Here is a 72,089-nt window from a genome sequence, read left to right on the forward strand (position 1 = left end):
TTTTTGCACGCAGCAAACACCAATAACACGATCAAGACCTAAATACATTTTTTTCAAATAAAGGTGTTGGTTGAAAGGCAATTATTGAGCAGAAAACCAGTGATAATTTCCTTGTTGTTCTTTGAAATACTAAATGGTTTTCCTTTATATCCCGCTGCTACCTGTAAGGAGTTTGTACGTTCTCCCCGTGACTGCATGCATTTCCTCCGGGTGCTCCAGTTTCTTCCCACAGTCCAAAGATGTACCGTCTTGGTAGATTAATTGGTCATTGTAAATTGTCCTGTGATTAGGCTGGGATTAAATAAAAGGTTGTTGGGAGGTGTGGCTCGAAGGGCCAGAAGCGCCTATTCCCAATTGTATCTCAATAAATAAATAATATAAATATCCACAATAGGAATAAAAGGCTTTCTGTAAAAGGCACCAAGATGCGTTATTTTAGCAGGGAGGGAGAGTCACATTGAATCACTTCTGAAGGCCACTTGGGCAAACACGAACACCCCAAACCTCCTGAGAAATTCTCACCATGCAAGGTTGAACTTCCTCCTGGAGCCGAGAAGTGACGCACCATTTTCCTCCAATTTTCCAGCAGTTTCCCAGGGAATTCTGCCTGCTGAACCTGAATCCAGTTAGACCCAAGAGAAGCTCAGAGGTTCCATTAATTTCAATGCGATGAACAGCTCGAACAACGATAGGTTACATTTCAGATAATTTACATGCTTTCAATTAATTGAGTTAATTTAAATGTAGTTAATTGTTAACCTAAAATATTTAACTATTTCTATTGTTTCTTAACATTTTAAAACATTTCAATTTTTAAAAAGAAATTATTTAAAAAAATGTTTAATAAAGTTTTAATTTTTTAATAGCATGGTTAATTTTTAATAGGTTTTGAAGATTTTTCAGTGTTTGTTAATGTCAGGGATGTGCCTAGACTTTTGGCAGTTTTGACAGCAGTTATGCCTGGGAATATTGATTAACTGGCTGACCAAGCATTTCTGGTGACTGGGCTTTCCATTGACAATGGGAAATCCCTTCACTAATCAAGAAATGTCTTTGGGGTCCAAGTCATCTCTGCATCAGAGGAGAGTGGTAAGTTTGAACGAATTGCTATTTAAGAGATTGATGGTGTGAAAACATGTCAATACATCTCTGACAGTGCAGGACTCTTGCGGAGCAGTGCTTGTGGCAAAGTCTTCGATAGCAAAGTTACCTATTAAGTCACAAGCAACAACAGAAGTTACTTTTGCACGCACTTGACCTGTTACTCCTCCAATCTCTAATGTGATTTGACTCATATGATGTACTTGGCATGGTGGAAATGCAATGCTCAAGTCAATGAAAGATGTTCAGTCTGATGTGACAGCTCATTCCGCTGGTCAAAGAGAATGATAGAAAAATATGGCACAGAATGAGAATGTTTGACCCATTCTGTCTGTGCCAATTCTTAGTAAGACCCATCCCATTAAACTATTCCCCACCCATTTCCCCATGGACCTACAAAATGTTTTTTTTTTCCTTTGAGCCTTTACAATTCATAAATTAATGGAAATGAACGGGAGAAATCTTCCATCAAAGATCTGCCAGTGCACATGACCGTTAACTGGGTAATTCCCAACTGGATACCATAATGTAGCACTCCGTTCAGCAGCATGCTCTCAACAGACATCTCCAGGAGTCCAAAGGGACAGCACAAACCCGTGTGGATTTTCTAGTTTTTCAGGCTATGAAAGCCACACATTGAAGCTGCATCCAGGGCAGGTAAAATTAGCCCATTGTAAACACAAAATAATCTGCAGATGCTGGGGTCAAAGCAACACTCACAACACGCTGGAGGAACTCAGCAGGTCGGGCAGCATTGGTGGAAACGTCGACTCATCATTTCCACGGATGCTGCCCGACCTGCTGAGTTCCTCCAGCGTGTTGTGAAAATTAGCCCATTGTAATCATCTAGAGAAGTTGGTTGCAGGGAGAAACAGACGTTTATTTTCACTTTATGTAGTATAAATGTTCTTAATTACTTCCGTGCTTGTTACTGCTTCCTTGTGTTTTAATTTCTTTTGCTTTATTAATTTTTAATTATCTCCAGGTTGTAGGCTATGCAGGCAGAATATAAGGTGCTATTTGGAGATGGTAAACAACAGGAATTCTGCAGATGCTGGAAATTCAAGCAACATACATCAAAGTTGCTGGTGAACGCAGCAGGCCAAGCAGCATCTATAGGAAGAGGTGCAGTCGACGTTTCAGGCCGAGACCCTTCATCAGGACTAACTGAAGGAAGAGTGAGTAAGGGATTTGAAAGCTGGAGGGGGAGGGGGAGATGCAAAATGATAGGAGAAGACAGGAGGGGGAGGGATAGAGCCGAGAGCTGGACAGGTGATAGGCAAAAGGGGATACGAGAGGATCATGGGACAGGAGATCCGGGAAGAAAGACGGGGGGGGGTGACCCAGAGGATGGGCAAGAGGTATATTCAGAGGGATAGAGGGAGAAAAAGGAGAGTGAGAGAAAGAATGTGTGCATAAAAATGAGTAACAGATGGGGTACGAGGGGGAGGTGGGGCCTTAGCGGAAGTTAGAGAAGTCGATGTTCATGCCATCAGGTTGGAGGCTACCCAGACGGAATATAAGGTGTTGTTCCTCCAACCTGAGTGTGGCTTCATCTTTAAAGTAGAGGAGGCCGTGGATAGACATGTCAGAATGGGAATGGGATGTGGAATTAAAATGTGTGGCCACTGGGAGATCCTGCTTTCTCTGGCGGACAGAGCGTAGATGTTCAGCAAAGCGGTCTCCCAGTCTGCGTCAGGTCTCACCAATATATAAAAGGCCACATCGGGAGCACCGGACGTAGTATATCACCCCAGTCGACTCACAGGTGAAGTGATGCCTCACCCGGAAGGACTGTTTGGGGCCCTGAATGGTGGTAAGGGAGGAAGTGTAAGGGCATGTGTAGCACTTGTTCCGCTTACACGGATAAGTGCCAGGAGGGAGATCAGTGGGGAGGGATGGGGGGACAAATGGACAAGGGAGTTGTGTAGGGAGTGATCCCTGCGGAATGCAGAGAGAGGTGGGGAGGGAAAGATGTGCTTAGTGGTGGGATCCCGTTGGAGGTGGCGGAAGTTACGGAGAATAATATGTTGGACCCGGAGGCTGGTGGGGTGGTAGGTGAGGACCAGGGGAACCCTATTCCTAGTGGGGTGGTGGGAGGATGGAGTGAGAGCAGATGTACGTGAAATGGGGGAGATGCGTTTAAGAGCAGAGTTGATAGTGGAGGAAGGGAAGCCCCTTTCTTTAAAAAATGAAGACATCTCCCTCGTCCTAGAATGAAAAGCCTCATCCTGAGAGCAGATGCGGCAGAGACGGAGGAATTGCGAGAAGGGGATGGCATTTTTGCAAGAGACCGGGTGAGAAGAGGAATAGTCCAGATAGCTGTGAGAGTCAGTAGGCTTATAGTAGACATCAGTGGATAAGCTGTCTCCAGAGACAGAGACAGAAAGATCTAGAAAGGGGAGGGAGGTGTCGGAAATGGACCAGGTAAACTTGAGGGCAGGGTGAAAGTTGGAGGCAAGGTTAATAAAGTCAACGAGTTCTGCATGCGTGCAGGAAGCAGCGCCAATGCAGTCGTCGATGTAGCGAAGGAAAAGTGGGGGACAGATACCAGAATAGGCACGGAACATAGATTGTTCCACAAACCCAACAAAAAGGCAGGCATAGCTAGGACCCATACGGGTGCCCATAGCTACACCTTTAGTTTGGAGGAAATGGGAGGAGCAAAAGGAGAAATTATTAAGAGTAAGGACTAATTCCGTTAGACGGAGCAGAGTGGTGGTAGAGGGGAACTGATTAGGTCTGGAATCCAAAAAGAAGCGTAGAGCTTTGAGACCTTCCTGATGGGGGATGGAAATATATAAGGACTGGACATCCATGGTGAAAATAAAGCGGTGGGGGCCAGGCCCTAAACTCAAAAGAAGATTTTAAGCCCAATCTGATATATGTACCAATGGGTAACCTCACTATAGGGAGGTTATATTGTATCCACCTACCCTTCTAGCCTTTGCAGTGAGGTCTACCTGCTAATGCCCAGAGCTTGAGTGGTGGGTCAAGCTTCCTACCAAGGAGGAGATGCTTTGTGCTAACAAAGTAGTTTAAACACAGTTTACGTTATTTTTCATTGTGCACATTTAAATTCAGACAAATAGTTCTCAACACACATTTAATACTGACAGAGGATTTCTGATTTGTAAAAGATTTCTGAATTCCAAAAGATTTATAAACCACAGAGGAATTCCAAGCACAGGTACAATTTTGTGGTTGCCTGTAAGCAGACAAAACTCAAGGTGTATAATTAATGCATATTTTTATAATAAATGTGCTTTAAACTTTGAATTCTTACAAAGTAAAAGAACCTGCAAACGAGTTGTACATCACAGAAGCCAGATGTTTGAAGAATGAATTCTAGTTCTTCTTTCTGTCATTCTCCTTCTCATTCCTAACAATCCCCAATGCTTTCTTCATACTGTTTTGCTATTAGTTGACATTATTTGCATGTGATATTTCTCAGATGCCTTTACATTGACAGAATAATTCATACAGATGAAAGCTAAAGCTTTACAGAGGCTAAAAGCTTCTGATGACAGAGATCCCAGACACCTAAAATTAATGCTGTGAGGGCTGACTCTCTGAGTACACAAATATCCCAACTACTGAGTTTTCACACTTGTGGCAATGTTTGTTGTGTTATGTGATATAACCCCATTGTCTTGCATTTGGTTAATGAAGACAAAGGAGTCTCTTGGTCATTTCATGCTGCAAACCATTTTGCTTGAGCAGTCTGACTCTGCTGTAGGCCAGCAGTTGTAGTCTGTAAACAATGCTGTTTGCAAAGCTGTGCTTGTAACTTGAAACTGGTTGCTGCTTGCAATTTACATGAACAATTGAAGACGAGTTTTCGTTTACAAGATGCTAAGCAAGGCATGTTAGAAGTTTAACTTTGTCACTCAACCATCAGGCTCTTGAACCAAAGGGGATGACTTCACTCAGCTTCACTTGCCTATCATTGAAATGTTCCCACAACTAATGGACTCAATTTCAAGGACTGTTCATCTCATGTTCTTGATATTTATTGCTTATTTATTTATTATTATTATATCTTTTTTTTGTATTTGCACACTTGGAGTAGGCCCTTCCGGCCCTTAGACTCGCACCGCCCAGCAATATATCCTAATCACGGGACAACTGTTACGCCTTTGGAATGTAGGAGGAAACTAGAGCACCCAGAGGAACCCCACACGGTTACAGGGAGTACAAATTCCTTCCAGGAAGCAATGAGAATTGAATCCGTATCACTGGTACTCTGAAGCATTGTGCTAACCAATGCCACTGCACATATGTACAATGTACTTTCATAATAAATTTACTTCAAACTTTGTTGTCTTCATGCAGTCTTTCAGTGATTCTGTTATGGTTATTATTTTATAGATCTATTGAGTATGCCTGCAAGAAAATGAATCTCAGCGTTATACTGTAAGTGGTGGCATATATGTACTTTGATAATAAATTTACTTTGAACTTTGGGCAAACAACTCTGACCCTTTGGAAAGGTTGTGCTGCTGTGCTAGAAAGCTGAGGTTGGCAATAAGCTTTTTGCGTGCAGGAAAGTGAATATCTGTCACAATTCTTCTAATTTGCATTTAGCCTCAATGTAGCTGTGGAGGAGACAGCAGACATACACATCAGTGTGAGAATGAGGAGGAGAAATAAAGTGACTGGTAGCCAGGAGATCCAGATAGCTATGGCAGACAGAATGAATGTCCTCAGTGAAGCAGTCGCCCAATTTGCATCTGAGGAGACCGTTACCACGTCCAAGAAAAGGATATAAATGTTGGATAAGTTCTGATAGTTGCAAGGATAATCTCAAATGGTATTGGATGAACTTAGGACTGAAGGCCAAGGGTAGTCTTCATCTCAGGTAGGGGAGGTAATTGGTCCAGAGGGTATATTCACATTTCAGTCCCTTTGCTAGCCAGAGGGTTTTATACAGGCAGGCAATCTTTACACAAATAGTCTTCACTACAGATGTAAGTACTTACAATAGGAGAAGGTGACAAGAAGAGCATGCAAGAGCAAGGATTTGTAACGTACCTTTTAGAGGTTAATACTGTGAAGCCAACACTCTGATTGTCAATCCATTTGGAAACCTTCAGATATGTTTAATTGTATAAAGTTAATCTTTTGATAAAGGATGTTTACTCAGTAAAGAATTATAACCATATAACAATTACAGCATGGAAGTAGGCCATCTCGGCCCTTCTAGTCCGTGCCAAACTCTTACTCTCACCTAGTCCCACCGACCTGCACTCAGCCCATAACCCTCCATTCCTTTCCTGTCCATATAGCTATCCAATTTTACTTTAAATTACAATATCGAGCCTGCCTCTACCACTTCTGCTAGAAGCTCGTTCCACACAGCTACCACTCTCTGAGTAAAGAAGTTCCCCCTCGTATTACCCCTAAACTCTCAACTCATGTCCTCTTGTTTGAATCTCCCCTACTCTCAATGGTAAAAGCCTATCCACATCAACTCTATCTATCGCCCTCATAATTTTAAATATCTCTATCAAGTCCCCCCTCAACCTTCTACACGCCAAAGAAAAAAGACCCAACTTGTTCAACCTTTCTTTGTAACTTAGGTGCTGAAACCCAGGTAACATTCTAGTAAATCTTTTCTGTACTCTCTCTATTTTGTTGACATCTTTCCTATAATTCGGTGACCAGAACTGTACACAATACTCTAAATTTGGCCTTACCGATGCCTTGTACAATTTTAACATTACATCCCAACTCCTTTATTCAATGCTCTGATTTATAAAGGCCAGCATATCAAAAGCTTTCTTCACCACCCTATCCACATGAGATTCCACCTTCAGGGAATTACGCACCATTATTCCTAGATCCCTCTGTTCTACTGCATTCTTCAATGCCCTACCATTTACCATGTATGTCCTATTTTGATTAGTCCTACCAAAATGTAGCACCTCACACTTATCAGCATTAAATTATGGGGATAAAAATGAAAGATTATAATTTCCAGTTCAAGTTTATTGCTATCTGACTGTACATATATAGAACTAATTGAAACAGCCTTTCTCCGGACCATGGTGCTCCCACAAAACCTACATCACACGCAGCACATAACCAAATCATATTTTATTCATCATTAAAGATCTTCACCAGGACATGCTCTCTTCTCATTACTGCCATCAGGGAGGAGGTACAGGAACCTGAAGGCCCACACTCATTATTTTAGGAGGAGGGAGGAGAAGATGGCGGCGCGACACAGCTCGCAGCGGCCACTCCGGTGTGGATGTCTGTTATTTGTCAAGTAGGGTGCCGTGCACAATCCTGATTTGATGGAGACGGATGTGAGAGCACGGAGGAACATCTGGTGAATCTTCTGAAATGCCTTTTTCGCTGCTGCTGCTACTGTGTGGTCCAGAATCTCCGGAGGGGAAGGCCCCGAGTTCTCGGCTTTGCTTGTTGCTCAGCGGCCGGGGCGGGGTCGATGCGCTCGGAGAGCTATGTCGGAGGGGCTGGTTGGAGGCTTGAAGTTTTCAGATGGACTCAGAGTTCGCTGCGGTCGGGTACTTCCAATGGTGCTGCATCGGCAAGTTTGTGGTGCTTGGAGGTTCATGGCAGGGCGAGTTTCTCCCTTCTACCATCTGTGAGATGATGAGGCTATCAGGACTTTGAGACTGTTTTTTTAACCGTGCCCATGGTCTGCTCTTTATCAAATTATGGAATTGCTTTGCACTGTTGTAACTATATGTTATAATTATGTGGTTTTGTAAGTTATAGTCTTGGTTTGTCCTGTGTTTTCTTGTGATATCATTCTGGAGGAACGTTGTATCATTTTTTAATGCATGCATTTCTAAATGACAATACATGAGGACTAAGTGTCCTCATAATCTAAAACTTCTTCCACTCCACCATCAGATTTCCAAATGGTCCATGAATGATACATTGTCATCACTTTTTTTGCATTTTTTTTTACTGTAACTTATAGTAATTTTGCCTTGCACTGCACTGCTACCACAGAACAACAAATTTCACAAAGTATATCTTTGATAATAAACCAGATTTTGAAAATCGAAATTTGCCCTGTCACCTGAAATAGAAACGTTTCATCACAGGAGTCCATTCAGCCTACTGAGTCTATACCATCCTTTATCATTCCTTCAGAAAGGAGCCTGGAATCAGTCACATTGCTGTGGATCTTGACTGACAAAGAAGCTGAAACCAGAATATGAATGGCAGATCAACGTCCCTGAAGGACTTTGAGGAATCAAATAGTTTCATGACCACCGTCACTAATATTGACTCTTTAATTCCCAATTTATTTAATTAAATTAACTTAAATTCCCAAATGCCTGTTGGGATTTAAACTCACATCTCCAAATCAATGGTTCTAACAATGACTACTAGTTTAGCAATCTAATCAAACCACTATGATAATCTACTTGCTCAATATTGTCATTAAAGGGTGATTAGAGAGGGAATATGCCCATTGGACATCATCACAGAGCCTATAACAAACAAGAGAAAATCTGCAGATGCTGGAAATCCAAGCAACACACACAAAATGCTGGAGGAACTCAGCAGGCCAGGCAGCATCTATGGAAAAGAGTACAGTCGACATTTCAGGCCAAGACCCTTCAGCAGGTCTTGCTGAGGGGTCTCGGCCCGAAACGTCGACTGTACTCTTTTCCGTAAATGCTGCCTGGCCTGCTGAGTTCCTCCAGCAGTTTTGTGTGTGTTGCTTTGGTCACTAACCTACATATATCTTGTGACAGACTTGGCTCAGTGGTTAGACTGTCATGTCTGAAGTGAAAGTTTGTAAGTTCAGGTCTCGCACCGGAGACTTTAACATACCATTTAGGCCAACATTTCAAAGCAGTGCTAAGAGAGCAGCTGATGGTTGAGTCATCAGATCATGCCTTCATTTTAGACATCTGTTTGATGAAAAGTCAGGGTTATTTTCCCAAGTCCTGACTTAATTGTTACCCCTTCCTCCCCACCAACATGATCATTAAAAGGGAATAGCAGCAATACCAAAAGAAACAAGAGCAAAGGTGAATCCCAGCTGGCTGTGCCTATTCTAATTGCCCAATTTAAACCATAAATGATCACAGTCATCTTAAAAGTCGTGCAAAACTATTTTTATGTGCATTTAAATCAATGGTTCCAGTTCCAGGTAAATGTGTTTTCATTTAGCTCAAATGCCTTTCAGTAAAGTAGAAAAATATTATTACTAAAGCTTTTCAATACTTTTCCCAGCTAGACGCTAACTATGAATCATTCAGAGTTTCAAGTTTCAAAGTACGCTTATTATCAAAAAGAATGCATAAATTATACAGCCTTGAGATTTGTTTGCTTACAGGTAGCCACAGAGCAAGAATCCCAAAGGAGCCCAATTTAAAAAAAGACCAATACCCGATGCTCAAGAAAAAGCAACAAATCATGCAAACAATAGAAGCAAACTACCATTCCGAACCAAATTGAGTCCTTAGATCTGAACTACTGAACACCCCAGAGTGGGCCCAAAGCCTCAGTATCAGCTCAGCGTATTAGCAGGAAATTTCTCAAGGTTCTTTTATGTTTCACCCAGGTTCTGCCTCTCATTAGAGCCAATGTTGCTCTTTTGCATTTATTTGAGTGATCCCATGTATGCATGTTCCCAGTGCTGGGACAGTTATCTCTTCAGTAGAGTGTAGGACTGCCAATGCACGGATGCCAGGGTCTAACAACAAGGCGACTCTCATGCAATGTGACAATGTTATTTTTTAACCCCGGCATGGGCGCATTGATTTGGATCGGTGTGCGTCAGAATCCACAGGTTTGTAATCAAAGAGAAAAGAACCAGAAGGGAGAGGAGGATGTTATTGAATGTAGTTAGTTCCAGTACTCTGAAAGACAGTCAGAATCATATCGCATGTAAACAGGCCTTCTGACCCAACTTGTCCATGCCAATTATGTTCCTTAACTGAGTTAGTCCTATAGTTTGCATTTGGCCCACACCTCTCTAACCCTTCCCTATCCATTTAACTGTTCAAATTCCCTTTTAAGTGTTGTAATTATACCCACTACCACCCACTCCTCTGACAAATTGTTCCATGTACTCTCTACTCCTTGTGTGAAGAAATTGCCCCTCAGGTATCTTTAAAACTCCCCTTTCACTCTAAATTCAAACCCTTCAGTTTTGGACTCCCTACCCTTGGGAAAATGTCGTGGCTATTTGCTTTATCAATGTACCTCATGATTTCATAAACCTGCATAAAATTAGCCTTCAGACTCCTAGACAGCAAGGAAATAAGTCTTAGACTATTGAACCTCTCCTCACAACCAACGCCCTCCAAGCCCAGTAACAACATCAAATCTTCTCTGAACCTGTACCAGTTTAATGACATCTTTCAGATTCAAATGTACTTATCACAAATACTTCAAAACGTGCAGTGAAATGCAGTGAAATTCTCTAGCAGGGTGACCAGAAGTGGATACAATACTCCAGATATGGCCTTACCAACACTCTGTAAATCTGTAACATGACGTCTTGACCGTTGTACTCCAAAGGTGGGTGTGGTGGGGGGGGGGTGGTGGGAACTAGCACGTTTCAGAGTAAATTCAAAAAGGAATTAGGTGAATAGCTGGTGTGAAATTTTTTCTGGGACATGTCAAAAGAGCAGAGAAGTGGTTGGATAACTTCTCCCTGCCCCCCAAAAAAACTACCCAGACACATATGGGCGAAGTGGCCTCCTTCTATACAATTCTTGAAGTCCTTGTAGTTCAGAATCCTGATAGGAGACAGTTTGTTGTCTTTTGCACACTGGTTGAATGCTCAAGTTGCCTGGTCTTTCATCAATTTTGTTATGGTTATTATTCTATAGATTTATTGAGCATGCCCACAAGAAAATGAATCTCAGAGTTGTATATGGTGACATATATGTACTTTTGTAATAAATTTACTATTGCAAGTGATCACGGAAAGGCTGGTAACTTTAAACTAGCTGGTTTGACTGATTCCACAGCTGCTCTGTAGCACTTGTTAACACATTGTAGCAATCAAAAAAATAGTTCCAGAAAATTATAATGGAGCCAGCTGCAGTGGGGAGCCCACTTTACACCACCCCAGTTGGTCCATGCTCTAAAGAGGATGAAAAAGAATTGAAATTATTCAGGACTTTTCACATCCTTTTCAGGATATCCTAAAGTGCATTATAATCAATGAAGTGGCTTTAAAGCACTGTCTCTATTTCAATGTAAGGCATATAGATGACAAATGGTGCACAGCCAGCTTCCACGATCAACAATGTGATAATGACTAAGTAAGTTGTGGTTGAAAGATATATATTAAGCGCCATATTACAAAGTATTCCTATTCACTTTGTCAAAATGGGAATAGTTTTGAAGTTCAAAGTTCAAATATATCTATTATCAAAGCATGTGTACTGTATACAACACTGAGATTCAATTTCCTGCTAGCACCGACAGGAAAACAAAGAAATATAATAGAATACTCAAACAAATAAAGACCAACAAACGTCCAATGTGAAAAAGAGGACAAATTGTGCAAATAATTTTTAAAAAGTGAACAAATAGTATTGAGAACATGAGCTGCAGCGTCCCAGAAGTGCAATCGCAGACTGAAGAATCAGTTCGGTGCTGGGGGCGTGGGGGTGATCGAGAGTCCTGCACATCCTCCCCTGATGGTAGTAGTGAGATGAGTCAAACTCATGTGAGCTCAGGTGGGGGAACCTTGGCTGGCATGAAGTTGTGGGGCTGAACGCCAGTTTGCTTTCCACTCTCAGGCCTTGATGCTTTAATCTGGCTTGAAGTGCACCCTGCCACCTATCTGTAAAATAACATCCAGGAAAAGGGGAAGCATGGTCGTGTAGTGGTTAGCACAACGCTTTAGAGTACGGGAGACCCAGGTTCAATTCCCGCTGCTGCCTGTAAGGAGTTTGTACGTTCTCCCTGAGACCACGTGTGTTTTCTCCAGGGGCTCCAGTTTCCTCCAACAGTCCAAACACGTACCAGTTGGTAGGTTAATTGGTCATTGTAAATTGTTCCATGATTAGGCTAGGATTAATTTAAGGGGTTGCTGGGCAGCGCAGCTCAAGGGCCAGAAGGGCCTATTCTGTGCTGTATCTCAATAAAATAAAAAATAAAGAGCAGCATTCCCTCAGCAAGGGACACAGTGTTATACACCCAAGTCTCTTGAGTAGAATTTGAATCCACAAGCAGCCCCCCTATTTTTTAAAATTGTTTTATGATCCAACCCTCCTTATGTCAATGGAACAGAATTTCCCAACTAAGGGTCAATTTTTGTTTTCGTTTATTCAACTATGATACATTAATCATTTCACCTTCTCAACCAGATGGGGAGAAGCTGATCCTATCAACATTGACTTGTTTAAATCCAAAACCCATGGTAATGAATCACCCAGCAATATTCCATACTGTCCCAGTCATTACCCAGATTCCTCGCTACGACATAACCCTGTATCCCATGTTCAAAATAACAATATTAGAAAGGAAGATTGATTGTTTCAGAAGAAAGTAAATAGCCAAATCATATTTTGACACCTTTAATGGTGTGATTGGAATGTGTAATTGCAATTCCCTTCTGTTGTCTGCTCTAATTTCTCCTTATGAAGTCTGCTTGAACTGAACAGCAGGTGTCAAAATCACACTCCGTTCAAAAAATATTTTTCCTTCATGTGAACTTTGTAAAGCGGAGAGCTGCCAACTTTTGGGGAATGAAATATTTTCCCAGTTTGCAAACTCAGCTGCAGCATCAGGCACTCCCCGGTTACAGGAAGCTGTGAGGGTGAAGTTTACTCTTCTCCTTTCATTGCAATTCTTTCGCACTCTGTCCATTTGCAGGGAAAGGCACGCGGTGCTTGTAGGCAAGTGGCTAAATCTGGCTTTTAGAAAGATCTAAGAGCTCCCCACACTGCACTGCATTGTAAACACTTTAAACTGCTTTTGATAAAGCTGAACACATTCTAAGTGAATTCTGGCATTTATGTATATATGCACATTTTATTGCATATGTGTACTTTAACTGCTAACCCTTCTTATATAATTCTTTATTCTATATAACTATTGAATGATGTTGTTTTTTGTTGCACGTTGTTCCCTGACCAACACACCACAGCAAATTCTTAATACTTGTGAATATCTATGGTGAATAAAGTTGATGCTTGAATTTATAGAGGACAAATAACTAGTGCCCAACTCTCTTGCGCACATCCTTTCCCAGCAACTGAAGTCTAATTTCTCCCCGACTGTTTTGGTTCCCTAGAGAGACAGTGTCAACTGAAGTGAGTGTAAGAGAGTGCTTTTCTAACCGTGAAACTAAATCAAAGTGTCTCAGGTTACTGATACAGCAGATTTAAAATCATACCAATGAAATCAATAGGTAACGAGAGCCTTTTTGGCGAGGTATTACTGGTGCAATTTCTTTTGGCATATTAAACTGTCTTTGAGTGGGTAACTGTATGTGACTGAAAGGCCTTATACACATGTTTGCAACCAGGAGCAAATCAGTTCCATATACTGTAGAGGGGTGGGTGGAGTGTGTGGCTGAGATAGGACCATGGTTGGGAGAGACCTGGAATTAAAGTTAAGGTATGGGGTACCAGATTCAGATTTATTTATGTTGAAGCATATGACAAAATGTGTAGTTTATGTTACAAACCAGCACACCTGAGGATGTGCTCGAGGCAGCTGGCAAGGGAGAAGAAATTGAGAGCAACACACATAAAAGTTGCTGGTGAACGCAGCAGGCCAGGCAGCATCTATAGGAAGAGGAAGAAATTGAGAGTTGGATTAGTGATCAGGTGGCTGGATGTCAGAGGGCAGAAACCCCCTTTCAATCCTGATCTCACTTCCAGTCTGTTTGGAGATTGCAGGTTCTCACAGTGGCCATGATGGTTTCTTCTAGGTATTCTGGCTTCCTTCCACATCCCAAAAAGACACAAGTTGCCAGATTAAATGGTCAATGTAAGATACCTTTAGTGTGTAGGCGAGTGACAGGATGTGGGAGAATAAGACTGATGTAGAATTAGTGTTGGTGGGGGTGGGGTGCAGACTCAGGCCAAGAGACTGTTTCCATGCTGACTCTTTCTATGACTCCAAGCCGGATCCAGAGAGGGATGGCTGGGCTTGAATGTACAGCTTCTTCATCAGCAAGGGAGCAGTCAAAGGTGGTGAGGGGTGGGCATCACAGGGACTCTTGTGGAAGCCTTACTCTACAGAAGATCTAAGTCTCAAACTGCTGGACTATGGAGCAGTTCCCTGTGGATTGTCACCTTGTCATGGTGGAGAAGCTTGTGTGGTCCTGTGATCCCGAGAGCGATGCTGTCTGGAGCTATGCTCCTGGTAGGGTCACCCATGGTGGTAAGGTTGAGGGTGAGGTCCCTGACAAAGAACAATCCAACCAAGACCTCAACGGTGGAACAGGCGGACAAAGTTACTTTGAACTCAACAGCTGTGAAGGCGGATGAAGGTTGCAACAAATCCATCAGCTCCAATCGTTATGGTTTCCATGCCATTGGAATCAGTTGGTTGATTTGTGAAGTATCGTGCACTTCTCGGAGTGCAACATCAAGTACACGTTAAACAAATACATGCACAGGCGTCTTCGCTCTGTGGGCCACTTCTTCAGAACGAAGACCATCATCCTCGACCTCGAGGGATAGTCACGACGACGACTATGGAACAAGTACAGAGAAGTCCCTTTATCTAATGTAGAAACTTTTCTCTACTCCCCCAGTTAAGACCTACTACTCTCTGAGTGACACATATCCTTCATGAACTCAGATGTGAAAACGAATTTTGAATAAATTGCACAGACTTCTTTATGTATTCACGTCATAAACACAGAGAATTCGGAAAACCAAGTGATCACATTTAGTGATTAGATGTTAGAGTAAGTGCCTTTGAACAGCACAATAGCGATTGTGCTATTGAAGGAATTTGTGCTGTTATTTGAAAAATACATATTTAGTGAATATTTGGATACACAAAGACAAATGAATCACTCTATGATGGAAGCTCTGTTCACTTACATTTTTGTCCCAACCAATATGAAAGAAAATATATTGCTGAGGTAATTGAGAGGCATGCCTCAAAAAGGTGGTATCTATCATTAAGGAACCTCACCATCTGGGACATGCCCTCTTTTCAGTACTACTGTCAGGGAGGGGGTACAGGAGCCTGAAGACCCACACAATGATTTACCGGCAGCTTCTTCCCTCCAACATCAAATTTCTGAATGGCAGGAGTCCGTATGGGGTCCACAAGTTTTCAAATTATATGTTAATGAATTGCATAACAGATTTGATGGTCTAGTGGCCAGATTAGCAGATGATACAAAGATAGTTGGAAGGGCAGGCAGTATTGAGAAAGCAGGGACTCCGCAGGACTTAGACAGATTAGGAGAATGGCTAAAGAAGTGGTTGGCAGAAACAGTGAATGGTCATACACACAGGTAAAAGAAATAAAAGTGTTGATTATTTTCTAAATAGGGAACAAATTCAGAAATCAGAGGTGCAAAGGGACTTGGGAGTTCTAGTACAGGATTCCCTAATGGGTAATTTGCAGGTTGAGTCAGTAGTAAGGAAGGCAATTGCAATGTTTGTGCTCATTTCCAGAGGATTAGAATATAAAAGCAATAGTGTAATGCTGAGGCTTTATAAGGCACTTGCTGGATCATATTTGGAGTACAGCAATCAGTTTTATGCCCCGTATCTGAGAAAGGATGTGTTGGCATTGGAGAGGCTCAGAGGAGGTTTAGTAGGATGATCCTGGAAATGAAAGGGTTAATGTATGAGGAGCATTTGATGGCTTTGGGCCTGTACTTGCTGGAATTTATAAGAACGAAGGTGATACCATTGAAACCTACTGAATAATGAAAAGCTTGGACAGAGTGGGCATGGTTTCCATTAGTGGGAGAGTCTAGGACCAGAGGGAACAGCCTCAGAATGGAAGGATATTCCTTTAGAACAATGATAATGAGGGATTTATTCTGTCAGAGGATGGGGAATCTGTGGAATTCATCGTCTCAGAGGGCTGTGAAGGCCAAGTCATTGGGTATATATAATACATTTTTGATCAGTAAGGGGGCATCAAAGGTTAAGAGAGAAAGGGTTGAGAGGGAAAGTAACTGGGCCATGATCAAATGGCAGAGCAGACTCAATGGGCCCAATGGCTTAATTCTGCTCCTTTGTCGTATGGTCCCACTAATTCCTCTTCTTTGTACTATTTATTTATTTTGTAGTTTATAAGAATTTTTTTTTATGTCTTTGTACTGTATGGCTGCTGCAAACAACAAATTTCACACTATGCATGTCAGTGATAATAAAGTCAATTCTGATTTTGATTCTGTTATATCATCCTTTATTGCTGAGATGACAAAGACCATATTAAGCCTGATAAACAGGCAGCATTGGGCGACTTTCCAGATCAAACAGATCAACTAAGGATAAAGGCAGACGCAGAATTAAGGTCTGAAAATAAAGAGTTAGTAGTTGATGAAGCTTAATATCAGCAAAATCAGAACGAGGCAAGTATTTTTAATTCATCCAAATTCAGACATTTTTGCTTACTTTATTTCTTTAAGAAACCAAAACACTGATAAGGATAGAGGAACCAGACTTCCTGTGCTGTCAACTAATGTCATAAATCACGTAATTACAGTCAAGTCTTGTTAAAACTTATAAGCAGCATATTTGTACCCCTTGACCTGAAGCCTGTAACAGGACTCCATTGTAATGTAGCTAATCTAAGACGCTACTAAATGTCTGACCTTGTGACATTTCCTACTTAACCTGAACTTAATACAATAATATATCAAACCCATTTCGCCTGCTCAAATTGTAAATCAGATCAATTAGCTCGATAGATCATCAGCATGTGGACCATTTGAAACTACAATTAATTTTTAGTCCCCATCCATTTGAAATTGAAATTCTTTTTATCAATTTGTATTTGCCATCACTTAGACTTTAGCTAGCTGATGAGATCTTAATTTTTCATGTGATATGGGGTTCCCTTGCGATTAATAGTATTGCCCAAGCTTAATTTTTATACATCAAAATAAACTTTATTCATACTAAAAATATAGGAACAAACCATGCAATGCCTTTTCATTCTTTACATTCACTGTCAATGTTTGAACACTGTTCTTATTACATTCCTACACCTCGCTAGTGCCTCAGGCACTCATGAGGCCTCCTGAGATCGTAAAATGCTACAATAACTGAGGGCATTCAATAATAAGACCATAAGATATTGGAACAGAATTAGGCCATTTGGCCCATCGAGTCTTCTCTGTCATTTCATCATGGATAATCCATTTTCCTCTCAACCCTATTTTCCTGCCTTCTCCTTGTAACCTTTCACGCCCTGACTCACCAACCTCCACTTCAAATACCCCCAATGACCAGGCTTCCACAGCCACCTGTGGCAACAAATTCCACAGATTCACCACCCTCTGGCTAAAGAAATTTCTCCTCATCTCCATTCTAAATAGGAGGCCCTCTATTCTGAGGCTGTGCCCTTGGGTCAGAGACTCCTCCGCCACAGGAAACATCCTCTTCACATCTACTCTATCTAGGCCTTTCAATGTTTAATATGTTTCAATAAGATTTTCTCCCCATTCTTCTAAATTCCAGTGAGTAAGCGCCCAGAGCCATCAATCAGTCCTTCCTCATACGATAATTGAGTGCATCCTAACTGGCTACACCACTGCATAGGATCAGAAAAAGCTGCGGAAAGTTGGAAACTCAGCTAGCTCCATCATGGGCACTAACCTGACTCTGATTCCTCACGCAGCCCGACCTCTCTTTCTCCATTAGTGGAAGAACCCTACACTGTGGTCCTTCCAGTAAGCCATTTCCCATCTCTAAATGCCCTTGAGGTAAATGTCATACTCGGCCATTTTAGAAGGCAATACGAACTTATCAGGCTGCTATGTCACATATAGGTTTGACCTATTTAACACTCATCTAACCACAGGACAATTTACAATGACCAATTAACCTGCAAACTGGTATGTCTTTGGACATTGGAGTATCCAGAGGAAACCCACGCAGTTCACAGGGAGAACTTACAACCTCCTCACAGATGGAACTCCAAAATGCCCCGAGCTGTAATAGCGTCATGCTAACTGGTGCCCAGGTGTGATAACCAACCTCCACTTCAGTTTGGATTATTTTTATCTGTTTGCAGAAGATAGACAACACTAGTAATATCAGCATTTTCCAGCCTAAGTACACCTCATCTTTGAAGGTAGTTGTGGATCTCACATGTAGACCTGGTGAGATAGATTTCCTTGGCGCCAGAGGATGACTTCTCTCTGCTCGTCAACGAGACAGTTAGATTCTTCCTCTTCTGAAGTCTCTATTTTCCTTTTCAAGATGGCCGGGGCCCTGTCAGAGTGTGATCTACAGTGGCACTCAAACTGCGGTTCTGCACGGCAGAGTGTTCCCACTCTTGGGAGCTCACTGATTGGCTGCATTTTCAACATGTCCAGGTGTGGCTTGAAGCCGGGCGTCTTCGGGGTTTGTCCTTGCGTGGCCCTGTGGACGCAAATTCTCACCAGCGTTGCGAACCGAAGCGTCACGTCGGGACAACGAGAGAGGCTGTCCCAGGCCTCTGCACTTAGGTGACTGCCCTCTCTCTTCCTCTCGATGGTGAGTGAGAGTTTGCTGCCAATTCTCGAGTCACGGAAAGTTGAAGTAAAAAGCAACGCTTCAGACTGACATCAAAACTTGCCGTGGAAGGAGCGATATCTGTCTCTCCCTTGTCTGTGAGAGAGAGAGCCTGAGGGATGTCAAATTGCTGGAACAAACGGTTAGTTTTTGAAGTACTGTAGCTCATGGTCTCACTCGGGGGGCCTTGCTGTTGCTTGTATGATGGGTGGTGGGAATGCTAAGAGTAAGTGTGAGGAGGAGGTGGGGGGAGGGTTGACACTTCTTGTGTGTGGGAGGGGGACAGGGGGCTTTGGGGTTCCTACGTTTTTCTGTCATTCATTCCTTGGGGCCTTTTTTTTTGTTTCGAGGATGTCTGTGAAGAGTAAGAATTTCAGGTTGTATGTTGTATACATTCTCTGATATTAAATGGAACTATTAAACCATTGAACCAAGCAGGTTCTTAAACAACAATCCTAGAGTTTCAGCATTACTGATAACTTTGGATTTATTATTTGAACTTAAATTCCCAGTCACCATTCAAACCCACATCCTTTAGTCAACAGTCAAGAACTCCGGCAGCCAGTGTGCTAACTTAAATTAAAGGCATCCGTTAGTCTTGCGAGACCATGGATCTGCGCCTGGAAAGTCTTCACTCTCCAGGGCGCAGGCCTGGGCAAGGTTGTATGAAAGACCAGCAGTTGCCTATGCTGCAAGTCTCCCCTCTCCACGACTCCAATGTTGTCCAAAGGAAGGGCATTAGGACCCATACAGCTTGGCACCAGTGTCGTCGCAGAGCAATGTGTGATTAAGTGCCTTGCTCAAGGACACAACATGTTCCCTCGGCTGGGGCTCAAACTCACGACCTTCAAGTAGCTAGTCCAATGCCTTAACCACTTGGCCACGTGCTCACGCCTGCTAACTTAACCTACAGTATTTTCTAGTGAATCTTTAAATAACAGAATTTAAAATTCCCCAGCTGCTGCAGTGAGACTTGAACCTGTGTTTTCAGAATGATAGTTCAGGACTTCAGATTACTAAACCAATATGGCAAAGTACCCCAAATTATATCATCAGCAGACTGAGGAAGTTGGAATAAATATGCATGAAGTTAAGGAGATGGAATTTTGGAGCAATTTTAACCCCCTTACCACCCTGCCCACCCCACTGCCATGGCTTTGAACTGTTGCCTCTGAAAGCTCTTCAGACATTTTTATTTTCTTTGGTTTTATAAAGTTACACTTCTCAAGTTTTTCTCCTCCCTCTTGAAGGCACAGAATATTACTCACCATCATCATTAAGTGCCACGCCATGTGATGTTGGCGATCATGGTCTCATGATCATGATTGCCCTTGGCAAAAGAATATTACTGGATTCCACAGAAGGCATCCAGCATCTGATGCTCAGAATGCATTCAGGAGTAGATTGTGGAAAGACGATCAAACTCAAGTCAAGCTTTCTCCACCCAGAGGGACCAGATGGAAGTCAGAAATTATTTTCCCCCTCTGTATTCTGGGATGCTGGAGCTAATTATGGACTTTCTATCAGTTTACACTGAGACCAGTTAATACCTCACGGACAGGACCCATAATCTGGGCTTTTCAAACATCACTGATCTCAAACACAGACTGGACTTCCATCACCTTAAGGACCAGTAGGGAATTTAGAATCATCCACCTTAAAGCTTTTAATGTTCCGCAGAGTAGAACATACAACATAGTACAGCATAGATTCTTCAACCAACAATATTGTTCCTACTTTTTAAACTACTCCAAGATCAATCTAATGCTTCCCTTCTACATAGATCTCCATTTATTTTCATCCTTATGCTTATCTTAAGAGTCCCTTAAATGTTCCTCAAACAACAGGAATTCTGCAGATACTGGAAATACAAGCAATTCAGTCCTGATGAAGGGTCTCGACCTGAAACGTCGACTGTACCTCTTCCTACAGATGCTGCCTGGCCTGCTGTGTTCACCAGCAACTTTGATGTGTGTTCCTTAAATGTTCCTACTGTATCTTCCCCCTCCACTACTCCTGGTGGCATATTCCATGCACCAACCACTCTCTGTGTAAAAAAAAAAACTCCCCCTGATAATTCCCATAAAATTTCCTTCAATTGCTTAAAATTACGTCCTCTTGTATTAGACATTTCCACCTGGGAAAAAGGCACTGGATGTCCACTATCAAAGTCCCTTGTTACCTTATGCATCTCTGTTAATTCACCACTCATCATCCTTCATTCCAAAGAGAAGTGCCCTAGCTCGCACAATCTAACCTCATAAGACATGCCCTCTAATGCAGGCAGCATCCTGATAAATTTTCTCTGTACCCTCTCCACAACTTCCACATCCTTCCTCTAATGAGGTGACCGGAACTAAATACAATACCCAAAGTGTATTACTAACCCTAACCCTAAACAGAGTTTTATAGAGCTGCTCACGGCTCTGGAATTCAGTTTCCCAACTAATGAAGGCCATCGTACCACGTACCTTCTTAACTACCCCATCAATTTGCATGGCTACTTTGAGGGATCTATTGACATGGACCCCAACATTCCTCTGTTCCTCCACACTGCTGAGAATCCTGCCATCAACCCTGTACTCTGCCATTAAGTTTGACCTTTCAAAGTGCATCATTTCACGTTTTACCATATTGAAGTCTATCTGGCACTTCTCAAACCAGCTCTGCATCTAATCAATGTCCCACTGTAACCTATGACAAAATTCCATGCCATCCACTACACTACCAAGCCTTGTGTCATCTACATGTATGTGGATAAATGTTATTATGAGTGCCATTTACTGCCAGCACTTTCTACCATTTGTAAGCTTCACATGTTACATTAGATCACCTCTTATCAGAGTCTGTTTAGCATCAACCAAATGGCTGGTGAATTACGTGTGATAGCCACATTATATGACTGTTAACCCTGGCATTTGTTTTTCCTCAGAACATGCTTGGGACTATTATAAGTCATTAGAACAACAATAACCAGGAGAAGTACAAACATAAAACTAATCCATTACCCTAAAGAATACATTTGTAAAACAGATTGCTGATGCTTTTTAATATTGCAATGATGCATGCCAGAGGAATATAGTTCAAAACATTAATACCATCACAAATAGTAACAGATTTGCAATTTCTCTAATTAGATAATGGACTAAATGCTAATGTTCCAAGATAGCTACCCAAACCTTTCTTGACGAAGGGTCTCGGCCCGAAACTTCGAGTGTGCTTCTTCTTGTGGATGCTGTCTGGCCTGCTGCATCCCACCTGCATTTTGTGTGTGTTACTCAAACATTTTGTTTACTTTGCCCAGTTTTACTCGTCTCCCTGCATCTAGCTCTGGCCTAAATACTCCACTCCTCCACTTTTGGTAAATCCTTCATCTGCTTGTTCTAGAATTGTCTCACAAACTTAAATTTACTTACATTTCAAACTACATTTTCTAATTACATTTGCTCTGTCACAGGATACATTGTTGTAGCTTTCAAAGATGAGCTCAAAGGAATATTAGATTAGTAGTTAATAGACTAGCAATTGGTCACCTTGGTTCCGGAGGTGGTAATAGGGACAACCTCCCACTACCTATTAAATACTCCCAATGCTGTACTCCTCAAATAGCCTCTGACAACCAAGTCCAGCTCCTGGCCTTCACGTGTGGCTTAGCTACCAAGCCTGGTGGAACGGTTTCTACTGACAGGAGAAGGGGCAAAACTAGTAGCGTCAGGCAGATGCAGCTCATCAGCTGTGGCTGGCAGCTCATCCCGGAGAAGGAAACCTCTGATCCCAAACCTCCGCTGCCTCATGGCTACACCCACTCATGGGGATGGCTTCGGGAGTAAACCCCGAGGGAAAAATCTGGAGCTGCAGTCCCTAAGGCAGTCCTCCACTGAGTTCAACACTGACTGGCAACTCCTGTAAAACTGCATCGATCTCTGCCATCCCTTTGGGTTCATCAGATGCACAGAAAAGAGGAGCTTGCTACGTGGGCAACAGCTTGCTCTCCATATTGTACTGCCCTGGCCTGCGTATCGAGGTAGCTCAGACACAACATCCATGGTCAACTCTGACTGACAGAGGCCTCAAACTCAAACTCAATTAGTCACCTTAATTGATAAACCAGAATCATGTGTTCACATTTTACCATTGCCAGTGGGATAGTTAAGATAAGTACATCTTAGAATTTAAAATATGGTGACAAATCTACAGTAAACAAAAAGGCATTTAACTCACTTTGTCCTTCAGGGAAAGAAATCTATTGTCTTGACTTGGCCTGACCTATATCTGGAACTAGACCCAGATTAATATGGTTTAATCTGACTTGACTTTCATATAGGCTTAATAACCCATTCAGTCTAGGGGAAGTTATGGATGGGCAGTTGGTGTTATTCACATCCAGAGAAACAGTTAAAGAAACAATGATGGTTAAATAACTTTGAGTTCAAGTTTATTGTCAATTAACTAGACACATGTATACAGCCAAACAAAACATCATTGCTCCAGGGTCAAGGTGTGAAACACAGTACATACAGTCACATACAGCATATATAGTTATGATCCATTTCATACAGTCACAAAATAATATTAGCACAAGTCCCGGAGTGGCAAGGCCTGAAGATTGATGGTGCATGGGATGTTGTCCTGGAACTATGTTTCTGCAAGGAGTTCTTAAAGAAATAACTCCTGCAAGTAATTTCCTCTGACGATGCTTAGTCCTGTTGAAGAAGGTACAGCTGGGTGTATAACAGCATACCATTGCATAATTTTCTATTGTGCCTCTCTCTGGTCCTGAAGGTAAAATGTATATATGCAGTGTGTTATCACTTCAAGTGAGATTTAAGTATCCTATAGTCTGGTTTGTGACTTTGCACTGATATGCACACTTACAGGTGAATACTGTTCACTTTGGAAATGTAATGACAGCCAGCCAGCTACATTGCAAATGACCCTACCACACCTCACAAAAGGAATTGAGAAAAGCTGAGTGAATTAACAAAGATTATCGTGGAGCTCAAATCAAAAAGTTACACTGATCTCAACTAACACCACAGAACTCAGAGAGAAAATACAATTATCATGTTGACTTGTCTCCTGCTGTGAACCAGTTACTTATTCCAGAAAGAACATTTGTGCCTAGATACTGTGACCATGACTTAAAGTGTTTGTGACTCTAATCTTATCCTTGCACAGTAGGTTATCACACCAGCTTCACAAAGCCGTTGTTTTTTGCTCTTCACTCCAAACACCTGCCGTACAATTTCCTGTAAGTGATTATAGCATAGGAACACGTTCTAAACTCTGAGTGGACCGTACCTGGGGTTAAACTCCACTCTTTTACATTCCCACCTTCTTTACAAAGTCCAAGGTACATATATGTCACCATATTCAACCCTGAGATTCATTTTCTTTGGGGCTTACTCAATAAATCCAAAATAGAATAATAACCAAAATAGAATCAATAAAAGACCCACACCAATCTGGGCGTTCAACCTGTGTATAAAAGACACCAAACTGTGCGAATTTTCCATTCTGCAACATCTGCTTAAATGCGTCCACCTCCTTTTCCGCAACTACTCCTGGCTGTGGCAAATCCCCATTCCAACCACTCTCTTGATGAGTTTCTCCTGAATTCCCTTTTTGGATTCATTACCGATGGTCTTATTTAAAAGAAATTCTTCCTTTTCTCAGTATTAAATGAAAAAAAGCAAACTTGTCCTGAATTTTAAAAATGCAAACAACAGGAATTCTGCAGATGCTGCAAATTCAAGCAACACACATCAAAGTTGCTGGTGAACGCAGCAGGCCAGGCAGCATCTCTAGGAAGAGGCACAGTCGACGTTTCGGGCCGAGACCCTTCGTCAGGACTAACTGAAGGAAGAGTTAGTAAGAGATTTGAAAGTGGGAGGGGGAAGGGGAGATCGAAAATGATAGGAGAAGACAGGAGGCGGAGGGATGGAGCCAAGAGCTGGACAGGCTGGATAGCTGGTCTTTCTCCCCGGACCTCCTGTCCCATGATCCTCTCATATCCCCTTTGCCAGTCACCTGTCCAGCTCTTGGCTCCATCCCTCCCCCTCCTGTCTTCTCCTATCATTTTCGATCTCCCCCTCCCCCTCCCACTTTCAAATCTCTTACTAACTCTTCCTTCAGTTAGTCCTGACGAAGGATCTCGGCCTGAAACGTCGACTGTGCCTCTTCCTAGAGATGCTGCCTGGCCTGCTGCGTTCACCAGCAACTTTGATGTGTGAAACTTGTCCTGAAGCCTGATTGTGTATGTTTGGAGTGCCGTTCATTCAGATAACCAATAACCATTATTTCAGAACCTATGTGAAAAAGAATACCATTCCTTCCTGGTGGGCAAAACCTCTCAGCTCAAGCATCATTCTGATAAACCATTTTTGTGCCTTTTTATCGTATGGAGACAATAATTATTCAATGTACTGCAAATATGATCTAACCCTGGTGCTTTCCAAATACTTTCCCTGGTACTTCCTTACTTTCAATTTTATCTCTCTAGATATTGCCAGAGTTTTGTTTACTTACGTTGGCGGCTCATTAACCTGTGTCAATTGAAATTTGTATCCCAGGATCCCTCTGTTTCACTGCCTCAGAGCAGACCCATCTTGATAAAGGATCTTGACCCAAAACTTTGACCCTTTATTCCTCTCCATGGATGTTTCCTGAACTAACGAGTTGCAATCACAAACAAGAGAAAATCTACAGATGCTGGAAATCCAAGCAGCACACACGAAGTGCCGGAAAAACTCAGCAGGCCAGGTAGCATCTATGGAGGAAAGTAAACAGTCGACATTTCAGGCCGAGACCCTTCATCAGGACTGAGGAGTTCCTCCAGCAACTTGTATGTGTAACTCCAAAATCCATGCTTATTTTCCAGGGAGTGGGTAGACTTTTTATTCTTCCAACTGAAATGGACTGTTTTACACTAATCAATAATGAATTCATTTTTCAATTTTCTTACCGATTTAACCTCAGGTGTAAGAGCATGCCCATCCAATGAGAGAAAGCTCCTGCATGCTGCAAGGATATATTGCGATTAAAAACCCTGAGCCAGCTAAAATATCGAGGAAGTAAGGCAGAGTTGAACTGTGCATGCAAAGCAAATCTCACCTTCCCCAAGCTTTATATTTCAATGAAATGGAGTAAGACATTGTGGTTATATTTGCACTGGCTCAGGAGACTTCAGTTTGTTCCAGTAGATGTTATACTCACACAGAATGAACACTTATTACTTGCTCAGCTGCTAAATCCTGCCTTGCGTTTTCACAATGGACACAAGTAAAGAAAATCTGTGCAATCAACTTTCAGTCACATTTCACTCACTGTGTACAAATTCAGAATCCGCTGCTGCATACAAAGAGCAATTGAATATTCGAAGCATCACTGGAGTATGGTTGTTTGTTCAACTAAAAGAAATCCCTTTGTGCTGCCCAGATCATTATCCACTGTTGAGCTTTGAACTTGTTGGATAGGTTTATAGAAGAGATACTTTCTATAATATTGAATCACAAAGATACTTTGGAAAGAAATGAAGTTTTAGATAAAACTATACCACATTCTCAGAATGCCCTCTGGCTTTACACAAACAATAGATTATGTTCAACATGCAATCATTTGTAATGTAGGCATATGTCGCAGAGTGCAGTTTATAGTGTGGAATCAAGGAATTGTTATGAACAAAAGGCAACTATTTTGGCTCAGCTTTAGAGCCATATTTTCAATTCCATTCATTCATTCTTTCCCAGGAATAATGCTAATTATTTGCCTGAAATAATCCCCTTTCAATTGCCTATCCAAATTCCTGCTGAAAATTTTGATTCACTGAGTGAGCCTCTAATTTACCTTTAGATACTCGGTGGACTTAACTGGAACTCAAAGTTCAAAGTCGATTTATTATCGATGTATGTATACTGAATGTTACCATGTACTTCCTTGACATTTATTTTCTTGCAAGCATTTACAGGATAAAAAGAAATGCAATAGAATTTTTAATAAAAAACAATACGTGAACAGGTAAAGACTGAAATAAAAGTACAAAAAAGACAAACTGTATGAATAAAAATAATACTGTACTGAGACTATGAGTTGTAAAGAGCTCTTGAAAGTGAGATTGTAGGATGTCAAATCAGTTCTGGGTAATGGTGATTGAAGTTTTCCACAATGGTTTGGGAGCCAAATGGCTGTAGTGTAATAACTCTTCCAGAACAGGACAGTTTGAGACCTAAAGCTTTTGCACCTTCTGCCCTATGGTAGTAGCAAGAAGACATAATGGTGTGGATGGTGCGAGCCTTTGATGATAGATTCTGCTGTCTTGTGCCAGTGCTCCATGCAGATGTTCTCAGTGGTGTGGAGGGTTTTGCCGGTGATGAACTGGGCTGTATCCATCACTTTCTTTAGCCTTTGCCATTCTAAGGAAGTAGAGGCACGCTGGTGCATTCTTTGCGATGGCACCTAAATGCTGGTCACAGGACAGCTCCTCTGATATTTTAACACCAAAGAATTTAAACCTACTGACCCCCTTCACCTCCATTCCCCTAATGAGGACTGGCTTATGGACGTCTGGCTTCTTCCTCCTGTTATCGACAATCAGCTCATTGGTTTTGTTGACATAGCTGAATGAGCTGCAGGCTGGCTTTTATAATAGTGGAGACCATAACAGGAGGACAAGATCCTGGGCATTTCCAGCTAACATCAGCAAAGGAGTGGATAGGCTAGAGACAGTTTTTCCTCATGAAGCGTGTAGGAGCAAAAGACAGGAATGAAGAATAAGGGGTAAGCCACTTAAGACTCAGTATCAGAAAATGTCTTCACTCAGAGTGGTGACTTCTCTGCACTGTAGGCCAATGGAAGCTTAGTCATTAAATTCATTCAAGGTGATCAAGGGAATCAACTTTTCTTGCCATATACATTTACATGTATTAGGAAATTGCTGGGGTGTGTTACCGTTACATACAACAAAACAGTGGCGTTCAACAATTATACAGAATAAAGAATTATATAAATAAACACAGAAGCACAGACATGGAATAAAATATGCATAAATACATAAATACCAGCACATATTTGTAGCCCTCAGGCTCGGCCAGCACGTGTTCTCTAGGGGAAAACAACTTCTGGCGCCGCCAAACTGAGAAATCTCGTTTGTGTTGATGCTGCATCATTTGTTGCCTGGTTACAAATCCGCACCGCAAAATATCAAACAGTACACAATCTGCGATTAAACGATTGATCTTTATAGTTCTTAATTTGACTATATGGTTAGTAAAGAAACAAAAAAAATGAAAAGGACTCATTCAATATTCTGTTTATTGTGCATCGTTGGAGCTCACTGTTCGTTCATTTGTTCCCGTCGACTTCCAAGCGTAGCCGGCCCTCGGACACTCGCTCCTCAGTCCACTCTGTCCGGTGGTCTTCCGACTCTCTTCATTCGCGTCCTCTCTCTCCATCGCTCCCCGATGAAAGACCGCAAAAAACCCGACTCCCAAACACAAAAGAAAGAACATTTCCTCATTGGCTAACTCCTGCATTCCAAAGCCCCGTTATCTCTAGTCATAACCCAAACATTGCTGCCACAGAGAAACCATTACCTTAGCAGCGGAACATTACATAGAAGCCATTACATTAGCCTCTGCAGTGAAACCTTACAGCATGTTACACTCTTCCCCCCACCAAATTTAGTCATGTCCTCATGACGTTGAGATAATTTGCCAACCCTTCCTGCAAAACACAAAGTCCAATCCAAGTGTAAAAGACAGTGACATAGCTCCTAAAACGGTAGGGGTCACACTTTGCTCCCTTGGGGCTACGTTAAAAGTTAAAGTCTGTCCCGAGCCTTGTGGCCCATCAGGCCGGTGCTTATGCCAGTACCTGTGGCGTGAAGCCACTGAGAGTATGAGACTCCCCCCCCAGATAGGACGCCAGTATTAACCCCCAGCGTTTGCCGGTACCCATTTTCAGCTAGGTGGACTGGAGCAGTGTGTGGTTAAGTGTCTTGCTCAAAGACTCAATATGCTGCCTTGGCCGAGACTCGAACCCACGACCTTCAGATCGTGAGCCCACCGCCCTAACCACTTGGCCACGCGCCACCTGGGGCTACGTAGGCCAGCCTATCTGGGGGTCTCCTAATTCTCTGAGACCTCCGCACCCCCTCATCTAACTCAATGGGAGAAGGGCTGGGAGTCTCTTCCTCAATCAATGGGGAGTTAGCGAAAGGCAGCATATACCATAGAACCCTAAGAATGAGCGCAGAACGCTCACAGTCTGGGGTCTTGGCCAAGTGGTAACCGGCTCTATCTTCACTGTCAACTTTTCCCCTTTTTCCAATAGTTTCTCCCCGGCTTGTCTCACAGGGAACATTACCGTCACTGGGAACAAATGCGCCAGGGGCATCCCCCGCTTGAAGGTGACCTCCCTCTTTGTAGTGTTCCTGACAATCACTTCCATCCTGCTCACCTGTACCACCGAGGGCTTCTGCAATGCAGGCCTCACCGGTACCCCAGCACGAAATCCCGATTCCCCCCGTGGTCTTCTGGAGTGCCCACTAAGAGGGTCTTGCCCTCAGACACTCCAGGAAATTTGGGGGTCCCCATCACTCTTGCTACTTCCCTGGTCCGTACCACCATTGGCTTCGACTGGGTGATCCACACAGTCCCTCGTCTAAACTTGGTATCTGACCCAAAGTAGCCATGCACTTCCTCAAAAGCAGCTCAAAACACCGGGTGCACGGACAATGTTCCCAGAAAGCTCTCGCCAGCCTTTTCCTTGCAGGCCCCCATGAGCCTCCTCAAAGGGGGGTGTCGGTCCCCACCATGAGCTCCATGGGGCTTCCTGTTGGGCCAAAAGCATTGTCCAGTGCTTGCAGATAATTGATAGCTGTCGCTACAGGATACTGCAACCTGATGGTTCTCACAACATCAGCAGCCCGCCCGTTCAAACTTTCAACCAGTCTCTGTCGCTTTACATCATCGGAGCACTCCCACTCATCGAACAACTGAGAGGTCTGCTCCGCCGTTTTATCAAAACTTCACGCTACAGTTTCAACTTTGCCAATAGCTTTAACCATACTCAAAAATCAAACTAACAATTCATCCAGGGTATGAATATACACCCCACTCAACATGCATGCATTAGTTACTGGTAACCCCACAGAGGTGCACTACCGCTCGACCCCAGCATCACCCATACCAGCACAGTTTTAAACACCCCACCCACTGGTTCAATGCTCAGGGCAATCACGCAGCATCCAATGGAATCAATCCCGGATGAGCCCCCACAATTGTAACCCTCAGGCTCGGCCAGCACGTGTTCGTCTAGGGGAAAACAGCTTCTGGCCCTGCCAAACTGAGAAACCTCATTTGTGTGGATGCTGCATCATGTGTTGCCCGGTTACAAATCCGCACCGCAAAATATCAAACAGTACACAATATGCGATTAAGCGATTGATCTTTATAATTCTTAATTTGACTATATGGTTTGTAAAGAAACAAAAAAAAGAAAAGGACCCATTCTCATGAAACAGTCGTTGGAGCTCACTGTTCGTTCATTTGTTCCCATCGACTTCCAAGCGTAGCCTGCCCTCGGACCCTGGCTCCTCAGTCCATTCCATCCGGTGTTCTTCCAGCTCTCTCCATTCGCGTCCTCTCTCTCCATCACTCCCCGATGAAAGACTGTGAAAAACCCGGCTCCCAGACACATAAGAAAGAACAACATTTCTCCCCTTGGATAGCCCCTGCATTTCAAAGCCCCGTTATCTCTAGTCATAACCCAAACATTGCTGCTACAGAGAAACCATTACCTTAGTAGTAGAACATTACAGAGAGGCCAATACATTAGCCTTAGCAGTGAAACCTTGCAGCGTGTTACATATTTACAATGTAAACAACATTCTAAAGAGTGGTTTAAAGTGTTTACAATGCAGTACATTGACTGAAGTAATAGATAGAGGAGTGTTGGGGGGGGGGGCTAACTAGAATGATTAATTAAATTAACTGCCTGAGGGAAGGAACTTTTAAGATGGCTTGACATTTTTGTTTTAATAGCCTATTGTGCTTTCCAGAAGGGAGCTTTTGGAAAAGGCAGTTTGCTGGATAGGTAATGTCTGCAAAAAATTTTCCTGCCTGCTTCTTTGTGGTGGGCACATACAAGTACTACAGTAATGGTAGACTGCAGCCAATAACCTTTTCTGCTGTCTTGCGAGTTTTCTGTAGGCCTTGTATATTGTGAGAGGATGTTGCGCCAAACCTGAGAGTAATGGCTGATGTGAGGATGCTGTCTATGATAAACAGATATGTTAAATTCCTGGATATTTGGGGAAGGAATATGGTAATGGTGCTGAAAAAGAAGATCATTTAGAATCTTAATGATTGATGGAGCGGGCAAGAAGGGCCAGATGGACAACTCCTTCTCTTGCTTGCAATTCTTATCTTCAAACACTTTAACCTTTTCCTTGTTGCTGGTTGTTTTGAGCAGGGAATGTTTATACCATCCTAAAATGCACTCAGTCATTTTCCAAGAACTTTCATGTCCAAGACCGCTTGCTCCTAAAAGAACAAGTGCAGAAAGCAAGTGAGAATGATATTATCTTCAAGTACCTATCCAAGTACACACTACCCTTGCTGAGAAATACTGTATGTCACGGTCTCTTGATCATCTAAATCCTGACAATACTGTGGCTATACGTTGGCCAAAACAGCATTTCACAGTTCAAGAAAGAAGCTCAGTAATGGCATGTCTAGGGTTTTAATGTTGGGCAATGATGGACCTCAGAGCTCGATTCTAAGCATGAAGATTAGATTAGCTTTACTTGTCACTTGTACTTTGACGCATGCAGAGAAATGTGTCATTTGCAACAAATCAAATCAGTGAGGATTGTGCTGGGTAGCACACCTCTGGCACCAACATAGTATGCCCACAAATCACTAACCCTAGCCGTATGTTTTTGGAATGGGGAAGGAAGTCGTAGCACCTGCAGGAAACCCAGGTGGTCATGGGGAAAATGTACAAACGCCTGATGGACAGTGGTGGTAATTGAACCCCAATCTTATAGTTGGCACTGTAAAGAATTGTGTTACCGCGCCATATTGATGTGCGGTAATCCAAATGAAACATGCTTATCCATATGACCAATACTTTCATAACTCTTGGACAGGAGCTGTCTTCTGGAGTTCAGTGATGGATTAATCTTGCAAAGGGAGTATGACATCAACGACGCAAACACGAGGAATTCTGCAGATGCTGGAAATTCAAGCAACACACATCAAAGGTGAATGCAGCAGGCCAGGCAGCATCTCTAGGAAGAGGTACAGTCGATGTTTCAGGCCGAGACCCTTCGTCAGGACTAACTGAAGAAAGAGCTAGTAAGAGATTTAAAAGTGGGAGGGAGAGGGGGAGATCCAAAATGATAGGAGAAGACATCTTGGCGAGACCCAACGCAGACTGGGAGATCGTTTTGCTAAACACCTACACTCTGTCCGCCAGAGAAAGCAGGATCGCCCAGTGGCCACACATTTTAATTCCACATCCCATTCCCATTCTGACATGTCTATCCACGGCCTCCTCTACTGTAAAGATGAAGCCACACCCAGGTTGGAGGAACAACATCTTATATTCCGTCTGGGTAGCCTCCAATCTGATGGCATGAACATTGACTTCTCTAACTTCCGCTAATGCCCCACCTCCCCCTCGTACCCCATCCGTTATTTATATACACACATTCTTTCTCTCTCTCTCTCCTTTTTCTCCCTCTGTCCCTCTGACTATACTCCTTGCCCATCCTCTGGGCTTTTTCCCCCCCTCCCCCTTTTCCTTCTCCCTGGGCCTCCTGTCCCATGATCCTCTCATATCCCTTTTGCCAATCACCTGTCCAGCTCTTGGCTCCATCCCTCCCCCTCCTGTCTTCTCCTATCATTTTGGATCTCCCCCTCCCCCTCCCACTTTTAAATCTCTTACTAGCTCTTTCTTCAGTTAGTCCTGATGAAGGGTCTTGGCCTGGAACATCGACCGTACCTCTTCCTAGAGATGCTGCCTGGCCTGCTGCGTTCACCAGCAACTTTGATGTGTGTTGCATGACATCAACAATATTGGACTCTTCCTCAGATCATTGTTGAAGTGGAACCTAGATTGTGGGTGGGAGCAGACCTAACAGAAATAAATTATGTTCATGATTTCTGCATCAGTGTTGCTTACATTCACAATTCTGTAGTAACAAGCAGTTAGAAATAATAGGTCAAATGTAGTCCCCAAACAATGTTTTTGAACAGCTAATTAGACAAGCAGATGCAGGTAAAATTGAGGGTAGTTACACTCACTGGAATGGAGAATTGGAACAACAGACTTGCTCTCATTCTCTTCCTTCTGGACCAGGGATCTGTTGGGATTACAGATATTCCTAAATTTACTTGGATTTTTTTCAGAAGAAAGTTTGCAAAGTTCCTCAGTGCTGTGCTGTTAGTGAAGCTTAAGGCTCATGGAACTGGTTATTGATTACTGAAGATAAATTTCATTTCAGGATCCAAAGACTGGAAAGAAGTGGAAAATGATTTATCCGGGAGTCAGTGGTTATTCCACAGAGATATGACTTGGGCCTGCCATTTGTGAGCTATGTATATACCAGTGAGGTAATGTTGAAAAACATGCTGAACGCACAAAGCCGGGAGAGTAGTAAAGCACAAAATAGGGGCAAGCACTACATTACTTGAAACAATTAAGTTATATACTGAGAAGTGAACTTGTCAATACACATATAGTTAGTGGCTATATATTTAAGAAGCAAGAGGGTCTATGAAGGATTATGAGTGTGTCAGGTATGGAATAGTAGACACATACATTCTTACTATGATGAGGTTAATATTTGCATGCATGACTACAATTTTATATTACACATTTCTTTTTTTGGATGATTATTATAAAGTATACATATACTCCTACATATAAAGTATACGTATATCCTTCATAAACCCTCTTGCTTCTTAAATATACCCCTGTCTGCCACAGACCTACCTCTTTCCTAACCTCACATCTCTCCCCTTCCTACTCCACCACCGCCACCTCATAACATGCTCTTGGGAAGCAGGTAACTCACGTGTGACATGGAGGAATAGTTGTTTAGGTCACCAGGGAGGCAGGTTGCAGTGCAACATATGCAGTTTTGGTCGCTCTAACTCCAAAATTATATAGATGCATTGAGATTAGGCTCTACACTGTGGAGAAGACATGGGAAATAATATAGTTTGCAGAATAATGAAAAACATAGATAAGTCAGTGGGCAATTAAATTCGAATAGTGAACACGCAGAGGAACAATAAAAAAGATGAAATACAAGTGCCTTAGTACCAGATAATGAAAAAATACCAAACATACTGTTCAATGCTGCATTCAAACACACCTTTATAAGGGAAGTGGATTACATTTTGATAAAGAGGATTAGTAGATAATAGGCACTATTATTTACATAATAAAGCAGCCTGTTTTAAATATTGGACGGCTAAGAAATAGGCACTGCAAATTAGCTCCATGGGCCAAACCCTGTGGAGATTGTGCACAGGATACCCCACAGCTTAGACAGACACATGCGCAGTTCCAGTTGCCCAGAACTAGGAAGGATGCCATTAAGCTGGAAGAGTACAGAAAGGATTCAGGGGGATAATACCAGAGCTGAAGGGCTTCTATTATAAGGAGAGGCAGATAGTCTGGGACCTATTTCTTTGGATTGTAGGAGGCTGAGGGGTCAAATCATGAGGGGCATGAATAAAGTGAAGAATCACAGTCTTTTTCCCGGGGTAGGGGAATCTAAAGCTTGGCTTAAGGTGAGACGAGAAAGATTGAAAAGGGACCCGAAGCGGGAGCTTTTTCACTCAGAGCTTGGTGAATGTATGAACAGGCTGCTAGAAGAAGATGTAGAGGTAGGTACCACATTTAAACCACCTAGGACATGCTATTTTCTCACTGCTGCCATCAGGAAGAAGGACCCTGGAAACCGGGTTTAGGAACAGTTGCTACCCCTCAACCATCAGGTTTTTGAACTAAAGGGGATAATGTCACTCAACTCCACTTGCCCCATCACTGAAATATTCCCGCAACCAATGGACTCACTTTCAAGGACTCTTCATCTCATGGTTTCAATATTTATGGTTTATTTATTTATAGTATTATTTCTTCTTTTTGCATTTGCACAGCTTGTTGTCTATTCTGGCTGCAAGCCATAGTTTTGGCAGTCATTCCTTGATTCTGTTATAGTTACTATCCTATAGATTTGTTGAGTATGTCCACAAGAAAATGAATATCAGGGTTGCATATGGTGACATGTATGTTCTTTGGCACCATTTTGGAAGACTGCTGGACAATAACCTCTCAACAGATCTTACCCGTACCTCCTAACTAATGGATTCACACCGTACCTGATCTCAGTGCAGACCAGTATTAAGCAACACCGCATTATTGCCCTAACAGTTCCGTAGTCTTTCTTACCACGATGCCTCACTTCATGTTCAACAAGCTTCCCAATAGAGTGGAACAAATCTATCTAATTTAACACATAGCAGAGCCAAGAACCTCAGCTTCAGTAGTCCAACTATGTCCTGAGGTTATGTTCCAGGATTTTGTCACTTTTTTTTTCTTTTCGTATTTGCACAGTTTGTTGTCTCTTGCGCATTGTTGATCAGCCAAGTTGGTGTGGTCTTTCATTGATTCTGTTATGGTTATTATTCTACGGACTTATTGAGTATGCCTGCAAGAAAATGAATCTCAGGGTTGTATAGAGGAGCACTTTTAGTAATAGATTAAGACAACAGCACTGCTCCAAAGCGTGTTATATAAGGTCATTCTTACCCTCGGCCATTAGGCTCTATAATGAGTCAACCATTAGTGAGGCAAGTGACCCCCTCCTGTTAGTCTGTTTGAAGTAAGTTATTTTTTATTCTTTCTTACTTCTCTTCTAATATTTGTATATTTGTACACTTGTAATGCTACTGTGACACTGTAATTTCCTCTGAGATTAATAAAGTATCTATCTATATGGTGACATATATGTACTTTGATAATAAATTTACATTGAAATTTGGGGCTTACATTCATAAACCAAAACAAAACCTTTTACCAATATGCTCTAACCACATTGACAATAAAGGTCAATGCAAGGAAGTGTGGAATGGTGAACCACCTCTCAGCAAAGACAGGCACTTCAGTTCACGGTCCAGTCCATTGACCTTGTTCCAGGTTTTCCTGTTTACCCATTTCTGTTGAGCAGTCTAATTGAGCCACATGATTCTAGTTTGGGCAGACTCATAAATACCTCCAGAGACCAGAGCTTGGTTGCTGGATTGTTCCTATCTGAATCTCTTCCCTTCCTTCTGGCATTTTGCCTTGCCTGTGCTCCTCACTTGCACCTTGTCAGTCTCGCCTTGGAGCAATCCACCGGTGGAAGGTTAGTGCAGTCTTTGTGATATGGATTTGGCTGTTCTGTAGCCTGCGGAGGTTACTGGCTGCCTGGAGTCTTGGAGCCACCCCGGACCCAGCTCCCTTCCTGTCCCTTGCCTCTGTTGGGTAAGCCAGGCTGTTTGCCATTACCCTGCGGTTGGTTCTGTCCCTCCTTGTCCCTTGCCTCTGTTGGGTAAGTCAGGCTGTTTGCCGTTACCCTGCTGTTGGTTCTGTCCCTCCCTGTCCCTCGCCTCTGTTGGGTTATGTCCTGCGTCCTGCCCAGGAGTCGCCTCAAAATACCCTTGCCCCGTCATGTCCTCGTCTGGCCTTCAAGCCTCAAGACTGAGACCCCAGCCACATCCTGTCCTGTAGTCATGTCATGTCCTTGCCTGGTTCTGGGGCCTGAGCCTGGGGCAAGACATAGGTTCTGGGTCCTTGTCCAGTCTCTGGCTAGGAGACCAAGCCCAGGCTCCTAGTGCATAGTTCCCTGTCCGGGTTCCCTATCTTGTCCATGCCCTAGCCCAAGTCTGTGTTCTTGTCTCTGCTCCTGGTCTGAATCCTGTCACGTCCCTACTCTAGTCAAGTCCTGTTCCTTGTACTTCAGTGTCTGTGTCTTGCATTTGGGTCTGTTCCCAACACCCCCTTTGTGACAGGCACAGATGATGAACTTCACCCCTCTTAGTGTTGCAGTACAGATTTTAGCCAATTGAGGAGCATTTTGGGTGTGTTCTTATAATAACCCTCCATCAATTCTTTTGGGCAAGCCATCTACACTGTTGCGTATCTACACTAAACACTTTTTCTTTTCTGATAGTGGAGAGAGGGATTGCAAAATCTCCTTGATAATAGTGCAACATGCCAAACTGATTTGGGGAATCCTCCACCTTCAGATTTCTGAATGGACCATGAAACAATGAACACTCCCTCGTGTTTTGCTCACTTTTTGCACTACCTACTTATTTGTTTTTATTTCTTATTGTAATTTGCATAATCTTTTTGTCTTGCACAGTACAGCTGCAAAACAACAAATATCACGGCACGCATCTCTGCCACTCCCCTCCACAGCCCAACCACTCCCTTTGTCCCCCTATGCACTGCCACTTTACATTAACACTCCACACCTCATATCTACACTGACACAGTCACAGTCCTACTGTGTTTTCATATGTTCTGGCAAGAGTTCCTCTTGCCAAGAGTCGCTTTGCTCTTCTATCGTTTCTTGTCAATCACCTTAGTCAGATACTCCTGCACCTAGTGTCATTTAATATACATACAATCATTCAAGGTGTATAATCTTATGCATATACAGACTCACTCAACAGTTACCTGTAAATTGTGTTTTATAAGATTGTTTTTATATTTGTATTTATTGTGTTTTTTATGCTGCATTCAAATCCAGAGTAACAATCATTTTGTTGTCTTTGCACTCAGGTACTGAAGAATGATAATAGGCAATCCTGAAATTTGTATATGTCAATGATAATGAATTTGCTTCTGAATCCCTGGTCCCTGACGACTCCGACTGGAGGAGTGGCATCCAGGATGGTGCTGAGGAACTTTGGTCCATGTGTTGAGAGATCAGATGCATTGAGAGACATCTTCAAGGAACCATGCCTTGGGAAGGTGGCGTCCCTCATTAAGGACCCATACTACCAGGACATGCTGTCTTCTCATTGTCACAAAGAGGAAGGGGGTACTGAAGCCTGAAGGTACACACTCAGCAATTCAGGAACAGATTCTACCCCTCTGCCATCCAATTTCTAAATGGACACTGAACTCATGAACACTACCTCACTACTTTTTTTAATGTCTTTTTTTTTGCACAACTTAACTATTTATAGACATATATATTGTATACTTTAATGTAGTCAAGTCACTTTTTATTGTCATTTTGACCATAACTGCTGGTACAGTACACAGTAAAAATGAGATGATGTTTTTCAGGACCATGGTGCTACGTGAACAATACAAAAACTACACTGAACTACGTAAAACAACGCAAAACTACACTAGAATACAGACCTACCTAGGACTGCATAAAGTGCACAAAACAGTGCAGGCATTACAATAAATAATAAACAAGACAATATGCACAGTACAGGCAGAGGGCAATGTAACTTTTTTCTCTATATTTATCATACATTGATTTGTACTGCTACCACAAAGTTAACAAATTTCATGCCATATGCCAGTGTTACAATCCTGATTCTGAGAAACATATCACCTCCCAAGCTGCCAGCTCTACCCATTGTACCCCATTTCTGACAAATTCTACAGATAACCACATTGACCTCCTTGCCCACCTCAACCCACAGAACATGTCCTTCATCCTAAGGACACAAGAATGATCCTTTAAAGAAACAAGTAGCTCTAAATAACACTGTGTGTGTGAAAGACTTGATACAAAGGCAAATCCCTTACTACTTTCTCGTATGATCAGTATGAGCAAACTCGGTTCTTGTAGAGTTTATATAAGTGGCTGGCAACAAAGAGAAAATCTTAGACTAACACAGAACTTGTAACTTTGGGCTTTGCTGAAAAAAAAGATCATTAATTATTGTACTTCCAGCAGAGACTAGAATTCAGCCTTCTCCATATAATAAAAGTTTTTATTAGTACCTTCGCAAGTTTAGTTCAATATTTGCGTAACCTAAACAGATTTTTAATAAGAGATGGGGGACTCTATGGAGAAAAACCTGAGGGTGATTACAAGGCAGAAATACGATTACAATGTTCCAATGAAGTCATAAACTGAGAGATCAAAATTTGAGCACTTTGTCACTGTCATCTGATCCTGGAGATTAGATTTTAACCTTGCTGTTATTCCCTGGTACCTTAATTATAACATCCACTGCTTTAAGTTGATGTGGATTTTTTTATTTGAAATTCTGTTCCAGAAGGTCTCAGCATTAGGAGGGGCTCTTTAAGCTGATACAATTCTCAGTGTGCTCCACCTGACAAGCCATGGTGACATTCATGGACTGAGACTTCATTTGTGCAAGTGGTTGCTTTACAGCGTGTAGTCATTGATCACCACTTCATATCTGTCAAATGTGCGTCATCCTCTTCTGCATACAATTCCGGCTAATGCTTCAGGACAGAGGCATTGCTAGATCACTGGAAGTGTCATCATTTGGGTGATCCTTATGACCACCCTCTTCGATAGATGTAAATTATTCCATACCACTTGGAGTGGGAGGATAGCGTAGCGATGAGCGTAGTGCTGTTACAGCGCCAGCAACCTAAGTTTGATTTCTGCCACAGTCTATAAGGAGTTTGCACATTCTCCCCGTAACCAGATGGGTTTCCTTCGGGTGCTCTGGCTTCCTCCCACATTCCAAAGGTGTATGGGTAAGTAGGTTAATTGGTCACATGTGTGTAGTTGGGCAGTGCAGGCTTGCTGGGCTTGAAGGGCCTGTTACCATGCTGTATCTCCAAATAAAGAGCCGCTGCTTCAAAGAAGAGCATTATACAACTTCATAAAGCATTGGCTAAGCCACAGCCAGAGTAATTTGTACAGTTCAACTTGCCACACTGTAGAATACTTGTGATTACTCTGGAGAGTGTGCAGAGCAGGTTCACCACGATGTTCCCTGGGGCAGAGTGTTTCTGTTGAGAAGAGACTGGATAGGCTGGGTTTGTCTTCTTTTCAGTAAAGGATTAGATTAGATTATGAGGACACGCTGTCCTCTTTTATTGTCATTTAGTAATGCATGCATTAAGAAATGATACAATTTGTTCCTCCAGAAAGATATCACAGAAACACAAGACAAACCAAGATTTTAAAAAAACCACATAATTATAAGATATAGTTACAACAGTGCAAAACAATACTGTAATTTGATGAAGAACAGACCATGGGCACGGTAAAAAAGAAGAGTCTCAAAGTCTCTCGAAAGTCCCATCATCTCACGCAGATGGTTGAAGGGAGAAACTCTCCCTGCCATGAGCTTCCAGCGCCGCAAACTTGCCGATGCAGCATCCTGGAAGCACCCGACCACAGTTCGACTCTGAGTCCGTCCGAAAACTTTGAGCCTCCGACACCGAGCACCGAGCATCATCTCTGCCGAGCGCTTTGACCCCAGCCCCGGCAACAGGGTATAGGCAAAACCGAAGATTTGGGGCCTTCCCCTCCGGAGATTCTCGATCTCACAGTAGCACCAGCAGCGAAGCAGACATTTCAGAAGTTTCTCCAGATGTTCCTCTGTGCTTCTCACGTCCGTCTCCATCAAATCAGAATTGTGCAGGGCCCCTATTTAACAGATACGATATCAATTCAGAGCAGCCACGCGCACTGCGTTGCGCCACCATCTTCTCCTCCCCTCCGAATGTTGGTGAGGGGGCTGCCCCCTTAGAATTTTGCCAACATAGAGAAGGTAGGCATTAGCAAATTTTTCAGGATTTTCCAGGATAATTAGAGAGCATGTCTTATGAGGAAAGGGTGAGCGAACTAGGTCTTTTCCCTTTGGGGTGAAGGAGGACAAGAGATGATAGAGGTATACCGGATGATAAGAGGCATATATTGATTGGACTGAAAAATACCTTTTACAGGCTAATATGAGGGGGCAATATCTTAAGGCGCTTAGAGGAAAGTACAAAGGGAATGTCAGAGGTAAGTGTGTTTTTTTACAGAGAGAGTGGTGGGTGCATGAAATGCCTTGCCAGGGGTGTTGGTAGAGGCAGATACATTAGGAACATTGAAGAGACTCTTAGATAAGCACATGAATGAAAGAAAAAAATGGAGCATTATGTAGGAGGAAAGGGTTAGGTTGATCTTAGAGTAGGTTAAAATGTCAACGCAACATTGTGGGCTGAAAGACTTGTACTGTGCTCTAATGTTCCATGTTTTATGTTTTCAAAGTTGTAGAGGACTAAAAAAAGGGTGGTGAGGTCTCTACCAAATGAGGTGTAAGGTACTCCTTCCCTCCACTAGCCTGCTGGTCACTCTTGGGCAAGGTGAGGTTCCTACTTAGTCCCCTGATCAGGGTCATGTGAAGCCATGTGGTGGATGGTCACATGAGCAGCTGGTGCATATCACAATTTCTGATTATGCAAGTACTGACACCAAGCAGACAATCTTTGAAGAGTATTGATAATGGCTGGGGTCACCCATCTTGTAAAGACACTGTCCAGAGGAATGCAATGGCAAACCACTTCTGTAGAAAAATTTGACAAGAGCAATCATGATCATCGGAAGACCATAATCACCCATAGCACATAATGCTGATTTTGATGAGAGAACTAAAACTAGAGGGGTAAGGGATAAAAGTTTTAGCAGGGAACCAAGAAGGATTTTTTTTTACGCAAAGGGGAGTTGGAATGTGGAACACAGTACTTCAATGAGCAGCAGAGATAGGGTCTCTGTAACATTTAAGATCTAGATGATCATTTGCATCACCAAGGCAGAGGAGGCAACGGACTAAATGGGATTAGTATAAGTGGTCAGCATGCACATGGCAGGACAAGGGACAAGTTTCTGTGCTGTATGACTCTGAAACTAATTCTCCCTGGTATTATGAGCAATATTTATCAGAGTACAGTGTACAGCATAGAAACATAGAAATCTACAGCACATTACAAGCCCTTCAGCCCACAATGTTGTGCCAACCATGTAGCCTACTCTAGAAACAGCCTAGAATTTCCCTACCATATAGCCATCTACTTTTCTAAGCTCTTTATACCTATCTAAGTTTCTCTTAAAATACCCTGTTGTATCCACCTCTACCACCTTCACTGGCAGTGCATTCCACACACCCACCACTCTCTGTGTGAAACACTTACCCCTGACATCCCCTTTGTACCTACTTCCAAGCACCTTAAAACTGTGCCCTCTCATGCTAGCCATTTCAGCCCTGGGAAGAAAGCCTCTGACTCTCCACATGATCAATGCCTCTCATCATCCTATACACCTCTATCAGGTCACCTCTCATCCTCTGTTGCTCCAAGGAGAAAAGGCCAAGTTCACTCAACCTGCTCACACAAGGCATACTCTCCAATCCAGGCAACATCCTCGGAAATCTCCTCTGCACTCTCTCTATAGTATCCACATCCTTCCTGTAATGAGGTGACCAGAAATGAACACAAGTGGGGTCCAACTAAGGTCTTAGTTAAACTGGCGTCCAGTTGGCCAATCAATTTGATGCCAGCTCTACGCAAGAGCAATCTAGTGATATCTCTTCTTCACTCTCTCCCCTAGTCCTGTAAATTGTTTCTTTGCTTTTAGATATTTAATTCCCCTTTGTAATCTGCCTCCTCTAGCACCAGCCCCAGAACCCTCTTTTAGAGCATTCCTGATTCTAAGCACTCAGTACATGAAAATAGTTTCTCCACATGTCACTTTTAGGCACTTTACTGTAACAAGAGATCTATGGATGTTGGTGAACATCCAACATCCATAGATCCGTCTATTCTAGACCTTACAGAGTAAGACTAGAATAGACTTAGACAGACTCAGACTCTAAATAAAGGAGATGACGCAAACCTAATCCAAAGGCAAAATCACAAACCATAACACTAGAAATGGAACTCTTACAACTGAGCACTGAGTACTCAGCACAAGGGCCTTAAGTACAGACTTTCCATGAAGGAATGCAGTTGGCAATAATTGGCAGTCTTAAAGGGAAAGTGACAGCTCACCATACTCTGGGGAATTGGTGTGCCAGAATTTGGATGCCCTCTGCAGTTCAGTCAGAGCCATGAAACTTTTGCAATCTCTTCCATTCTCTGAATTCTAGTTCTTAATGCTTCCACTATTGGGAACATTGTCTCTGCTTTCTCTAAGTGGACCCTTCATGACTTGAAATTTCTCTGTCAGATTCACTCTTAATCTCCATTCTAACAAAACAACTGTAGCTTATCCAGTTTATACACATAATTGAAATTCCTCATCCCTGAAATCGAATGAAACATGTAAATCCATCAATCTGACCCATCAGATTCCTGAATAAATGTTAATGAAACAGATTATCTGTTTATTATCTCATTGCCCAGAGTAAGTTCTTGTGGTGTGCCAAAATGGCTGTCATTACAACAGTGATTACAACATGTGATTATAACAATCTCCATTACAGTATTGATTATACTTCAAAAGTGATTCATTGAAGTGTTTGGACATCCAGAGATCCTGTAGGACACTGTGAAACCAGGTATGAAGTCATACAGTGGAGAAACAGCCCATATCATCTGCACCAATCATATCACCCATCCACACTCAGTCCTTCTTTCCTCTTGCATAATCATCAATTTTCCCTGAGATTTCTGGTCATCTACCTACACTGGGGGCAATTTTGAGTAATCAATGAACCTACGTTGGCAAGTTGTAAACTGGAGCATGGGAGGAAAGCGCATGAGGTCACAGGGAGGAACAAACTCCACACAGACAGGTCCGATTTGAATTCAGATAGACAGCAGAAATAGCTTTCTGCCTTTCCCTAGCTGAAAACCTCTGAGAACATCTAATGCCTTAAGTATCAAGTGTCCTTTGACACTCTATCCAAGTGTCTGTCCTGTAGTTAGAAAACTGATCTGACACAGACAGCATCATAAGCAGCCTACACTTTGCAAACAGCTGGAATTGCTGGACTGAAGTGGTTCAATACTCCGCTGACCATAGCAATTAACGCCCAAAGGAGGAGAATGCAGATGACAAATGGACAAGTTTGCATCTTCACTAACCACTGGTAAAATAATGGATGACTGGAAATTGCTCCCTTATTCAAGAAGGGCAGTGGGGTTAAACCAGATAATTACAAGTCAATGATTCAAACATCATTGGAAGAAGACTATTGCAAAAAGTACTAAGGGATGGAAGTTACTGTATCTTCAATTGGAATGGCAGTTATTGATTAGAGATAGTTAGCCTGGCTTTGTATATAGGAAATCCAGCCTCACAAATTTGGTTTAATTCCTTGAGTAGGTGACTAAGAATATCGAAGAGAGCAGTGCGGTAGATGTTGTCAATGTGGATTTCAGTAAGGTCCTGCATGGTTGGCTGGTCCACAAGTTTAGAGCCTGGGTGACCCAAGACAAATTGGTAAATTGGTTAAGGGTGGTAGTGGAGGAGTGCTTTCATTACTGGTGATCCTAGTGTGCCATAATGATTCATACTGGGATCTTTAATATTTGCGATATACACCAATGGCTTGGATATGAATTTACAAGGCATGACAAGAATGGCTGCAAATGATATGGAAATTTGTGGTGCTGCAGAAAGTGAAGAAAGTTATTTAAGATGTAAGTCAGGTGGAACGATGAGCAGAACAATGCCAAGTGGAATTTAATCCAGACAAATTTGAGGAGATGCATTTTGGGAGCAGGTTATGTTCAAAAGACCATAGGTGCTAAGAACAAAAGCAGTAAACAAGGGTAAGGTAGACACAGTAATTGGTAAGTTCTCAGAAGAGTGTTAACAGTGTAAGTCACACAACCCTGGAACATCTGGACAGCAAAGATGCACACATCAGGATGCTCCGCATTTAACGCCATCATCCCCTCAAAACTAATCATGTAAACTCTGTAAACATCTGTAAAAATCAGTAAATGTCTGTGGGCTCCACAACGTTTATTCCACTCTGTGCTGAACTGAGGCTGAGGCAGCAAACCTCTTCTGGCTGACCTGGGCTTCGTGTCTGAGGACTCACTTTCGTTTTATATGCTATTTGCTTTCTGTTATTGTTTGCACGGCCTGTTTTTCTTCTCTCTCTCTCTCACTCACTCACTCACTCACTCACTCACACACACACACACACACACACACACACTCTCACATAAATGCACACGCAGGCAAACCTGTACAAATGAATGTGCACACTTGTTCACATCCACATTCTCAAACACACACTTGCGTGATCGCACTCCGGTGTAGAGCCACACATACACTTACAAATACGTGTACCCATGCACTCCCCCACACACACACACACACACACTGTACATCCTCACACTCTCTTTCGAGTAGTATTCCACATACATCCTCCTGTCTAAAAGCACTGTCAGACACTGCCCTCCGTAGGTACATAATAATTCATCCCACCAACTATTCCCTCGCATTTATACGTCTGTTGTTATAGTGTATAATAAGAGAGAGTGGAGAGAAGCACAGCTCATAACACAGATAAATCATCACAGCCCCTGTTCCATTGCATAGTCTAAGCTCACACCGGAATGCTTCTAATGAGTTCCCAAGACTCGCTGTACTATTTTACTTAGGAGCGGATGAAAAAGAAGACTGGTGTAGATTTGATGGCAGGGTGAGTATGCTTCCTCTTAATACACAGTTATTCTCAAGAGAATAAAAACAATCAATTTTTGAGCTTTGGAGGCTGATGTGTTTGGCTCAATATGATGCTGAGTACAATTGGACCAGCAAATTTGTACATTTTTCAGTGTTTAAAGCCAAGACACTAGCTGACATAAACTCCCTGATTTTCATCCATCAATTTGAGTGGCTTCAAATGGAAAATTCACTACGCTGCTTAGAAAAATGCATGATGTGTCATGTTTGACACAAGGCGCTTCATTATTACAAGTGGGCTGAATCGAAAAACTGAAGGCACAGAGGTAATGTTATCTATAGCATAACGTAAATAATGTCACTTTTAAATGATCTGCTCTGTAGTTTCTGGAGATGGGATAAGGGCAAGAGTGGGAGGGAAGATTACATAAAATTGATGATCTGTAGCATTTTGACATTATAATTGAGTATTGGGGGGCAAGGTCTTTGCCAGAGGTTCTATGCACTTGAGATTCTGGTAACAACTTCTGTTATTTTCATTTCTATTTGGTCTGCAATGGTGTGTGCATGTGCGTGTGTGTGTGTGTGTGTGTGTGTGTGTGAATATTTTTGGGGGGTGCACGGAAAGTGGAACAAGATAGCCAAGAAGGAAGTAGATAATGATAAATTCATGACTAGTAAATCAGAAAACTATTTTTATTAATTTCTTTCAGGCTTTTTTATCCTCACTGAAGTTTGCTAGGACATACTATGTCTCATAGAAAATAGAACTGGGAACCATACATCTGACTTTGGTTCTTTGCGGGAATGGGACCTGCTCTCAGGGCCTCATGATGGGTCACTTTTGATATCCCAAGGACGCGGCCTGGAAGACTAGCACGCCTTCAGGGTGCCGGATTTTCGTGGCTCTGGAGACGGGCTGATTCTAGGCCAGTGCCCCTGACTGAGGCTTCGCGGGAGAACACGGAACATTGGGAGCAGCAGGTTAGCTTCCATGGGCTGTGTGTCCAGAGACTTCAGCTCTCTGGGTGCAGGGCTCGGAAAAAGTGATGCAACAGACTTTTAACATCATAAGTCAGCAAATTGTTTGTTATGTCTACCCTCTCGTTGTGAAATGGGGACATCTCTTTTTCCATTATTAGGGAGAGAGAGAGCCTGTGGTATGTCGAATTACTGGGTACAGCAAGTCTGTATCTTTATTGATGCTTTGGTGCACGCTTGACTGCTTGGTGGGGGCGCTGATGCTTTTTTTGCTGGGGGGGGTCATTGCCTTCGTGCTGCTTGTGCATAGGAGGGAGGAGCTGGGGGGCAGGCATTGGGGTTCTAACGTTCAACTGCCATTCATTCTTTGGGGCACTCCTCTGTTTTTGTGGATGTTTGCAAGGAAAAAGAATTTCAGGATGTAAATTACATACATTTCTCTACCTATTGAAAGCTATTGAAAGTTCAGAATTTTCATATAGAAGCTTACTATTTTAAAAAAATGTGATCATTTCAAGGAGTATAGGGAGAGGTAAGAGAAATACCTTCAAAATTAATGGTTTCAAAGTTCAAAAGTTCAAAGTACATTGATTATGAAAGTATGTACTCGTCTCCTTACAGGCAGTCACAAAACAAGAAACCAAAGACGAACCCATTAAAGAAAACAACAAATACCCAATGCAGAGAGGGAAGAAAAAAACAAATTGTGCAAATAATAAAAGCAATCAACAGCACTCAGAATGAAAGTGAGTCCGTAGACATGAAGTCCACAGCAGCAAGAATAAGCCCACAGCCTCAGTTCACCACACAGCAGAGAAAAATGTCATGGAGATTTCTGAGAACTGAATCACATACAATGGACAGAATGGCCTCAATTTTAAAAACAACATTCTCTGGAGAAGGCCAAATTGATAGGTTGTTCCCAGTTGATATCGTAAAGGCTCTTTATTAGGTATACCTGTACATATGCTCATTAATGCAAATATCTAATCAGCCAATTATGTGGCTGCACCTTGCTGCATAGTGAAGCAGTTCTGTTGTTGTTCTGATCAAACATTAGGATGGGGAAGGAATTTGGTCTGAGTGACTTTGACTGTGGAATGATTGTTGGTGCCAGATAGGGTGACTTGAGTATCTCAGATGCTGCTGATCTCCTGGGATTTTCATGCACAGCAGTCTCTAGAGTTTACAGAGGGTGGCGCAAAAAAACAAATAAACAATCATCCACATAGCGGTAGTTTTGAGGGGGAAAACGCTTTCTTAATGAGAGAGGTCAGAGAAGAATGGCCAGACTGGTTCAGGCTGACAGAAAGGTGACAGTGGCTCCAATAAGTAACTGTTACAACTGTGGTGTGCAGAAGATCATACACATCTCTGAATGCACAACACATCGAACCCTAAAATGGATGAGCCACAACAGCAGAAGACCACAAAACTATAGTCAGTGCCCAACTTATGAGGTACAAGAGGTACCTAATAAATTGGCCACTGAGTGTATGCCTTGATGTACAAATAGATGAAATGAGTAGGGTGGCTGGTTTCCTCCCCTACATGACATTGCTTAAACAGGTGGGTTTTTACATCAGTCTAGTAGACATCAGTACTGAGGTGAGCTATTGTTTTCCAAATTTATTTAACTGCTTGAATTTAAACCCCTCAGCTGTTATGACAGGATTTTCACTCATGTCTCCAGATCAATAGAACAGTTAGTTGAATAACAGGCCTGTAACAACCAAATGGCAATATATCTCAACTGCCTCTTACACAGGAGAATTTACTTACAAATGTTCTCTTGTTCTATTGTGGACAAGAGTTGCTGAGCTAACACAGGTAGAAGTTACGTCCTGGAAGCTACAATAGTTTGGCCATTTTATGGTAAGGCTAAAGATGATCACTGTTATTTTTCCATGGTTAGCAATTTCAAATTACTGTTGAAGAAACTGATGTCTGATCTGTGCCATTGCACCTTTAGCTCATTGGAAAATACTTCTCACTCCCAGCCTCAAGTGAATAACATGTAATTGCTGCACTTATGAATTAATTTGACAATGGAAAGTTATATCTGAGATCTCCACTAATGATTTAAAAAGTGAGGTGGGCTGAATACATTGCAGGGAAAATTTATCGGGGCAATAACGTTAGTAACTGGCAATTGGTAATAGGTCTATTATTATCATATATACTGAGATACAGTTAAAAAAACAACATGCACAAAATGCTAGAGGAACCCAGCAGGCCAGGCAGCATCTATGGAAAAGAGTAAACAGTCATCGTTTCAACCGAAGAACTTTCATTAGGTTTTTGTTTGCATACTATTATTCTATATGTTGCTTTGATATATCATAAGGAAATATATTAGTAAGCTAAGTGTTAATTCCTCTCAATCAACCATCTGTTTGATTGTGTTAATTCCTGTCAATCAACCATCAAGATGAAAGATTCAGTATTTCAAGTGAGGAACTTTATTCCTTTCGGTACTCATTATAGGTGATTGTAAACATTAACAAAATAAGTTCTTTAACATAGACAAGGGAAAATCTGCAGATGCTGGAAACCCAAAGCAACACACACAAAATGCCGGAGGAACTCAGCAGGTCAGACAGCATCTATGGAAATTAATAAACAGTCAATGTTTTGGGCCAAGACCCGTCTTCAGGACTCAGTCTCGGCCCGAAATATTGACTGTTCATTCACAAAGATGCTGCCTGACCTGCTGAGTTCCTCCAGCATTTACTTTATACTTTATTGTCGCCAAACAATTGATACTAGAACGTACGATCATAACAGCGATATTTGATTCTGCACTTCCCGCTCCCTGGAGTACAATCGATAGTAAATATTAAAAATTTAAATTATAAATCATAAATAGAAAATAGAAAATGGAACGTAAGGTTTTGTGTGTGTTGCTTTAAAATAAGTTCTTTCTTTTTTCCCCATTTAATCCAATCTTTTCATTCCTCACTTTAAATAACTTCAAACTGATGTGACATTGAATTTACCCAATCTAATTAACACTTATTTATCAGTCCTCGTGCTGTTTATTCCCTGATCTTTCAATGTGATTTGTTAAATATTTAACCCATTGAATTCCCTGCTAACTCATATCCCAGATGTCTTGTTTTCCTTAATACAACCAAATCAGTCTACCATGTGAAAAAAGGCGAGTGAAGCCTATGCTGAATTGTGACCTACCCTCTTTCAATGCACAATGTGACTCCTTGCTGGAAGCACACTTAAGCTGACATTTATTGAGAAGGGAACCGAATGTTAAACAGCAGAGAGTCGAGCACAAAATGTTTGCATAAGGAAAAAATAATGTTGTGCATGCCGTCTGGAAAAATTATCTGCAAATTCACAGGAAACATTGGTGTTAGTCACTGGAGACAGACCTAAAATAGCTTGGTAGCAAGTTTTTACATCTGTTGGGGCTCGTGATTTGGGGAGGATGAGAGGGAGGAGGCAGATGTGGGAGGGAAATGTCGCACATAAGATATTCAAGACTGAGAAATGCAACGGAATGAGCAGAAAAGAAGGAGGTGTTTGTTTTTCTTTGACTAGGGCCTCACAATATAAACAATACGATATAAGTGGGTCTGAGAGCAGAGACATGGGATGTTGAACAAGGGAATTTCTTTCTCTGTGCAAGCCTGTAATTTGACAAGCTTTGCTTGCATTTTTATTTATTTCGTTCCAATAATAAATGAAGGTGTCGTCACAAGAGACCTTTAATTGGATGTGGGCACTGATGCCAAGATGTGCACACATTGACTATTTCTGATTACCCTTGGGAAGATGATTCTACCATCTTCTTGGGCTGCTGTGATTTGTCCATTAATGGTATTCCCACTGTGCTGTTGTATCAAAATGGTTGCTATGATGTGAATAGTGTGGCAGTATAGTGGGTAGTGCTTGTCGCTCCCACTTTCAGCTTCCGCAGCTGGCTAGCCATCTCGCAAAAATTAGAGCTGAATGCTTATGTCTCTCCCCGGCAGTACATACCCACTCGAATTGCAAGCCTCATGTAGTGCCTCTTTGCTGGCGACACACGAAAACTGAACACCCTTTGGACTCAGGCTGAAGTACAGAGGACAGGGAAGAGTTCTGGCCCCTGAACATGTAGCACGCAGGCCCACTGGCTTGCGGACACGTCCTGGTGCTCGTGAACCAGATCCCCAGCTACAGATAAAATAGCCCCTCTGCCTTGTGGGCAGCTTCGGGAGATGCAAAGGCTGTGAGAGTGAACCCAGACAGAAAATCCGGAGTGGAGCCCCGAAAGCTGCTGGACGTCACTGAACATCTTTCCGGCAGCTTCTCTAGCCAAGCTGGTGCCTAATGTATTGCTTTGCTTTCCATTGGACTACACTGGTAAGGCTGAGAGAGGGATCTTGACCACTGGGCATCCCAAGGTCTCTACACTTTCCGCCCAGGTTTGACTTCCATTGTTCTTCAAGGCAGATGGATGCCATCATCATCATCACCATGTTGTGTAGAAATCCTGAGATTCTGACACAGCATGAGCTAAGAACTGGTTATATCCACATCAGGATAGTGTGAAACGTGAGTAACAAACTGTTGAGCAATCTCAGAGGATTGGGCAGCATCAGCTGAGAGAAATGGACAGTTGACATTTTGGATTGGGAACCTTCATCTACACTGACAAATGGCCTCGACCCAAATCCATTTCCCTCCACAGATCATAAACATAAAGTCTGAAGTTCCTGGAAATACAAAGCAACACACACAAAATTCTGGAGGAACTCAGCAAGTCAGGCAGCATCTTTGGAAATTAACAAACAGTCGACTTTTTGGGCCGAGACTCTTCTTCAGGACTGTCGACCCTCCACAGATGCTGCCTGACCCATGGAGTTCCTCTATCGGTTCATTTGTTCCTCCGCATTCCAGCAATCTGCAGTCTCTTATGTCTCCTAGTGTGAAAACCAGAAAGGACGTGGCAAGTGTTGGCTTTTCTATGCATCTTCTTGTGGGTAGAGGTTGTGAGTCTGGGAGCAGCATAGAGGGCTGCTGTGGTTCATTTCCTAATTAGCGATCTCTTCAGTGATGGGGCCAGAGAATATTTCAAGTGGTGGATTGGATAAAGGCCTGCTTTTTCTTGGTAGGTATTGAATTTCTTGAGGATTAGAATCGAGCACAGTTGGAGACTGCTCCAATATGTTAGGGTGCCACGGGGGTATAGAGGTCAGCGCGACGCTATTACAGCTTGGGGCATTCCAGAGTTTGGAGTTCAATTCCAGCACCATCTGCAAGGTGTTTGTACGTTCCTCCCTGTAAATGCATGGGTTTCCTCCAGGTGCTCCAATTTCCTCCCATAGTCCAAAGACATATTGGTTACTAGGTCATTGTAAATTGCCCTGTGATTAGGCTAGTGCTAAATAGGTCGGTTTGCTGGATGGTGCAGCTCGTTGGGCCAGAAAAGCTTGTTTCATGCTGTATCTGTAAATAAATACATACAGTGCTGTGCAAATGTCTTAGCCACATATACGTATGTAGGTAGGGTGCCTAAGACTTTTGCACAGTACTGTAATGATTTTATGTATTGCACTGTACTGCCGCTGCAAAAATGAACAGATTTCCTGACGTATGTGAGTGATGATAAACCTGATTCTGATAAGGGTCTCTATCGACGACAGAGAGTGAGAAGGGGGCAGGGATGGCGAATCATGGTTGGGAAAAGGAGAAGGGAGATGGGTATCGTGGTTGCGTAAAGGGGAGGAGAGAGGGGAGGGAGCGGGAAGTAACAGGGAAACATTCTGAAATGACAAATAAAGCAATTGTTTGGAACCAAATGAGCTTGCCTGGTGTCTCAGGGCTGTGTCTGTCTGCATGTGTGCCACCCCTTGTCCCTGGCACTCCTTCGCTGCCACCTGTCCAACACCTCTCCCACAGCACTCTGCCCTCGCCATTCCCAACATCCTTTGCTCCCGCCAGATTTACAAACTCGCTCTTCACTCACCATTGACAAATACAGTCTGTACAAAATCCTTAGTGCTCTAGTATATATGTTCCTAAGACTTTTGCACATGACTGTATATTCCTGACTTGTGCCTTGTAGACCGGTCTGGGTATTCTTTGACTTCCCAAAGAATATCGATGACACAATTTACAGTCTCCCATCCTGTCATGGAAATGTTTTATTGCCCTTCAGTGTCACTGTTGCTGTAACCACAGTTCTATCTGCAGCTGGTCCAGTTAAGTCTTGGTTAACTGTTGCTATAACCAGTGTAAACACAGTACTTTCTATGGCTAGTCCAGTTACGTTCTTATTCAATAGGTATATTTAATGTCAGAGAAATGGATACAATATCCATCCTGAAATTCTACTGAAAAACAAAGAAAAATTGAAGTGCTGGAATACAATAAAACAAAAGAATTTCTGAAATTCCCAGCAGGTTAGTCAGCATCTGATGAGCAATCACTGACCTATATCTTTAACTCGGGATCCCTCTATCTCTATTGTTGAGTGGCCTGCTTATTATATCTAGCACAGACTGTTTCTATTTTATTTCTGCACTATCGTTCTTTTAAAATCTATTTTCTATTTTCTATTTTTCTTTGTGTTCTTTCTTACTTCTCTTCTAATATTTGTATATCTGTGCACTTGCAATGCTACTATGACACTGTAATTTCCCTTGGGATCAATGAAGTATCTATCCATCTATCTATCGAAACATCTTTGCCAACATTTATTTTTGAGAGCCACAATTCCAATCAGAATCTTACTTGGTTACAAAACAGTGTTAAGCTTCTGCTGAGTGGGAGCGAGATGGGAGGATGGTGGTGGTGGGGGTGTGGGGTGGTGTGGAATATGCAGAAGTGGATTTGTATGTGTGTGTTAACCATAAAAAGAGGTCTTGATAATCATGGACAGAATTTTGGGAGATGCTGAAGGATATTAGACCAGTGAATGCAAGGCTGAGTATTTGTCTTTCTGTATGCACAAGAACATGTATGGAAAAACATGTATGTTGTCATGGAAAAACTTGCTTGGAGCAGCATCACATAAATATAGCAGCAGGTACGCTGCATTCACAAAGAAAACATGAAATAAGTATGAATTACACACAATGTTTACAACAAAGAACACAATTAGAACAAAAAACAGACAATACCCATTGAAGTGCAAAATAGTCAAACTGGTCATAGTGTTGCTATACTGGGATAGTGATTCAGGATAGTTGGTTTATTCTCAAAGAGAATGAGTGAAGGGAAGGAGCTGTTCTTGAACCTGATGGTGCGGGATTCTTCTCGATAGTAGCCACGAGAAGAAGGCGTTGACCTGTTGGTGGGGATCTTTGATACTGACATTGATTTCTTGGGCCAGCACTTCATGCAGATGTACAACTGATGGTGGGAAGTAATGTGCCCATGATGTAGAAGGGGAGTAAGGTCTCTTACTCCCCTTCTATGTTGGCACTCAATGTGTAAGGTCCTACAGGATCTTGTCAGTGTAGATGTTGGCTGTTTTCCCTCTTGCGGAAGTCTGGAACAAGCGGGCATAAACTCAGAATAAGACGGAAATGAGGAGGAATTCTCCTCTCACAGAGTCTTTCCAGTCCAGTCCACTGCCTGTTATGCCGCTGATGTTTAGGGCAGCAGTGAAGGTCCTCTATCTCTGGCGGCGTTCAGGGCTTCCTTCATCATGTCAGTAGTTTCCTCTCAGTTTTCACCACTGTCAGTCAAGCAAGTCCCAGGTGGAGACTCAGGAATACAGTAGCACTCAGATGTAGAAAGATTTTCCATTGCTGTTTCTGTAACAATTTTGTTTTACCAGCCAGGGTTGTTAACCCCGATCTGAACCCCGAACCTAGAGGTACAGTGAACCACTCTTAGTCTGCCCTCTACCCTTTGACCTGTTTGGGGTGGGTGTCCCTACCAGGAGCCAAACCATAAAGCCCTGACTCCAGCCAACATAGCTCTCCCGGTCACTGAGGCATACAAGCCTCCAAACCACAGCAAGGTTGTGGTCCTCTTGGAGGCTCATGGAGTCTTATTTCTTTGAAATTTTGAACCCTGGAGACTAGAAAAGACTGGTTTATTAAACACATTTTTTGACAGAGAGATTTTTGGACAATAGGCAAATTTTGCAGAACAGGCAGGGAAGTGGATTTGAGGTCAAGATCAGGGCAGCGGCGGTTTAATTAAATGTTGAAGCCAGCTCAAGAGATTCCTGCTCCTATTTCTTGTATTTTATGTTCAAAAATGTTAAATCTTGGAATGATTGGTCCTGGGTCTCTGCTCCTGACTTCCCTGTGGTCACTTGCCAAGTGGAGGCCCAGTTCTTCCCTGCAGGAGTTAAAGATTACATCAAATTTTAAAGCACAGATATAAATCATTTGACCCAAGAGCTATGTACTGATATAGTACTATGCCTGCTGCGTTCACCAGCAACTTTTATGTGTGTTACTAATATCAGTGGTATCTTTCTACATTATCTCTATTTTCACATTTCCTCCTATTCCTCTCTTCCTCATGTATTTATCTTAGCTCTTTAAAGGCAAGTACACTTTGCCTCAATCACTCAATGTGAAAAACAAGATAGAAAGAAACGACTGGGCCAAATGATATTTCCTCAGCCTTCTTAATCACTTTGTGAAATTGAGGATAATTGCTTTACAACTCCATCTCCTAACCTCACAGGACAGCAAGAAAAGAAGGAACAGTGAAAAGAGCATAAACACGAGAGATTCTGCAGATGCTGGAAATCCAAAGCAACACACACACAAAATGCTGGAGGGATCCAGCAGGTCAGGCACATAAGCTATCATCTCATGCCTGGGCAGTCAGTGAATGGAGGCTTACAGATGATGAAGTGTAGTAGGTAAGCTATGGGGCAACAGATGAGATGGAGGAAACCTCAAATGACCTGAAGTCATTTTGTTGCAATGCTTGTCATGTGCAACAGAAACTTTAATTATAAAGCACATTTCACATAGCTCAAGAAAACCTGCAGATGCCGGAAATCCAAGCAACACACACAAAATACTGGAGGATCTCAACAGGCCGGAGAGCGTCTATGGAAAAGAGTAAACAGTTGACGTTTTGGGCCATGACCCCTCATCAGGACTGTAAAAAAAGATAAGTCAGAGGAAGAATGTGGAGGAGGGGAGGAAGAAGTACAACGTGGTAGGTGATTTGACTTAGCACTTTGTTGGAGTGTATTGGAAACAAATTTATTTATTGAGACACAGCGCGGAATAGGCCCTTCTGGCCCTTCTTGCTGTGCTGCCTAGCAACCCCAATTTAACCCTAGACTAATCATATAACAATTTACAATAACAAATTAACGTATCAACCGGTTCATCTTTGGACTGTAGGAGGAAACTGGAGCACCTGGAGGAAACCCACATGGTCACAGGGAGAATGTACAAACTCCTTACGGACAGTGGTGGGAATTGAACCGGGGGGCAGAGGGGGAGTGGTGCTGGTATTGTAAAACATTGAGCTAACGTGCCGCCCTGTTGGAGCCTATTCCAGTAACAGGGCAGATAATCAATAGCTTGGCCAAAGATCGGAAGTTTCATAAAGGAGTAAACATTCGTAGAAAAATTCAGAAGGGAATTCCAGAGTTTCCATAGTTGAAGGCCTGGATGCCAGCTGGGGAATGACTAGATCCAGGGACAGTCAGGAGAACAGAACTGTGGGTGGGGAGAAGTCTCAAAAGGCAAAGGTGTTGGGGAGGGACAAGAACACTAAGAACATTGAAGGATGAGAATTTAAAAAAGCAGGATTGAATTTGGGCAATAGTCTGTAATAGATGAAAAAGCTCCGTCTTTTAAAGGTAAATCATCTCCATTATGCTGTCCCAATTTTGAAAATATTCTTCTCAGCTTTATTCCTTTTTCTTCTATAAACTGCAGATGTTTGTCACATCTGTATGTTACCAGCAGGCGAAGAATTTTACTTTTGAAATGGTTAATGCTAAATGTACACCACACATACGTTAAATCTCCCTAACGCATATGTTTTGAGGAATGGAACCAATTATTTTAATTGAAAATGCATGTCTTTCACAGTTTATGCACACAGGACAGCTCATTATTTACTGTTAAGATCAAAATCAATTATGTATAAAACATTAAACCCACAAAGGGAAGGCTGGTATAAATAAATGCCAATGGGTTGAGTTATAGCCTTCTGTCTTTTAGGTTAGACAAATATGCCAAGAAATGCTTATCTTACTAATATTTGCATTCCCTCACTGATGCAAACATTAAACCAACGTGCAATATGTAATGCACATGAAATGTGACTACTTTTGGTTTAGAAGTCAAACAGAAAACAAAACCTGAAGCCCTTCTCCCCCAGCAGATCAAAGATCAAGTGCCTCAGCGTGTAACAGAGCTACAGAAACTCAACCTATGCTGAGATTGCTTATCTCAGCTCGGGCAGCGACACTTGCCTCAGTACCCTGAGGAGGGAGAGGAGCAATGAGGTACAGCTCCCACTGCTGATCACAATCCAGTATTTCTGCCCGTAAGATGATTTGATATGGACCTCAGCCAAGGACAGAAACAGGCTTACCAGTGAGGTTGGAATATTGGTCCTTGCAGTCTGAACTTAGACAAGTGGCTAAGTACCAGGCGGTGGTTCAGACCTTTAAAAGAGGTTTTGCTGCTCCAGAGTAAAACGTCATTCCATTTAATTCCAGATATTCGGGGCGCCACAGTAGTGTAGCAGTTAGTGCGACATTATTACAGCTTGGGGCGTCGAAGTCCATAGTTTAATTCTGGCACCGTCTGTAAGGAGTTTGTACGTCCTTCCTATGAATGCATGGATTTCCTCCAGGTGTTCCGGTGTCCTCCCACAGTCCAAAGACATACTTGTTGGTAGATTAATTGGTCATTGTAAATTGTCCAGTGATTAGGCTAGGGTTAAGTTGTTGGGTTGTTGGATAATGAGGCTCGTTGGGCCAGCAGGGCCTGTTTTGCATTATATCTCCAAATGAATAAAAATTTGCACGTATGGATATGCAAAACAACGCTTAAGTTTTGACGAAGTGTCTCGGCCTGAAACGTCGACTGCGCCTCCTCCTATAGATGCTGCTTGGCCTGCTGCATTCACCAGCAACTTTGATGTATGTTGCTTAAGTTTTGATTTTGTTTAAGGATAGAGTTCATTTTCGGTTGGTATTGCAGGATGTGAAAATCCTGGTCATGACACTGGAATGACTGGTGAGGATGTCACCACATACAAAGATAATTACAGTGCACTCTGAAATTTGATACAGAAAAGAGGATCAAATATGAATTGTAACACATAATCCAAACCTTCAAGAAATGGACAATTCAGTGTTTGCCAGCAACATCCTCCGATCTGTATTGATTGATCAATCTGTTTGATCTTTTGAATGTTTAACACATCTGCAGGGAACAATGTGCTGATTTATGATCTTCTCCTTAAGGATGCAATTATTTTTCTACAATAGACATAAACTTTTATAAGGGGCATGACCCATTAATTCATTCAGTGTGCATGTAGTAATTTTACCTGAAGAATTTAAGGCAAGCATACAAAGGGTTGGTTTTGAAGTGGACGGAATGAAACAAAGGGACAAATTTTGAAGGACTTACTGTAGAACTGAAGTGATTATGAAATAATCCAGTTTAAAATGGCACTACTGAAGTCAGGTGACAGCTTCCTGATAGTTCAAAAGGCAAGAAGTATGATTAAATACTTTATTACTAGTACTTTTTCCTGTGGTAAATTGTGGTAAACTATCACTGCAAACAATGCAGAGGCGAGCAAAGGTGAAGCTGACTCGAGGGTCGAGCCATGCGGGTGCAAGGATAGAGTGTGGCATGGTCAAGGAGAAGCGAGGTCAAGACAATGTCGGAGTCAGAGATGGAGCTGGAGTGAATGAATCAAAGAGGAGTCAATGCAGAGCAGTTTCGGAGTCTGTACATGTAAACCGGGAATGAGATAGGATTGATCTAAGTGTTGAGGTGATTTGGAAAGGTTGAAAAAGGCCTTGGGCTGGGTGCTAAGGTCTAGGCCCAAAACGTATTGCTGTGGCAAGGCCCAGGTCCTGGTGTGTGGCAGAATCCAATATTTGGATAATTTAAATGCCAGCCTAGATAGACTGAAAAGGCAGGGTGTCGGGGTGATTCTCTTCACTCTTCCATGAGGTTTCCTCCTCTCTTTGAGGCACTGTGGCTGTGAGACTGTGTCAGATGCTACACACTTCATGTCTTCTAGGTTCACGGCAATTTGCCGTACTGAGTGATGAACTGAGACTGAGGCTTCAGGCCTACTCAGGTGTTCCAGGCTCCAGGTCTATGGACTCAATTTGGTTGGAAATGCTGTTGTTTGCTTTTATTGTTGGCATGATATGTGTTTTATATCCTCTCTCTGCTAGTTGGGTGTTGGTCTTTTGGGCTTCTTGCTTTGTTACTACCTGTAAGCAGATAAATCTCAAGGGTGCATAATTTATGCATTCTTTGGTAATAAATGTACCTTGAACTCTTTGAATAATTCTCTGTGCAATGTTAATAGTAAATGCCCAGTCTTTGTATTACATAGTGGAATTTTATTTGGAATCATACTTTCCTAACTGACCGAGATCCCCTTGTAATCTATTATATCTTTCTTCAAAATCAACAACATCTCCTAATTTCATGTCATCTGCAAACTTACTGATCAAGCCTTGAACATATGCATCCAGATCATGTAAATAAATAAACAAATAAAAGTGATCCCAACCCTTCATGACACTGGAATGGCTGGTGAGGATGTCACCGCATACAAAGATAATTACAGTGCACCCTGAAATTTGATACAGGAAAGAGGATTAAATATGAATTGTAACACATAATCCAAACCTTCAAGAAATTGCATTGAACTGCTACTGCTAAGTTAACAAATTTCACGTCACATGCTGGTGATAATAAACCCGATTCTGATTTTGATTCTCAAATGGACAATTCAATATTTGCCAGCACCTTCCTCCAATCTATATTAATCGATCAATCTACTTGATTTTTTTAATGTTTAACACATCTGCAGGGGACAATGTGCTAATTTAAGATCTTCTCTTTAAGGATCTTATTGAAGACCTTGCTAAAATCTAAATAAACATCCATTGCCCTATCCTCTATCTTTTTGATTACCTCTTTTAAAAATCACTTCTAAAATGTTTGTTAAGCATAACTTCCCACACATAAAGCAATGCTCACTCTCCCAAATCAGACTCTGTTTGTCCAAATGCTGGTCGATCTTGTCCCTCAGAATTACCTTCAGTAACTTCTCCACTAGTGATACCAGGTTGACCAGCCCTGTAGTCCCCTGGCTTGTCCTTGCCACCTTTGCCTAACCATGTCTTCACAAGGGTCTCTGTAGTTTTCTCTCTAGCCTCCCGCAAATTTCAAAGCTGCATTAAGCCAGCCTTGGGCATTTATCCATCTTCATTGCAAAAGGATTTGAATGCTTCTATGACTGGATTTTGTCAAGAACATTTTCTTTTCCAAATATTTTTCTTTTATTTAGAGATACAGCACAGTAATAGGTCCTTCCAGGCCAATGAGCTTACGCTACTCAATTACACTTGTGTGACCAATTAACCTACAAACTCGTATGTCTTTGCGACGTGGGAGGGAACTGGAGCACCCAGAGTAAATCCATGTCATCACTGGGAGAACATACAAACTCCTTCCGGACAGTGGGGGTATTGAACTTGCATCACCGGCACTGTCATGGCGTTACTTTATACTTTAAACTTTATTGTCGCCAAACAATTGATTCTAGAGCGTATAATCATCACAGCGATATTTGATTCTGCGCTTCGCGCTCCCTGGAGTACAATTCGATAGTAAATATTAAAAATTTAAATTATAAATCATAAATAGAAAATAGAAAAGTGAAAGTAAGGTATTGCAAAAAAAAAGAGAGGCAGGTCCAGATATTTGGAGGGTACGGCCCAGATCCGGGTCAGGATCCATTCAGCAGTCTTATCACAGTTGGAAAGAAGCTGTTCCAAAATCTGGCCGTACGAGTTTTCAAGCTCCTGAGTCTTCTCCCGGAGGGAAGAGGGACGAAAAGTGTGTTGGCTGGGTGGATCGTGTCCTTGATTATCCTGGCAGCACTGCTCCGACAGCATATGGTGTAAAATGAGTCCACGGACGGAAGATTGGTTTGTGTGATGTGCTGGGCTGTGTTCACGATCTTCTGCAGCTTCTTCCAGTCTTGGACAGGACAACTTCCATACCAGGTTGTGATGCTCTAAATACTCTAAATACTTTGCTCCCAATTTAATTTAATATGTGGAACTGGAACTTCCCACACAATGCATGATTGTGTTTGCATCTTGCTCACTCTGGCTTTCTCTCCCACAGCTCTTTGCCTTTAGCTAACTTGTAAACACCCGTTCTTTGCAGTGGAGAGTATCTGGACAGCCTGGTACAGAAACACCACTGCCCAAGAATGGAAACGCCTACAAAAAGTAGTGGACACAGCTCAGCCCATCACAGAAAAAGCCCTCCCCACCACTGACCACATCTACAAGGAGCACTGCCACAAAACAGCAGCATCCATCCTCAAGGACCCACACTATCCCTGATATAGATGTCCTGATATAGTGAAAGGAGCAATATCAATCTAAATTCCTTTCTTTCTAACTTTAAAGATATGACACTGTGGCACGTTATTCCAGATTCCTAACACTGCATTTTCCCAGAATGTCTCAGTATGCTGAAATCTCTGCTCAGATTTACAGGTTCAATGTGCAACTCATCATCTAAACACAAGAAAATAAAATACAAAATTCTAGCAATTGCTGATAGTGCTGGAAAATGAAATGCAAGCAGAAAATACTGGAAGTACTCAGAAAGCTGCGCAACATCTGGAGAGAGAGAGAGAGTTACTGTTTCATGTTGTGTTCTGTTCATTAGGTCTGGCATGAGGTTAATAGTTTGTGTTCAACCCATAGTAATTTCCTTTTTCTACTTATTTAGAAATATAGCACTGTAACAGGCCCTTCTAGGTCCAATGAATCCGTGCCACCCAGTTAGAACCAATTAACCTACTAAACCATGCATCTTTGGAACATGGAATGAAACCAGGGCACCTGGAGGAAGCTCACAAGGTCATGGGGAGAATATCTTACAAACTCCTTACAGACATCAGGCAGGAATTGAACCTGGGTCATTGGCACTGTGATGCTGTTACACCTTTAAGATAACAATTCTGCTCCTCCCATTGTACACTTCCTTTATTATTTTTGTTTTCTTGTCCATCTTATCGTCAGTTCTGGTTACTTCATCGCACCGTCCTTCCACTCTCTTCAGACCTTTCCTGTATGCCTCCCTTCTCCTTCCCTCCTCTCTCTGCAACTTCAAGTTGTTTATCTCTAACCTTTTCCATTTCTGATGACTGGCTATTGAATAAAACGTTCACCCCGTTTCTCTCCACGCAGACACTGCTTGAGCTGCTGAACATTTCCTGCATTTTCCGATTTTATCATCCGATCAAATGCACCAGGTTAGCGTATTAATTACAGAGGATGAGCATCATAGCTGGAGGTGTCACCTTCAGCAGCAATGCTAAGTCCAGCCTCATCGTGAACCTGAAAAACCCAGATATCTCCTGATGTTCTGACCAATATTTCCCATCAGCTAACAGGAGGCTAGTAGCAACAAAACAAAAGGCATTCAGAATCATTGGCAACTTCATCAGAAGAATCCAAATAGGGGATCATTTTCATTGATCTCCATAGACTTTTGCTAAGAATCTCATTAGGAGAGGATGAAGATTGTGTCACCTCATAAATAATTAAAACAGAGATGAGGAGGAATTTCTTCAGCCAGAAATCTATGGAATTCATTGCCACACATGGCTGTGGGGGCTAAGTCATTGGTATATTTAATGTAAAGATAGCTAAGTTCTTGATTAGTAAGGGTGTCAAAGGTTATGGGGAAAAGGCAGGAAATTGGAATTGAGAAGAAAAATAAATGAGCCATTATCAAATGGTAGATGCTCTGAAAGGCCTATTTCTGCTCCTATGTCTTAAGCCTTTATGGTACCAGAAATAGATTTTACCAGCTAAAAGCTCTCACTTCAGCAAAATAAATATCCAGAAAGCCTTCCAAGAAGTAATGGGGCAGATCTTCCAGGGGCATGAGCCAGTCCTCATCGGAGAATCAGAGGTGGAGAAGGTTAGCAACTTTAACTTCCTAGGTGTCATTATTTCAGAGGACCTGTCCTAGTCCCAGCACATAATGCAATTAACAAAGAAAACATGGTAGCGTCTTGACTTCCTTAGGTGTTTGTGTAGATTCGGCATGACATCTAAGACTTTGACAAACTTCTATAGGTGTGTAGTGAGGAGCATGTTGACTGGCTGCATCACAGCCTGGTATGGAAACACCTAAGCCCTTAAGCAGAAAGTCCAACGACAGGTAAAGGATACAGCCCAGACCATTACGCGCAAAACTGTTCTAACTATTGAGCACATCTACTTGAAATGCTTTAGCAGGAAAGCAGCATACATCATCAAGGACCTCCATCACCCAGGACATGCTCTCTTCTCACTGCTGCCATCAGGAAGACGGTGCAGGGGCTTCAGGACTCACACCGCCAGATTCAGGAACAGTTATTACTGCTCAATCATCATGCTCTTGAACCAAAGCGGGTGGCTTCACTCAACTTCACTTGCCCCATCACTGAAATGTTCCCACAACCTATGGACTCATTTTCAAGGATTCTTTATCTCATGTTCTCGATACTTATGTCTTATTTATTTATTACTATTATTTCTCCTTTTGTATTTACAGTTTGTTGTCTTCTGCGCTCTGGTTGAACGCCCTAGTTGGGTGGTCTTTCATTGATTCTGTCATGGTTATTATTCTGTAGATTTACTGAGTATGCCCACAAGAAAATGAATCTCAGGGTGGTATCTGGTGGCATATCTGTACTTAGATAATAAATTTACTTTGGTCTTTGAAATTTTGAGATCTCAAGATGGCCCGTCAACTACTCTTTCACCAAATTGTTCTTCCCAAAATGTTCCCTCTCTGGGTGACCAACTGCCTCTCAGGATGGTTTTGACAGCTGGTGAAGCCCTGCCTCTAGGCACACGGGCTGTCAAAGTTATCACCGAAATTGAATGTTTCTGAACGTCTTCACTTTCAAGAACATCTGGGAAGTATTAATAAATGGAAAAACAATATTAAAAATTAAAACTAATAATGATTCTTTTATATAACCTAAAACACTATAAAGCAGTCACTCACTCCTGGAAATAATTAAGTAGATTCAAAATAAGAAAATGAAGTCAAATAAAAAGGTCTACTTATGGTTCCCTAATGCTTTCTTCCCATTTATTTCAAAAGCCTGATTCCTTCCACCACGTCTAACACAAAGCATATTTTCCATGTTGAGAATGGGGAATTCTGAGAAAGTCTGAGCTGACTTGCAGGCCTCCACAAAACATCCCCAGTGCAGCACAGATGTCCTGATGCAGAGTGTAATTTTGGCAAATGGCTGCACGTCAGCGTGGGCGCCAGAGTTCCTGTTCACTCACAAACCTAACAGCTGGCTGATCTGCCTGGACCTGTCGGCCTATATCTTACCACGTTTATAACAGACATTAAAGCCAAAATTCTTGGCTATGTGAATTGTGCATAAATGCCTACCAGATAGCCTTTTAAACCCAACTATAACTGTGCCTTAAGGCAGCGGAAAATAGCGGAAACATTCAACCAGCCTTTCTGTGGAAAGGGAAACAGAGTTAAAATTTTAACATTTTACGTCAATGATTCTTTGGTCAGAACTTTCCTTTATTGGGCTGAAGCAAAGTGGGCAATATGCCTCCCATTATAGAATGGGTACGTTAGCAGAGTGGTTAAGTTACTGGTTTAGCATCTAGGGCAAAGGTTCCCAACACTTTTTTTATGCTGTGAACCAATACCATTAAACAAGGGCTCCATGGACCCCAGGTTGAGATGACCTGATAGAGGGTCTGTTAACCCAGTAACACTCGTAGAAGCTCTACAAGGGCAACTGGGGAAATTCAGTTAATTAACAATGTAATTCTGTTATTAAAGAGATAATGTCAACAATGGGAACCGTGGAACTACCAAAGATTTGTTGGAAGGAAATGCACCCCTCTTTCCTGGTTTGACTTAGAAGTGACTCCAGGCCTGTAAATGTATTTAACTCTTACCTAGCTTCACACTTCAGACAGTAAGGAACAATCACTAATTGGGGAACGTACGCACATTTATGAATAGTAATAACTTTCAAGTAGTAATAATTAACAATATAATAATGTCAATATGGTCTTCAGTGAAATGAAATGAAACCAGTGCGATATCCAACCTCTAAGACCCACTGGGAAGCAAGTTATGAACAATAAATTGGTAGAAGCTTGTAAGAACAGAAGACAGATTACCAAAGGAAAGGAGCAAGACTAGCATTGTTAAAGCAGACCCACTATATTGTAGAAAAATTGATTTAGCTGACTCCACGGACGATAGAGTGTTAACTACGAAGAAACACTTAAATGTATGGCTTTGGAGCAGACCATTCAGCCCATCTTGTCCATGCCAATCAAAAGAGTGAGCTTTGTAGCTTAATTCTTCATCCCAGCTGGAGACATGAGAGACAGCAGATGCTGGAAGCTGGAGCAACAAGCGATCTGCTGGAGGAACTCAGTGGGTCAAGCAACTGCTGGGTCCTGGTGCAGGGCTTCAACCCAAAATGTTGACAATTTCCTTCCTCCCACCCGCCCTGCTCCATCTGCTGAGTTCCTCCAACAGATTGCATGCTGCCCTGCTGCCGAGCTCTTGGGCTGCAGGTTAGAAAACCTCCGGTGCATTTTAAACATGATGTGAGGAATTTGCAATGGTTTACTTCTGATTATTTGTTAAGCACACAGATTGGCAGACCTATTCTAGGTGTTGAAATGATCTTCACTCTTCAAGTGCCTCCTAAAGCAAGAAACAAACTTGACAGGTGAGCCTTCAAATTCAATAGAAAATGCTTGAGATGGAATCCTCTTGAGATGAGAAAGAATTCACATTAGTTCACTTCAAATTAAAGTCACAGATATGAGTAAGGATAAGGGATGTGAAAAAGTAGGTCACTGTGAAGAGCAATAAATAACCTTTGAATAAAGCAGTGCAAAAATATGTCAAGCTTCTGCAACAACAATCTGCAGGAGGAAATCAGCAGGTCAGACAGCAACTGTAGGAGGAATGGAATTGTCAGTGTTTCAGATCGAGACTCTATATCAAGGTTAAAGCTGTTGCTGCTCTATGTCATTATACCACACCAGTGGATCTGCCCTCACAGCTACAGCGGGAGAAATCAGGATTACAATGGGGTCATACAGTGGGCGAAATCAGGATTACAATGGGGTCATATAGTGGGGGAAATCAGGATTACAATGGGGCCATACAGTGGGGGAAATCAGGATTACAATGGGGTCATATAGTGGGGGAAATCAGGATTACAATGGGTCATACAGTGGGGGAAATCAGGATTATAATGGGGCCAAGTCTTGCTGGATGGACTGACTCCCCGCCACGGTACGCCCACATGCACCTTGTTCAGATGTAGCTGGCCAATTTTCTCAATGCAGCACAATCTCTTACATTTTATAACTTCAGAGACTAATCAAAAGAAAAACACAGGAACTGGAAAAATATGTCTACTTAGTTTTTTCTTTTAGTGAGGTGCTCACCTATAATGTAGTGGCATAATTACATCTGCCATTCATGCACTGTTTACATATAACCCAAAATGAACAATGCTTAATCAATCAATATGTCTACAATATTACTCAAATATTACTGAAACAGTAAATATATTACACTCCTCCCTGCTTGGCCATAAACTCAATATCGAAAGTATCTCAACCCAAATATGTAACATATTGCTCTCTGGTCATCTAGACATCTTATATACAGTATATACTGTATATTATACCACTATTAGGGAGGTCATTCTGCTTGGTAGGTGAGACTTGTGGCTGTGAAACAATCTCAGATCCTGGGGCCTCCACCGAGGTGGCTGTAGGAGTTGACTCTGGGACTGCAGGAAGCGGTTCTGACAGCTCTGGACACCTTTCTTCTCTAACAACTGACATTGCTCTCCTCGCCTGATCCAGGTGACATCAGACGTAATTTCCACTATGTATGAGAGTGGTCCAGGTCTGTCCGTAATCCTTCCACGCACCCACCTTTGATCACCTCCGTAGTCCCTCGCCAGGAGTGCTTGTCCAGGAGTGAAATATCGAACCCCCTTGTTTGAGCAGCCCTCAATTAATCTCAGCTGTATGTTCGTCCTGCACATTCCTTCTGAGATTAGGTTTGTGCAGGTCCAAGCATGAGTATTGGGACCACCCAGGAACAGCATAGTTGGAGAGTTGTTGGTTGTGGAGTGTGCTGCACTGCGATATGAAAGGAGGAAATTGGTGAGCTTTTGATTCAGTGTTCGTGTAGTGTGTTCTGCTGACATTGCTCACAGGGCATTATTTGGACCGTGGACAAACCTTTCCACCAAGCCATTAGTAGCTGGGTGGTATAGTGCAGACATAATATGCCTTATTCCATTCATTTTCAGGAATGACTGAAACTATTCCACAAAAAAACTGTGGTCCATTACCACTGACTAAGTGTTCTGGAAACCAGACCTTGAGAAGAGGCTTCTCAATACATCAGCAGTGTGTGAGGCTGTGGAGCTTATTGGGAGCACTTCTAACCATGTTGTAGCTGCTCCAAATGCTACAAAGAAATTTTGCCAATGAATAGTCCAGCAAAATCCACATAAATCCTCTGCCAGAACAGGGATATTCCCAGGGAGAGAGAGGCATAGCTCCTGGCATCCCAAACAGTTCTTGACAACCTGCATGATCTGCTGATCTATCCCAGGCCACCAGACACAGTTTCAAGCCAACACTTTCACTTTGACCACGACTATATGAGCAGCATGTAGCTTCTCCAATACTTCCACTTTCAGCTTGGATGGTACAAGAACTATCAATCCCCTCAAAAGACAACCCCCATCAAGGGCAAGTTCATTCCGGCACTGGTAAAAATGGGAAACTGGAAATTTTGCTGCACATTCTATCTATTTTGGTTGCCACATAGATCTGAGACAGAGTAGAGTCTTTTCTGCTTTCCCTTTGTATCATCTCTGCCATAATAGATTTAGTTTTTATGTTTAGATTTAGGTTCCTCTAATATCAGAGAATGTATACAGTACACAACCTGAAATTCATACTCTTCACAGACATCCACGAAACAAGAGGCCCCATAGACTAATGCTAGAACATCAAAGCAGTAACAAAAGCATCAACCCACCTCCCTCCACTCATGCCAGTAAATGCACTAACACCCCCACCCCCACCATGCAAACGACAGCAATAGCTCCCAAAAAGACCTTGATCCAGATCCAGAATCCATAACCCAGCACTTTGATAGTTCAGTCAGGCTCTCTCTCTCCTGAAGAATTTCAAGATTCAAAAAACTTTATTGTCATTCTAACCGTACGTCAGCTCTGCAGGGCAGAATGAGACAGCGATTCTCAGGAGCAGTGCAATCATAACATAACAAATGCAACACTAAATAATAAACATAACAATAAATAGTAAAACACAACAGCCACATGTCAAGTTAAAACCAAGTTATAAGTGTCCAGTGCAAGTTAAAAGTGTCCAAAGCAGAGTCAGGTAGAGCAGAGTCAATTTGCATTAGGGGGAATATATCTTTGTAAATTTTTCAGGTATTTCCTTTTCCAACAGTAAACCAGACAATTCATCAGCATTTTCATGTTTAGTCGTCCCTCTTGAAATTGATCTTGTGATTGTGTCCTCCGAGAAACAGCCTTTCATGCTGCTGCTATCAGCATATTCTGTATATTGAAAATGGACACTAGTGTTTGATGCAACACACATAAAAGTTCAGTAATGAGGGTACTGGTTGAAATGTTTTACACCCCAAACCAAACTCAAGACTTCTTTAACAACAGGAATTCTGCAGATGCTGGAAATTCAAGCAGCACACATCAAAGTTGCTGGTGAATGCAGCAGGCCAAGCAGCATCTCTAGGAAGAGGTACAGTCGACGTTTCAGGCCGAGACCCTTCGTCAGGACTTCTTTGTCAATTTGTGTGCAATTTTTCTCTGCAGCAGTTAAGAAATGTAGTGCAAAGGCTGTGGGGAATTCACTTCCATCACTTGTAACATGTGACATGACTGCACCTACACCACAGAGCGAGGCATCACAGGCCTCACTCTTATCATTGGATGATAATGCATGAGTACAGTGTCCAACATCACCATTTTCTTTGTCTTTTTGAAAGCTATCTCACATTGCTTTGTCCATTGCTATTTCATCTCAATCTGCAGTCATGAAGGTAGAGCAGTGAACGTAGTGTACATGGATTTCGGTAAGGCATTTGGTGAGGTTCCCCATGCGAGGCTCATTCAGAAAGTAATGAGGCATGGGATCCAAGGAGATCTTCCTTCGTGGATCCAGGATTGGCTTGACCACAGAGGGCAAAGGGTGGTTGTATTCTGCATGGAGGTCGGTGACCAGCGTTGTTCTGCAGGGAGCTGTTCTGGGACTCCTCCTCTTAGTGATTTTCACAAATGACCTGGATGAGGAAGTAGAAGGGTGGGTTAGTAAGTTTGTTGATGATACAAAAGTTGGGGGTGTTGTGGATAGTGTGGAGGGCTGTCAGAGGTTACAGCGGGGCATCGATAGGATGCAGAAATGGGCTGAGAAGTGGCAGATGGACTTCAACCCAGATAAGTGTGAAGTGGTTCATTTTGGTAGGTCAAATTTGAAGACAGAATATAATATTAATGGTAAGACTCTTCGCAGTGTGGAGGATCGGCGAGATCTTGGGGTCCGTGTCCATAGGACAGTCAAAGCTGCTGCACAGGTTGACAGTGTTGTTAAAAAGGCATATGGTGTGTTGGCCTTCAAAACCGTGGGATTGAATTCAAGAGCCGTGAGATAATGTTACAGCTATATAAGACCATAGTTAGACCCCACTTGGAGTACTGTGTTCAGTTCTGGTCACCTCATTACAGGAAGGATGTGAATGCTATAGAGAGAGTGCAGAGGAGATTCACAAGGATGTTGCCTGGATTGGAGAGCATGCCTTATGTGAATAGATCACAAGATCACAAGACAAAGGAGCAGAAGTAGGCCATTCAGCCCATCGAGTCTGCTCCGCAGCTCCCCCATGAGCTAAACTATTCACCCGTGAATAGGTTGAGTGAACTTGGCCTTTTCTCCTTGGAGTGACCGAGGATGAGACAGTAGGCCTGCAATAGCTAACACGAGGAGAGATAGTTTTAAAGTGCTTGGAAGTAAGTGCAAAGGGATGTCAGAGGTAAGTTTTTCACACGGAGAGTCGTGGGTGCGTGGAATGCACTGTTAGTGAAGGTAGTAAAGGCGGATATAACAGGGTTTTTGTAAGAGACTCTTAAATAGGTACATGGAGTTTAGAAAAATGAAGGGCTATGCAGCAGGGAGATTCTAGGCAGTTGCTAGGGTAGGTTACTTGGTCGGCACAACATTGTGGGCCGCTGGGCCTGTAATTTGCTGTAGATTTTCTGTGTTCTATGTTCACCATTAACATTGATGTCATCTAGATAACACTGAGCTGCCTTGCAGCACCTGGCCCACAACTTCCTGCCAGACTGCAGGTGCAGATGCCACTCCTTTGTGAGTGTTTATGGCGAGAAAAACTTTGAACCCTTCTTCCATCTCCATCTGTGTGTGGGCCTCATTTAAGTTCATTTTGCTGAAGTGTTACCCTCCAGAAAGGTTTTTAAAGATATCCTCTATCCTGCGCAGAGGGTATTGATCTACTTTCAGTACTGGATTGATAGTGAACTTAAACTCGCCAAGAATCCTGACAGACCAATTCCTTTTGGCTACTGGGACCACCGGAGTTGCCATGGACTCCACTCAACCTTGGAAAGAATTATTACAGCCTCCATGCGATCTACCTCACTGGTTACTTTATCACGGATGGCATAAGGAACCTGACGAGCTTTGTATGGCATTCTCATTTAACACTATTTTACCCGTGATATGTTTGAGTTTTCCAAGCCATCCTTGAATGCTGCTATGGCATCATCCTGTACCTTTCTTAATACACTTTCAGTTGACTCTTTTGGGATGTGACATGCAAATTGTAGATGGATTTCCAATTAAGTTGGAGTTGTCTCATCCAATCATGGACCCACAAAGCTTGCCTTCTTGTTTTTACCACATACAAGTCCAGTGTGGTTTATTGGCTGTTGTACTTCGCTGTTATGAATGTCATTCCCACAGGTGTTATTTCTCCAGTATAAGTTCTTAGTTATCTGCAGGCTTCAATTCAATGTACATGAAATGCCATTCAAACTCATTTTGTGGAATGATTGAAATAGCTGAGCTCATGTCCAATTATATTTTAATTAATTTGCTGTTCACTTCTGGTGTAAGCTATATTGTTTGTCTAATGTTAGTTTTCACATATAAATCTCAAGGCCACTCAGTCCTGTGTCGCTCTCATTATTATCAGATTTTTCATCAACAGCATGCAGATTAGTACTGTTTTTAAAACTGCAACTTGACCTTTTGTTTTTTCCCATTCCCTGTGCAGTCCATTTAGTTCTGTCTGCCAACATGCTCTTTGGGTGTATCCTACTTTGTTGCATTTTCTGCAAGTTCCGCCTTTAAACATGGCCTGCTATGTGCGAGCCCCTTCCACAATGATGACACAATTTGTCTGGCCAGGCAACTTTCTGTTTAGATGTTGCAATTTTGTTCACATTCATTTTCAGTCCTAACTGCGACTCAGTTGTGTCTCTGACTACTGTGTCCCTTGATACATTAATTTCAACTGCTCTTTTAAATGCAAGTTGTGCTTCAGAGCCATTTTTGAATGCTTTCTTGTAAGATCCTACAAACAAAAACAGTCATTAAGCCCATCACTGAACTGACAATGTTCAGGCAATCTCTTCAATTCAGCCACGTAAGCTGAAGTGGACTCCCCCCTGGTTTTCAATTCCTCTTATAAAACCTGTAGTGTTCTGGTTTCAACTGGTTTTGGTCTAAACATTCCGACATTACGGTCACAATATCAACAAAGCTCATTTTGGCTGGTTTGGTTGGAGCAGTTAAACTTCTCAGCAGACTGTACGCTTTCTCAGCAACACTAGCACTCATTTTTCATTGGCCATTTCATTTGCTTCAAAATTCTGCTCAAGTCATTCAGCATACATCATCCAGTTGTATGTGGCTATCTTTCCGACGTAGCCAGCCATTTCTGCTTTATTTTACTTATCATTATTATTATCACTCAGTACTCACTGTTTGTGAACCCACGGCCATACTGGCTGCTGGTTAATTTAATCCGTTTTCTTGCCGTTTTTAAAACTTGAACATCTCTCTCTCCCTTTAAGAAGAAAAACGTGCTGCGTTTTTTTTTTAACTCAAACTTCTCTCTCCCCTTCTGAAGAAAAGTGTCTGCACTTCAACAGACGGGGAGTCATCTTGGGTTTGTTTTAAAACTTCTTTGTCACCAGTGTTATGATTTGTAACTCCAGAAACCAATCAAAAGAAAAACACAGGAGCTGGGAAAGTGTGTCTACTTAGTTTTTCTTTAGCAAGACGCTCACATATAACATGGTGGCATAATGATGTATGCCGTTCCTGTACTTCTCACATATAACCCATA

Source organism: Mobula hypostoma, chromosome 24, assembly GCF_963921235.1.
Source record: "Mobula hypostoma chromosome 24, sMobHyp1.1, whole genome shotgun sequence".
Lineage (NCBI taxonomy): Eukaryota > Metazoa > Chordata > Chondrichthyes > Myliobatiformes > Myliobatidae > Mobula > Mobula hypostoma.